Consider the following 72089-nt stretch of genomic DNA (forward strand, 5'->3'; position numbering starts at 1 on the left):
AGGGGTGAAAGGAGGGATATTACAACTGACATCGCAGAAATACAAAGGATCATACAAGAACACTATGAAAAATTGTATAACACCAAATTTAATAACCTATATGAAATGGACAAGTACTTAGAAAGATTCACTAGACTAATCAAGAAGAACTGAAAAATCTAAATAGATCGATCAGCAGTATGGAAATTGAAACAATCATCAAAAATCTACCAAAAAGTAAACATCCAATACCAGATGGCTTCACCAGTGAATCCTACCAAACATTCAAAGAAGATTTAATACCTTCTCCTCAAACTCTTCCAAAGAATCTAAGAGGAAGCAATACTTCCCAACTTATTTTATGAGGCCAGTATTACCCTGATACTAAAACATGATAAAGATAGAACAAAAAAGAAAACTACAGACCAATCTCTCTTACGAACACAGATGCTAGAATCCTAAATAAGATACTAGCGAACCAAATACAGCAACATGTTAAAAAGACTATACATCATCACAATAAAGTGGGCTTCATCTCAAGGGTACAGGGAGGGTTCAATAAACACAGATTGATATGATACACCACATAAACAAATTAAAAAATAAGATCATATGATCATATCAATGGATGCAGAAAAAAAGCCTGTCACACAATACAGCATCCACTTATGATCAAACACTTAACAAAATTGGTATAGAAGAAAAGTACCTTAACATAATAAAGGCCATCTATGACAAACCCTCAACCAAAATTATACTTAATGGTGAAAAACTAAAAGCCTTCCCTCTAAGATAAGGAACAAGGCAAGGCTGTCCACTATTGCCACTGCTATTCAATACAACATTGGAGGTCCTAGCAAGTGCTATCAGACAAGAGAAAGATATAAAAGGCATCCAGATAGGGAATGAAGAAGTCAAACTGTCACTATTTGCAGATGACATGATTCTCTAGATAGAAAACCCTAAAAGACTCCAGAAGAACGCTACTAGAAACAATAAGCAAATACAATAAAGTCTCTGGATACAAAATCAATGTTCAAAAATCTATAGCATTCCTATACTCTAATATAAAGTGTCAGAAAAAGAAGTGGAAAAAATAATTCCTTTTGCAATTTCAACAAAAAGAATAAATATATCTAGGAATAAATTTAACGAAACATGTGAAGGACCTATATAATGAAAACTACAAGACCCTGTTAAAGAAATCGAAGAAGATACAAAGAAATGGAAAGATATTCTGTGTTCTTGGATTGGAAGAATCAACATAGTTAAAATGACCTCATTACCTAAAGCATTATACAGCTTTAATACAATCCCCATCAAAAGCCCATTTATATTTTTTAACGAAATATATATGGAGGCACAAAAGACCTTGAATTGCCAAAGCCATCCTGAGAAAAAAACAAGGCTGAAGGCATCACTCTGCCTGACTTCAGATGATACTATAAAGCTACGATATTAAAAATGGCATGATATTGTCAGAAAAAGAGACACACAGACTAGTGGAACAGATTCAAGAGTTCACAAATAAACCCGTGTTTATATGGACAAATTTTTGACAAAAAAGACAAAATATACAGTGGAGAAAAGAAACCTTCTTTAATAAATGATGCTGGGAAAACTGGAAAACCACATGCAAAAGAATGAAACTGGACTGTTGTCTATCACTACACACCAAAATTAACTCAAAATAGATTAAGGACCTGAATATAAGACCAGAAATAATAAAATGCATATAAGAAATCATAGGAGCTAAACTCAAGGGCTTTGGACTTAAAGAAGTTTTTATGAATTTGACCTCAAAAGCAAGGGAAGTAAGAGCAAAAATAAATGAATGGGGCTACATCAAACTAAAAAGCTTCTGCACACCAAAAGAAGCTGTCAACTAGTGAAAGACACAACCATCCAAATGGGAAAATATATTTGCAAGCAAAGGCTCCAATAATGTCCTAATATCCAAAACATACAAAGAACTCATACAATGCAATAGCAACAGAAAAAGAAACAATCCAATCAAAAAATGGGCAGAGGACCTGAATAGACACTTCTTCCAAGAACACATGGCCAACAAACATGAACAGGTGCTCAACATCGCTAACTATTAGGAAAATACAAATCAAAACCACAATGGGATACCATCTCACACCTGTTAGAATAGCTGTTATCAAAAGGACAAGTAATAAGTGTTGGAGAGGATGTGGAGAAAAAAGGAACCCTCACCCACTGCTGGTGGGACTACAAATTGGTACAGTCACTGGGAAAAACAGTATTGAGTTTCCTCAAAAAACTAAGAATTGATCTACCATATGATCCAGCATTCCCTCTACTGGGTATTTACTCCAAAGACTTGAAAACTCATATCGCAAAAGATATTTGCACTCCTATGTTTATACAGCAGCATTATTCACAGTGGCCAGGATATAGAAGCAACCTAGATGATTGACTAAAGAAGCTGTGGTACATATATCCAATGGAATATTACTTGGCCATATGCCATTTGCAACAACATGGATAGACATCAAGATAATCATGATAAGCGAAATAAGCCAGAGGGAAAAAGTTGGAAACCACATGATATCACTTACATGTGGGATATAAACCTAAAAGCAGTATATGAACAGGACACACAGAGACTATGGACATGGACAATAGACTAGTGATTACCAGAAGAGAGGTGGGAGGGAGGAATATGGAAGTAGATGGGGTAAAAGTGGTCAAATATTAAAAAATAAAAAATAAAGAAAATAAAAATCTGGAAAAAGAAAAGAAAAGATGCAGTAATTAGTAAAAGAAATTTAATATGATAAACAATGTGTGGCCAGAAAAACACTTCAGTATGAATGGTTTCAGTTCTTACACATTGTTGAGTTGTACTTGTTGAAAAAATATTAAAATATTTTCATACTGCTGTTGAAATACCTGAGCCCCAAGTCTCCCAAGTGTCTTCTTTCTGCTGTTTCAGTCACTCTGGTTCCTTTCTTGGGACCCTGGTCCTCTCTATGATCAATTTCTTTTGATTTGTGACAATTATAGTTCTTAGTTATATCAAATTAAATATTTTTAATATCACCATTATTTGAATCAAGCATAAAAGAATATTAAAGTGGATAAAATCATCCAAGGACAATATGGAAAGAAAACAGACATAAGGATGAAAAATAGAGCTCTAAAGCCATTAACATTTAAAAAGAGGAGAATCTAAAGAAGATGGATAGTGTTACTAAGAGTCAGAGGAAAACTGTAAGCATTTACTTTTATAAAGGCAAAGGGAAAAGAACCTTTTATCTGTCATGTTTTCCTTAAATGATTGTTGGAAATGTTAAAAGAATATTGTTGTGAGTTGTAAACCATACTAATTGATTGCTTTAACATTTGTCGATTTAGTCAACTCATCTTCTACTCACAAAGAGGGTAAAAAATGATCTAGTTACTTTCCTTGCTTCTACTTCTCAGCCCATCATCAATCATGAATATGTAGAATGATCAAAATATTCACTAAATATTTTGGATTGTGTAGACTTTGTTTCAGAAAAATTTCAAAACTACATATCAAATAACATTTAGTATGGAGGATAATATAACAAAATCTTTTGTTACAATAACAAAGAATGTCCAAAATATGTCACATATATCATAATATAAGAAAACAAATTAATATAAATCTCATGACGTGAATTGATTTCAATATTTTTCTTTAGTATTATGGTTTTAAATTTTTTTTTTTTTGGTAAATCTTTGAATCTTTTTCTGAACTCTGATACATTTTTGGAGGTTTTTGTGTAACAGTTTGAGGAATTTGGTGCTTAAACATATATATCAAATTCGGAAAGTGATTTAGGTAGAGGCAAGTATTTATTTACAGTATCTAACAGATGACTTCTGACTGTGCGAACTCAGATGACCAATTTTTTTTTTCCCTGCAGCATGTGGCTAATAACTGTACCTACATCACAGGGTTGGTGTAAGGATTAAGAAAAATAAAGCACATAAATTGCTCTGTACATTGAAAAAGCACGTACTTAATATGGAATTAATACTTGCTAATATTAAATACAACATGGCCAAAAAGACAAGTGTTTCTTTACTTGTAGGTTGAAATCTTCCAAGCTCTGCTCTTCCCCTCTGTGTGCTACATTCTCCTCCCACACCACCATCATGTGGTCATTTTCCACTCTATGACAGAGAAAGTACTCAATAATCATTAGCTAAAAGATAGAAATTGAATATCTAATATTTGAAGCATCTTTATTGTTAAATTTAAAAGTGGATACTTTTACCTCTGTGACTGGGGTTCCTAGATTCTCCTTTTGGAATCTTTCTACCCTCGCTCCACTTCTTATTTTCAAAGGTATTAGCCTTTATGTTAATTCTCTATTTTCCTCCTATTTAATATCTTTACATTCACTAAAGGCTTATAAGAAAGCATGAAAAAATATGAACACTGAAACCAGTCATATCTGGATTTAAATCTCTGTTCTGTCATTGAACTAGCTGTATGACTTTTTACAATTTTTTTCTAAGTATTACCTCTGTATAATCTCTAAATTAGGAAAATTCACCTCATTAATTAATTGAGATGATTAAATAAGCAATTGAAAGCCCCAAGTACTTAGTGGGAAACTCAACAGATACTTTGTCCAATTTCTCTTTACATAAAAACCTAAATTAGTATTAGCTATTTTTGACTAATACTACACAAATATTTTGTGCCTCATAGCTTTGTACATGCATTTGAGATGGGTGTCAAATATTAGTGAAAAAGAATGAGAAGGGAATATGTATAAGCAAGGAGGCCTTCTTGGTACCACTGTAAATTGTTTCTGCAAGTACATAGAAAACTTTGTTTCCCACAGAAAATCTTAAACCTGATTATTGAGGACATAGCTCTACTTGTTTTCTTAAATTCTTCTCAGTTGTTATTGGCATTATTTGAGTGCATGCACACACGCACATATATAGTGATATACATGAACATAAATATTTGCCTGTTACGAACAGGGGAAGCAAAATAAATTACACAAGACGTTTCTTAAGAGGTTTATTGTAACTGCTTATATTGTTTTCTTGTGGCACATGTGTCAGAGAGTTTACTTACCCATAGCAGCGGAGGGGACCCAGGGGATCAAATCTAATTTAATTAAAAAATATACTTTAAAGGTAGTATCGAAGAGACTGAGAAAAAGCTCTCTTGGCTGTGTTGAAAGCTAAGGATTAGTAGCAAAGTTCTGACCTGAAATTTAGATCTTGTGATTTCTCTCCAGAAGATTTTTCACTGCATAAAAAACCTGTCTGCAATGGCCTTATTATTTAATTCAATCTTAATTGGATACAAACCATTAAAATCTGAGAGATTGTTGGAAGGCCTAAAAGTACAAAGGTATTTTTAAGTGGTAATATTAATGATTTGGAAGTAAAAATCGTCCTTCACAGAGTCACTAAATCTTCCCTCTATAATATGTTTTAGGTTCATTTAACATTTTTCAAATTTGAAAGTTTCAAGAACACAAAATTTAATCTCTGGAGCATATGCCATGTTCAGGGGAAGATTCAACCATTTTCAAAAGGAGGCTAAGCTTTGTGCTCAATGATGTATATTCAGGAATTCTCCACCTCTTCACTTATGATTATGTCTTGATTACTGCAGGAGGTAAGTCAGCCTTCATCTGGTAATGAGATCTCTTGGAAAAGAGATAGAAGCTAAGGAACCAACAGAGGATGAGGACCAGCTCCCTAAAACAGCTTTTCATAACCCGACCAGAATCACTGAGCTCTATTGGGCCACCGTTTGACGAACAGTAAATGCCCAGAGTGTTTTTCTTTTGCAAGAGCTGTACATAGCCAGCTTGGAGAGAAAGCCTAGGGAAACAGTTTCTTTGGGTTACAGAATCTCACAAAGTATCCAGGTGAGAAGACCATTTCTATTGTTACTCTTCCTAAGACAAAGGCCGGGGTCGGGCAACTGGTGCCTATCCTTTCGGTTGAGTGGGTTAAAGAGAACTGGATGGCAGGGGGATTGGTTTGGTTTGGTTTTGGAGTGGGTTTCCCGCGTCAACCCCGCCCCTGACGGGCCCAGCCTGAGCGCAGGGAGGACGCGGCAGGGCAGCCGCAGCCGCCTCTGCGTCAAGGGGTGGGTAGTGCGGCGCGGAGAAGCAGCTCCCAGCGGGGAGACCTGGATCCCTCCCCCAACCCTCTGCAGCCTCTCCCCCTCCCCCGCAGCTTTTTGGCGACCGCCGCACCGGCAGGCCGGGCACGTGGGAGCCTCCGTCACACCCTCACTTACACTCCTACACACCCGCGCACGCACACCCGCGTGCTGCATCTCGTGGTCCTTTCCTGGCGGACACACAGGCGCTCGCGAGTCTCTCCGTGCCCGTCCGCAGGGCGGCTACCCGCTTCGACCCACCTCTCGGCCTGCCCGCAGCAAAAAGCTGAGTCTCTCCAGACAGCTCCTTCGCGGCCTCCATCACAGCCCCCTGGACCGGACCTTTTGCCAGTGCTGCCACTGTCGGGACGTGGGAGCGGCAGGAGGCGCGGCTCAGACACGCTAACGGTAATGACACGCTCCCACTGCTGAGAGCCGGGTTTAGGTGGGGTGGGGCGCACCGTTAGCCATCCTGGAGCCCCAGGACTCGGGCTGGGAGCGGAATTGATGGCTGGATCCCGGGAAGGACGCTGGTTGTGTCCAGAGATGAGGGGAGGGAGGGAGGCTCTAGAGCCTGGGGAGGGCGAAGCTGGGTTCAGCGGGCGACCCTCCAGGCTCTGCATCCTGCACCTGCACAGAGGCGGGTGAGGGGCGAGAGTTGGCGCGTAGGTGTAGGGAAGCACATGGGTTGAAACGTGCCTCTATCTTTTCCTTCTCGTCGCGTAATTGCCCACAGCATCCCTGAGAGACTAGTCGTTTCCAAATCAAGCCGGGGTTAGCTGAAGGGTGGCGTCCGACTGGGGCAACTCCGACAAGAAAGTTGGGAGGGTCTGGACGCAACGAGGCGCTCCGGGGGTTCTAGGGGAGGTGGAAGGCGATCCTCGTGCGGGTGAAAGGTGGGGCGGTGAGAGGGCACCCTCACTCTTTATTCACTTCTGGTTGCTCTTGGAACTGCTGAAGGCGACAACTGAAGGCGATGTGTTTTCATGTGACCCCAATTCCCTTCTGCCAGAGGTATCCTGCGTTAAATGTCCCTAAAGTGGGCCTTTTGCCGTGAGCGAGGCACGTGGCTACCGGGAAAAACACAGCCCGTGTGTTTCTTTGCACCCAGGAAACTGAGTGTGACGGTGAGGGTGATGGTGCCGGGATTTTAAGGAGAGCATTGGAAGAACTGGAAACTCGGACTGTTTGTACGTGTCATTCACAGAGCAAGTCTGTGCGTGGCCAGGGCAGAGGACGGTTTCGAGCACAGGGAGAGCCTTTCAGTCGTAGCACACTAGCCTTATATGAATCAAATCGCCCGAGACCTCCTGGAAACAGGTGTCACCCGCTCTGTCGCAGAGGTCTCAGGGGCGGGAATTCTTTTCTGTTAAGCAGAGAAGGGGCGTTTGCGCGCATTCGCGGATAGTCAAGCCCCAGGCTGGCGGTTTCCAGGGTCTATCTTTCCCTTTTCCCCTTCCTCTTCTCTCGCAGGGAAATGCTGGAGTAAGATGGGGCGGGGTTCGCACTAGGGCGTGCTGACGTCAACAGTGTTTGGGTGCCTATGCAAATGACACTGCGACCATTTCTCCCTGTCCGGCCGTTTTTCTTTCAGTTCTTAAAAGTAGACCCAGTCTTAGTCTGCACGATTTGTGCAGAAACCGAAAGGACTGAAGGTTTTGCCTTATGTACTGCATTTAGGCTCCCCATCACCCAGTTTTTAAAGCTATTTTGTAGCTGTCAATGCCTGCTTGCTTTCCCGGGATCTCTGAAACAATGTGTTTGCTTTAAGGAATATTCTCTGACGAAGCATCCCCACTCGGCTGCTTACCCTACCCAGCCCCATTTCTGCAAGACGTGCTGAGAAGCAGCCCTGCTTGTCTCCAGCGCTTAGTCATGGGCTTGACTTCTAGTAGGTACTTAAAGTACTTGATGGACTCAATTTTCCTTGAAGAATACGTGTCTTTCTCTCATTAAATTCCGAATATTCGACCATCGGACTCGTTTATTTTTTTCTTTGTGAGTGTGAGTGCCTTTTCTATTCACATGAACAATGATATATGCGCATTTGTTGAAATAAAATAAATTATCCCACCAAATTTTAAATTGGATTCATTGATGCTTTTTCTCAAAATGAAGTATTCAATGCATTCTTTTTTCCAAAAAGACAGATAAAATCAGTTTTGAAAAGAAGGTAATCTCTGTTGAAATGTTTTCTTTTTCTGATTGCACAGTTACATTCTTGATTCAAGAATTTCTTTATAATACCTATATGTGTAACTGAAGATATTAGTATTTTAATGGCATTAAGAAAGATATTTCTACATGTTTCTGGGAAATAAATGCTTTATTATCCAATTAATAAAGTAAATAAGAAATACTCTGTTCAAACTGCCATAAAAGAATACCATGAGCTGGGTGGTTTAAAAATGATAGAAATTTATTTCTTACAGTTCTGGAGACTGGATAGTCCAAGAGCAAGCAATGGGCAGATTCTGGGTGTCTGAAGAAAGTCTGTTTCCTGTCCTCACAGGGTGAAAGGGGCTGCTTAGCTTCCTGGGGTCTCTTGTATCATTTCCCAAAGGCCCCAACTCCTAATTCCATTACTATGGAGTTTGAGTTTCAACATATGAATTTGAGGGGGAGGGCACATTCAAATCATAACAAATAATAAAGAATTTTTAAATTGGATCATAGCTATTTCGGATACCAATAATCAGTGAGATGCCTTTTCAATTATTGAAAATTTAAAATAGGACAGAATAATTACTAAAACCTAAACTCTATAATAATTGATTTACTCAATGATCATAGTTTAAATATACTATGTGCATGTTAGAAAATAGCCTTGTCCTGCCATAAAAGTAAAATTTGCATAAGAATAGGCAAGAAATTTGCATTCTTTTGAACTATGGGGTTATGATCCAGGTAATTTAAAAAAGTCATTGACATAGAATGATGAACCTAAAAGAGACCATTCTGATTATCTAAATTTCAGAAAGCTTTTCTCAATTTCTTTTGGAGAGTATGTTAACTCTTATTACTATATGCATATGCATGATTGGTTGGATATAATAAGATATTCCTATGCAGAGGAGATTTTAAAATAGTTTCTGAGCAGATGGCACTTTTAACAAAAACCATGGACATAAGTCCGATGCATGAAAACATTCAAGGTTACATGACAGGAATCTTTAAATTTATTTTTAATTTACCTCCTAATGTAAAACAAGTCCTATCTACTCTTCTAGACATATTTAGTAGATAATTTTTAATAAATGTATCTGCTTAAATATTAACTTTGACCAATAATGATTGTCTTATATTTCTAGGTGAAAAGAACAAGCCTTACAGACCGGGCTACAGTGTGTTTTATTTTTAATTAAATTCATTGGGGTGACATAAAATTGGTTAATAAGATGAAAGAAGTTTCAAGTGCACAATTCAGTAATACATCATCTGTATATTGCATGGTGTACTCACGACCCAAAGTTTAGTCTGCTTTCATCACCATATATTTGACTTCGTTTACTCTCTTCAACCTACCCTCACTCCCTTCTGCTCTAGTAACCAGCACTCTGTTGTCTGTATCTATGAGTTTTTTTGTTTGTTTTTTTGTTTGTTCATTTTTTGCTCTCTGTTTAATATCCCACATATGAGTGAAATCATTTCATTGTTGTCTTTTTCCATCTGACTTATTTCAGTCAATGTGGTACTTTCAGTATCCATCTATTCTGTTGCAAATGGATATATTTCATTTTTTCTTACAGCAAAGTAGTATTTCATTGTATATATGTACTACATCTTCTTTATCCAATCATCCATCAAAGGACATGTAGGTTGTTTCCATGCCTTGGCTACCATGAATAATGCTGCGGTGAACATAGGGGTACATATATCTTTACAAATGTTTTTAAATTTTCAGGTAGTTACCCAGAAGAGGGATTGCTGGGTGTGGTAGCTCTATTCTTAATTCTTTGAAGACCCTCCATACTATTTTCTACAGTGGCTGTACCAATTTACATTCCTAGTAAAAGTGTATAAGGGGCCCTTTTTCTCCGTATCCTCCCCAATGTTTTTTGTTTTATTGGTAATAGCCATTCTAACAAGTCCGAGGTAGTATCTCATTGTGCTTTGATTTGTATTTCCCTTATGCCTAGTGAAGTTGAACTTATTTTCATATATTTGTTGACCATTTGTATGTCTTCTTGGGAAAAGCATCTGTTCTGATCCTCTGCCCATTTTTTTAAATTGGATTGTATAAGTTCTTTATATATTTTGGGTATTAACCCCTTGTTGGAAGTATCGTTTGAAAATATCTTCTCCCTTTTGGTTGGTTGCCTTTTTGTTTTGTTGATTTATTTATTTATTTATTTTTTGCTGTGCAGAAGCTTTTTATTTTGACAAGTCTCATTCATTTATTTTTGCTTCCCTTCCCTGGGTCATCAAATTCATAAAATGCCCACTGAGACCAAGGCAAGGTCCATTAATTTAGTACCTATATTTTCTTAAATGTATTTTGTTGTTTCAAGTCTTATACTTAGGTCTCTGATCCATTTTGAGTTGGTTTTTGTGTATGGTATCAAATAGCAGTCTATTTTCATTTTTTTGCATGTGGCTTTGCAGTTTTTACCAGTACCATTTATTGAAGAGCCTTTCTTTTCTTTATATTATGTTTTTGGCTTCTTTGTCAAAAATTATTTGCCCTTATACAGGTGTGCTTATTTCTGGGCTCTCGATTTTGTTACATTGGTATGTGTGTCATTTTTCTGTCATTATCATACTGTTTTGATTATTGTAGCTTTGTATTATAATCTGAAATCAGGGAGTGTGATACTTCCAGTATTATTCTTTTTTCACAGGATTCTTTTGGCTATACAGGGTCTTTTGTGGTTCTATACAAATTTAACAATTTTTTTTTGTTCTATTTCTTTGACAACTGTCATTGGCATTTTGATAGGGGTTGTATTAAATCTGTATAATACTTTGAGTAAGATTTTAACTATGTGGATTCTTCTAATCTATGAACATGTAATATATTTTCATTTCTTTGTGACGTCAGTTTTTTTTTAAATATATCTGGTAGGTTTCAGTATATAGATCCTTCACATCCTTTGTTAAATTTATTCCCAAATATTTTGTTGTTGTTGTTGTTGTTGAGTTGTTGTAAATGGCCATTAAAGAGCGGTTTTAAATGCACAGTATTATTTGATACAGGATAGAGATGTTTTTAGTCTTGAAGGTCACTTTATTTCCTTGTGACTTATGTGTGAATGTGTCCTTTTACATAAGACTAATTGATTGTTATCTTTGAATAGAATGCTTACCCTCGGGAACTTTTCACCTATCAGTTCTGCAAAATCAAAAAGATTTTGGAAGAGGGCAGAAGGAAACAGGAACTGTCATGTATTGCTTGTGGTAGTGCAAGTTGAGACAACTTTTATAACAGAGAATATTTACTGAAATTTTAAAAGTGTATCTCCTTTAATTAAACAGTTCCAGCTTTAGAAATTTATTCTACAAATATGCACATGCCAGGTATACAGAATTATTTTTTTTATCATTGAAGTACATGCTCAGAAATGACCTACATATATGATATACTGTCATCATACCCTCATTAAAAACAAAACAAGCTACTTTATTGAGATCAAAGGTTTTGAAGAATTTTTAAATGAAAAAAAATGTAGAATTATGTATATAGTAACAGTTGCATAAAAAGAAACAAGTTCGATAGGTGAGGCAAATATCTGTGGAGAACTTTGATGACTTACAGGGAGGTAAGGATGGGACTGGATATGCTGGGGTGAAAGGGTGAGAAGATATTATTTACTCCATGCCCTTTAATACCATATTACTATATTATTTGTTCAAAATATATATTAAAAATATTCTGAAGTGAAAATAAGCAGATTTCCTTGGGAAAACAGTATCCAGGCATTAGATGCTGTCAAATGAAATGATTAAGGTATAAAAGTGGGGTATTTTGGCTCTGATTTTTCTAGTTTTTGAATTTACAAGAAAGTTTTCTCTTTCAACATTTTCAAGAATAAAATTATATTAGAGCAGCAGATGAGATTTAGTGGTTTCACTAAATTTAACCAGTTATATCAGTATAAAAATGCATATGTTTTTAGTGAGCTCACTGAGGATTTTTTCAAAAATTTTTGAAAATACAACGTGTAGTTGTTAAGAAGTACAAATAATTTTTGTGTGCCCTTTATGTAGTTTTCTACAAACGTAACGTCTTGCAAAAACTATACTACAATATCATAATTAGAATATTGAGATTGATAGAGTTCAATTACAGAACAGTTCCATCACTATGAGGGTCCCTGTGTTGCACAAACGCCTTATTCCTGCTCCCAACCCCTCATTAACTCCCGGTAACTACTAATCTCTTCTTCAAATTTATTATTTTCCCATTTCAGGAATGTTATATAAATGGAATCATACAATGTGCAACCTTTTGGAGTCGGCTTTTCCCACTGAGCATAATTGTCTGTAGATTCATCTAAGTTGTGTGTATCAGCAGTTGGCTTGTTTTATTTCTGAATAGTACTCCATGGTTTGGACTTAATAGTTTACTTAAGCATTCATCCATTGAATGACATTTGGGTTGTTTTCAGTAGAGGGTTATTATAAATAAAGCTGCTTTGGACACTCATTTACAAATTTTATGGAACATGAGTTTTCATTTCTCCAGGTTAAATGCCAAGGAGTGCAGTTGCTGGGTTATATGGTAGTGGCACATTTAGTTTTCTAGGGAGCTGTATCATTTTACATTCTCACTAGTAATGTTTAAACCATCCAGTTTCTCTGTATCCTTGATAGAATTTGGTTGTCACTAAATTCTGTATTTTAGTTATTCTGATAGTTATGCAGTGACATCTCACTGTAGTTTTAATTAGCATTTCCCTATGGCTAATAATATCGAACCTCATTTCATGTGCTCATTTGCCATCTATTTGCCGTATTCATTGAAATGTCCTATTATGTCTATTGTCCATTTTCTAAAGCATTTTTAATTTCTGAGTTTTATGAGTTTTTTACAGATCCTTCATATCCATTCTTTCTCTGATATGTAGTCTGTAAATATTTTCTCCCAGTTTTTAGCTTATTTTTTCATTCTTTTAGTAGATTACTCACAAAGAAAAAGTTTTTTAATTTCTAAGTGTATCTTTCCAATTTTTGCTTTGGTGGATTCTTTTAAAAGTTTATAGTTTTATGTTTTATATTTAAGTCAACGATTCATTTTGAGTAAATTTATATAAGATGTGAGATTTAGATCGAGATTTTATTTTTGCCTAGGAATTTTTTTTATTCCAGAACTATTTGTTAAAAGAGCTCTCCTTAATCCATTGAAATTGTTTTTGCACCTTTGTGTAAAATCAGTTGGGCATATTTGTGTGGGTTTATTTATAGGCACCCTCCTCTGTTCCATTGATCTATGTGTCTATTTTCACACAGTCTTCATTACTTTAACTACATAGTAAATCTTAAAAGCAGGTAGACTGGCTTTTCTCATTTCATTCTTCCATTTCAAAATGTTGTAGCTATTTTAGTTTTTTGCTTCTTTGCATATATTTCAGAATAATCTTACCTATATCTAAAAAATGCTGGGATTTTGAAATGCATAACCTGCATATCGATTAAGGAAAATTTGACAGTTATTATGTTGAATCATCCAATCTATGAACATAGTACATCTGTCTATGTTTGGTCTTGTGTGATTTCTTTCATTAGCACTTCGTAGTTCTCAGCATAAAAGTACTTTCCATGTTTTAAAAATTCCTTGGATTTTCAACATAGACAAACAAAATATCTATGGATATGAAAACTTTTCTTTCTTCCAATCTATATGCCTTACATTTCCTTTTCTTGCCTTCTTGTACTGGCTAGAACATCCAGTATGTAATATGTTGAATAAAAACTTGAGAAGACATTCTTTTCTTGTTCTTAATCTTAAGAGAAAATCATTGTATTTTGTTGGTAAATATAGTCAGCTGTATATTTTTTGCAGATGACCTTTACCAAGTTGAGAAAATTTCTTTTATTCCTAGTTGGGTTTTATTTAGTTAGTTAGTTTGACAGTTTTTAATCATGAATGGATATTGAATTTTGTCAAGTGTCTTTTCTGCATCAGTTGGTGTGGTCATATAATATTTTTGTCTTTAAGTTATTATATACTGCATTATTGATTTTTGAATATTGAACCAGCTTTGTATACCTAGAATAAATCCCACTTATTCATGGTGTATAATTATTATATATTGCCAAATTCTGTTTCTTAATATTGTGATAAGGAATTTTGTTTTTATATTCATGAGGGATATAGATCTACGGTGTCATTTTTTCCCTGGTATTGTCTTTGTATGATTTTGGTATTAGAGCGATATTAGCTTCATAAAGTTAATTGTGAAGTGTTCTATCATTTTGTATTGCCTGAAAGAGATTTGTAGAGTTGGTGTTAATTCTTTTAATATTTGATAGGATTCTCCAGTGAAACCATCTAGCCCTGGCGATATTTTGTTGTTGTTTATTTTAAAATAATATATTCAAGTTATTTGGGAATAAAGCGTATACAGACAATCTTCAGATGAAAGCAATGTCCACCTGGAGGTAGAGATTGAAATGATGTGGCTACAAGTGAAGGAAGGCAGACTACCCTCAGAAGCTGGAAGAGGCAAGGAGCAGACTCTATTTTCAAGCCCTCTGAGGGAATGAGGACCTGCCAGCACCTTGACTTGAAACTGATTTTGGATCTCTGGCTTTCTGTGCTTTGAAAGAATAAATTTCTATTTTTTGAAGTCACTGTATTAGAAGTAATTTATTATAGCAGCCTCAGGAAATAACTACAGTGCCTACATTTGAAGTGTTTTCATATGTCAATAAAATTTTGAGTCTTTAAAAGACTTTCTATCTATTTTAAAAATGTTAAAAAAACTTGTAAGACCTTTAGTTAAGCAGGATTTAAAATCTGTCTTTGGTTCATAGATGTCAACAAAACACATTTCAATTTATGGAAATTACTTTACAATTATGATTAATTTCTAAATAATTGCAAGCTAACAGAAAGGTACAAAGGATCCCGTTCAACCTTCACTTATCCTCTTCCATTTTACAATCTCGTATAAAAGTAATATGGCACAATATAAAAACCAGCCTATGGATATTAGTATAATCCATAGGACTATTTCAGTTATGTAGCAATTTTCCCTGCCTGTGTGTATGTGTGTGTATAGTTCTTTGCAGTTTTATCAAATATGTAGATTTATGTAATCCTGATTACAATGAAGATACTAAATTGTAGTATTTCAAAATATAATCTTTTACTACCCTTTTATAGCATACTCACTTGCCCTTCCCTACCATAACTCCTAGAAACCATTATTCTGTGGTTCATCTCTATCATTATTTCATTTCACAAATGTCATATAAATGGAATCATGAAATATGTATCCTTTTGAAATTGTTATTTGCCCCTACTCAGCATTATTCCCGTTCGGTTCATCCAAGTCGTTGAATGTATCAAAAGTTCTTTCTTTTTTATCGCAGCAATTACATGACATGGATATACTACAGTTTATCCACCCATTCATTCATTGAAGGATACTAGTGTAGTTTCCACTTTGGGGATATTATGCATAAAACTGATATGAACTTTCATGTATAAGGTTGTGCTTGAAAATACATTTTTATTCCTCTTGGACATATGTCTAGAAGTGAAAATTGGTGGTCACTATGGTAACTATTATAAGAGTTAAAAAGAACTGCCAACTATTTTTTAGAGTGGCTGTGTTATCTTTTGTTTCTTTCAGCAATACATGACTGATTTAGTGTCTCTGCATCCTCACTAACATTTGATGTTGTTACTTTTTAAAAATTTTCATCTCCTGATAGTGTGTTATAGTCCATATTTTGGGGCAAAACCTATATTATAAAGTTGTGACTTTGTATGGTCATTTATAAAAAGTTTTCCTTGTTTTGACTGTCTCTGTGATTTTTGTTATCTTTTTGTCTAATGTAATTATTTTGTGTAAAGAGGATACACTTTGCAAAGGAAATGTTTAGGTTGCATTGTATATTGTCGAAAACATTTTATATTTGTCAAAATCATTACTATTTTATCTAATCTCTTTTCTTTTTACAACTAATCCATAACTGTAAACTTTGCAACGTGTGCCATTTTTTCTTTGGTGTTGTCTATGGTTCAACATTTTGTTTTTATTCAGATAGGCTTAACTTTTTATCCTTTATATTTGAATTAGAAAATATATTTCATTTGAATCTACAGTGGATTTCTGATTCAATGTTCAGAATTAGTTCATATTTTAGGAAAAATTTGCTCAGTATAATTTGAATTTGTCCAAGTTGAGAGATAATTTACTACTTTTTTAGTTCTTAATTGTAGAATGTTAAGCTGTGGCATATCCCAATAATTCGCCAGTGCAGGCATGTCTATTTGAGTCATCTTTCCTTTCTAAGATGCAAGTGCCTGCCTGCTGTTTTAAGTCTTTGCATATTTTCACTGGAAACATTAATTAAAATTTAGTATAATGTAATTTCAAAAGAGTTTGTAACAATTGTTAAGAAGCCAAAAGTCTTGAAAATTGTAGTAAGAATTGCATAATATTTTGAGTTAATTCTATAGTGAAAGTATTAGTAAGACCAATCAAGACAAAAGCAGAGAAAACGACTATTACTAAAATCAGAAATAAGCAATGGGATATGACTACAAATTCTACAGATATTTAAAAATCCATGAAATATTATGAATCACTTTATGCCAATAAATTTGACAACTTAGATGAAATGGACAGATTCTTCAAAAAACATGATTTACCCAAACTAATACAAGAAAAAGAAAATCTAAGTACCCATATGTCAATGAAACAAATTGAATTTTTAACTTAAAATATTACCTAAAAGAAAACTCCAGATTCAGATGGCTTTATCAGCGACTGTTGCTAAATATTTAAGGAAGAAATAAAACTAATTCTACATGTATTTGCTCAGAAAAAGAGAGAACCCACTTAAAAATTTAATTTATATGTGCACCAAAATCAGAGAAGCAAAATAAAAAAATAAATTAAAATAAAATAAAAATTACACACATTTTCCCATGATTATAGTTGAAAAATTCCTTACCAAAATACTAGCAAATTGATTCCAGTGATATATTAAGAAGGTAATAGATCATAATTAAGTGAGGTTTATCCCATATGAAAGATTGGTTTAAGATACCAAGCTAATCAATTTAATACTCTATATGAACAAGTTAAGAAGTTATACGATTATCTTAATAAGGGCAGAAAATTACGTGTCTAAATTTGGTATTTATGATTCAAAAGAAAAAACTCACTGAATTAGGAATAAAAAAGAAACTTCTCTAAACTGATAAAAGCTATCTGTGAAAGAATCCATACCTAACACTGTACTTAAAGGTAAAATATTGAGTACTTTCTCACTAACATCGGGGTATACATGAAGATGTCTGCTCTTAAGCCTTCTGTTTAAAATTTTAGTGGATGTTCTAGCCAGTACAATAAGTAAGTTAATAAAAAGAAATTTAAGATAAACAATTAGAAAAAGCTAAACTATATTTATTTACTGATGACATATTGTATATATATATATATATATAAATCCTAAGAGATTAAAAAAAATCAATAACATGACTTAGCATTGTTGCAGGATAGAAAGTTTCTAGTAAAATATACTTTTCTCTAGAGAGAAATTAAAGATATAAATAAATGGAAATATATACCATATTCATAGATTGGAAAACTCAGTTTTTTAAGGTGTCAGTATTCCACAGATGGTTCTATAGAATCCATGTAGTCTCATTTAAAACGTCAAGCAGGTTTTTTTTGGGGGGGGGGGGGGGGGATAGGAATTTACAAGTTGATTTCAGAATTTATATTGTAAGGCAAGTAAACAATCTTAAAAAGAAAAAAAAAACATTAAAAATGCTTAGGTTTGAGAACCTCCGAGTTAGAAATTTATTACATTGATTTTACAAAAGTTTTAGATCTAATTTTAAGTGATTCAAAATAGATTTTTAAGGAAAAAATATGCATGAAGATAAAGCAATATAAAATGGAATGAGAAAAATGTATATATGTCTAAATTTAAATAATTTTACATTCCCAACGTATTTTTTATGTGAGTCCTTATATGCAATAGATAAGTGGAAAGACATCAATTGTTTTACATATTTAATTGGTTAATATTTAGGGCTCTTTGTTCGACAAGCTACAGAAACTGATGCTGGCTAAGGTGCAGAGTGGCAGGAGCTCAAAGAAACAACAATGTGCTTGGCAATGAGATGGTAAAGGTCAAGAATGAGAACAGTTCTGAAAAGTAGGAACCAGGATCCATGACTACGGTAGTAGTTTCAGCCTGGGCATAATGTTTTTAGAATTAAATGAAATGCCAACTCAGTATTTATCTCCTCAGTGTTTCCCAGGGAAGGGAAATCTAACTAGACGAATTTGAAATATTATTTTCAAATATGTCAGCAATAATATTATCTTCCTCTACTCACACACTTTACAATTGGTCTTTGTCTCTTCTTCCATCAGTAAGTGGTGTTTATCCACTCTTGAATCAATCTGGATTTAGCTGTGTGACTTGCTTTGGCCAGTGATACTTTAGCAAATGTGACCCAGAGGCTTTATTAGCACTTGCGTTGGAACTCTGAGCTTACAATGTGAACAAGTTGGAGCTAGCATTTTGGAGAGACTCCATGTAGGTGAACCAAAGTTCTCTGACTGAAAGCCTACCTCCTGTCAGAATGTGAAATCATCTTGGACTACCCTTCCCCACTTGAGTCAAGACCAGCAAAACGACTGATCCTCTAAGCCTAGCTCAAATTGCTAATACGTCAATAATTTTTTTGTTTGTTAAACCACTGAGTTTTAAGGTAATTTATTATGTAGTAATAGAAAACTTTTATTTTTTTAAAAAAAGTTGTGTTAAACAACTAAAACATGTAGCATTGGCTCTGGACTTTCATTATCCTTAATTGAATAATATGCGACAAGCCAGTTGTAATACAACCATGAGAGGAATGATAACCGTATTAATAAAAAAAAAAAAACATACTGAGTCCTCTCAGTGTGCTGGCATTTATTCAAATACTCTATTATTAAACAGGTATATTATATTCTTTATTTTATAAGTGAAGAAACTGAAGCTTAGTTAAGTAACTTAGCCAAAGTCATAAAACCATAAGTGATAGAGCTAGGATTTGAACTCAGCCTGTGTCTAGAACCTATTTTATATATATATATATATATATATATATATATATATATATATATATATATATATATATATAATGTTTGGCACCATTACATGTCTCTTCACAGCAATGAATGTTAATTTTGTAAGATCTCATTAAAATTAAATAAAAGATTATATTAAAACATGAAGAGGTTGAAGTTATTATCCTGTTTTAGACTATAAGTTTGATGTTTAGACAGCATCCTAAACTTATTTCTACTGTAAAAGAAGAGGACATTTGCATGCTTTTATTTTTATTTTCTCCCATTTTAATTACTTATTTTATTATTTCCGAACTTTAATTTATATATTTTCCCCTCAAAATAATTCCTACAGATTTTTTTTTTAGTTTTTAAACCTTTTATTTATGCTGCACAAATTTTATTTTATTTATTTTTAAATATTTATTTATTTTTTAATTGCAGTTAACATATAATTAGTTTCAGGTATACAACATAGTGGTTAGATATTCATGTAATTTCTACAGATTTGAAACTTTATTTTCTTATTTAAATTCATGTTTACTTCTATTCTCTAGCATGGTTTCTCTGTTGCAGGGATCTTTACTTTTGTTTTCTTTCTTGGTTGGCTAAGTTTTGTCCTTAGATAGTCTTTTCTTCTACCTCTCCAGTATGATTCATTACATCTCTTATAGATAAAAATATTTTCCTCTGCCTTCATAGTTGGAATAGAAAATAATTGAGTATAAACATTGAAGAATAAGATTTTTTCTTCTGTTTTAATAGAGGTTATTGAATATCCTGAGTTTTTTTTTTTTATTTTCTCTACTTATGCTTGAAATCCTTAGAAATCTTTATTCCAGTAATTTCTCACTGTTGACCCTTCTGTATTATTATTATTTGAAAATACAAGTCTAAGCAAAACCTGTTATTTTCTCTTTTAGTTTTTTGTGTTTTCTTAATTCTATTCTCATGCCTGAATACACTAATTTTAAGTTTATTGCATCACCTTTATATAACTTAAGTTTCCATTAGCTTTTCTGCACGATTACTTTTAAAACATTTGTCTCTTTTAACTTTTTTTAAAAAAATTTCTTAAGTCTGTCCTCCATGTCTCTGGATGTAGTTGCAGTAGTATTTCTCTTAGTTTTACTTGTCTCTAATATGTTTTTTATTCCCATAATGAATTTTCCTATTTCTTACCTGTAATTGATATCATCTATTTAACTTTTTTCTTCCTGTTTATCCTTTATAGTTCCTGGAGCTTTTTTATATATAAAAAGGAACTCTTATCTTACATTTGTTGAATCTTTGAGGTCTTTTTTTTTTTTTTTTGTAAATAATCTCTTTGAAACTCTGTAGCACTCGCTTTCCTGATATATATTCTACAGTTGTATGCTGCTTATGTTTCTTCCCCTCTCAACTACTACCATTCCATATTCTTATTTCTATGTAAAACATTTTATTCGTAGTAATTACTCATCTTTGAATGGGGAGAGCTCTATCTTGTCATATTATTTGATAACGAAATTCGTGACGTACGAATGGAGCCTACATGGTGTGAGCTGGAGCACTCTACCCCTTTAATTCAAATTTGTTCTCTGGAACGATGGTTGCCAATTTTTTTTCAGTAGAGTCAGCATTTTAAGCTTTTAGTTCGTATAAAGTGACTCTGCTGTTGCAGCACAAAATTAACCATAGAAAATATGTAAACATGTGGACAAGGCTTTGTTCCAATAAAATTTTACTTATAAAATTAGACAATGGCTTACATTTGACTCATGGGCAATACATATTTTGTTGACCCCTGCTCTTAAATATCTGTTGCTCAGTTGTAAATAGGAGCCTGTTACCAGATAATGATGAAGACAGCTAATGTAATGTCTAGGTACAGATGAAGTACAGTAGATGATAATTTGTCCCCCAGCTGACTCTGTCACAGGAATGGATGGTGCTAACTTGGCAGAGGCTGTGCAGCTAATCCATACTGATTATGTGACCTGTGTGACCTACAGAGTATTGATACTTTATCACCCTCTACCTTACTTCCTTCCTGGACATTACTGCTTCATTTCTCCTTCTATACCCAGAGGTAGCAATAGTAATACATTTTTGGCCAATAGTCAACCTCGCTTTTATTCTTTTTTAACCTATATTTATGGCTTACTCTTATGGACTAAGTTTTTCAGGAAATTTTTGGCATTCATAAAAAAAATTATTTTTCAAAGACATTAGGTCTTGAAAATTTGAAATTAATTAAATTTACAAATTGTTGTCTCATACTAAGTGCTTACAAATTCATTCAAAAACTCATATCTTTACTTTTGGCCACAATGCATCCTCTATTTAAGAAAGAAATGTCTCTGACTTAGTAAGCAAAATGTGTAATAGTCGAAATTCTCATAGTTATCATATAGTATTATTCTGTCATATTTCTTTTAGTTCATTTATCTGACAAACAAGTATAAATATACACTGAGAATGTTAGATAAGTAAGACAAAATTATTCTTCAGGCAGAGTTTATGGTTTTGTGAAGAAGAGAAATACTTTCTCCCATCCCTCTCAGACTTGCAATTTTTTATGGAAGTTTCAGTGTTAACTACAATTCCATTCTATATTTTTCTACAGCCACTGTTGGGAGTCATTTTGAGACATGACGAAAGCCATTATGAGGCACTGAAGAATTCACGTAGCTAGAAGCCATAACATGGCTACTGAGTTTGCTTAAACAATGGTTCTAGGAAACAAGAAGTTGAGTTACCTTGGTGAGCCCGTTCCACTATTCCTTGACCTTGAGGATTATAAGGAATGCCTGTTTTATGCATGATAGAGAGTTGTGAGCAAAAATGCTGGAATGCCTGACTAGTGTATCCTGAGCCATTATCACTCTTAATCACAGAGGGTTGGCCTATCATAGCAAAGCATCTGAGGCAGTGAGAAATGACATGTTTAGCATCCTCTCCAGTTTGAGCTGTAGCTACAATAAACTTAGAGTACATGTCAACCGTTACATGCACATACCTTAGCTTTCCAAATTCTGGAATATGTGTAACATCCATTTGCCATAACTGGTTAGGCTTCAAACTTCGTGGCTTGATGCCATAATTGGGTACAGTTTGATGTTCTTGGCATGTAGAGCACTGTCTAAAAATTTGATGAGCAGCCTCTCTTGGAATATTGAACTGCCTTTTCAAACTCTGACTATTTTGATGATGCAATGCATGTGACTGCTGGGCAAGCTCCAACTGAGTGAGACTGACTACCTGAGTAGCTTGATCAGCAAGAGCATTTCCCTCTGTTAAAGGTCCTGGGAGTCCTGAATGTGCTCAAATGTGACCCACATAACATGGATGGACTCGTGTATGCAAACATCTTTGCACTTGAGAAATAAGTTCCTGTACTTGATTATTTGCAGTGTCAATGTAAGCTACTGTTTCTAATACCTGTAAAGCTCTGGCAATATAATGACTCTCTGTGTACAAGTTAAAAGAACACTGAGCCAAAAGTGTAAATGCGGCTGCCATTGCTCTCAGCTCTACAATTTGAGCTGAGGCAGGAGGTGTATGCAGTATATGTGGCTTTCCTTGAATCACATAAGCAGCAGTGCCATTAGAAGACCCATCAGTAAAAACTACCTGAGTATCCTTTACAGGAGTTTGCTTCATAATCCTAGGAAAAACTAAAGCATGGTTATTTACAAATCGTAACAATCTGTCTCTTAGAAAATGATTATCTATAACTCCGGGGTAGTGGGCAAAGATAATAGCCCATGCATCATCATTCTGAAATAATGTCTATTTGTTGTTTAGTAAAAGGAATGCCAATTACAGAAGGCTCTGCTCCAAAATATTTGCAAGATTCTTCTCGAGCTAATTGTACTAAGCAAGCAACAGATTCAAAATAAGGAGTTAACGCCCTAGCTGGTGATACAGGCAAATGCAACCAAAGCAGAGGACCATTCTGCCACAACACCGTAGTAGGTGTGTGTGCGGTAGCTAAGACATAAGCGGCCCATCCCTGGGAGTAGTGTACATAATCCACCTGTTGTTGCTCTATGGCCTGTTCTACCTTCTGTAAGCCAAGCCGGCCATTTTCTGTTAATTCTCTTTTAGATGTAGGAGCAGGGTCCCCCTTGAGAATGTCAAACAGAGGTTTTAATTCACCCGTGGACATTTTTAGATATGGTCTAAGCCAATTAATATCACCCAAGAGTTTCTGAAAATCATTCAAAGTTAATAGCTGGTCCTTTCTCAACTGAATTTTCTGAGGCAATATAGTCTTTGGGTATAATTTATGTCCTAAATAAGAACAAGGAGGCTCTGTCTGCACCTTTTCTGGAGCAATAACTAATCCTTGTTTCTTAAGAGCTTTTTGAAGGTGAGCATAAGCTGCTAGAAGTAGTCCTTCCTCCATTTCTGCCAAAAGAATGTCATCTATATAATGGATGATGTACACCTGTGGATATGCTTGCCTGGTCTTACTCACTGCTTGAGCTACAAATTTTTGACACAGAGTAGGCTTTCATTGTTTATCCCTGCAATGCTGCGGCCATGGCCAGACCCTGCGTATATGCTGGCCCAATATCAGAACACAACTATATATAGTCTGCCATATCTCTTTTCTTTCTGTATGGCCTGAGAGCAGCCTGACATGCAGAATTAGCGTTTTCATAAGCCAGTTGCTTTACTAAAAGCATACCTGCCTCTGCATCCCCTATCAATCTTCGAGCTGTTTCCATAAGCCATGCTACAAATTCCTAAAATGGCTCATCGAGTCCCTGCCTTATCTTAGATAAATCTTCAGTTTGCCTTCCAGTAGCGGGCAATTTATATCAAGTCCTTTTTGCAGCAGCACTTATTTGTGCACATGCTCCTCCCTCATATCTCAATTGCTGATCATTTACAGAATATTGGCCTTCTCCCGCTAACATCTCAAACGTAACTTGTACTGGAGGATTCTGATTTCTATTTATCTCTGCTGTTTTTTCACATTGATCATAATACTCTGATTCCCATAATAAAAAAAATCCCCAGGGGTGAGGCAAGCTCGAGCTAAATTCTTCCAATCATCAGGAGTTAGGGCTTCTAAAGATAATGTTTCTAGGATAGCCTGATTGTAAGGGGCAGTAGGACCATACGGAGCAAATGCCAATTTCAACTCTTTTGTAGATTTAAAAGGGATAGGATTATGCCTTCTTATGAGAACCTGTTGACCCTGCACATCTTGAGCCTGTTGTTCAAATGAAACCCCTGTATATCATCACCTCTTCATATTGCCTGATGTAACGTACTTTGTAAAGGCGAAAAAAGTTTATGCCCCTGAGACTGCTTAACGACAGCAATGACCAGTTGTGGCTCCTCAAATGGAGACAGAGGATCTATCCTATAGGGGTTTCTGCTAGGTATTTTAAGTGTTTTTTCCTGATTTCCCAGTTGCAGAGTTAATTGTTGTATTGCACCTTGCAATCCCTGAACAACTTTTTCTAGATCTATAGTTTTATTGTCAGAGCTAACCGCCGTCACGAGGGGAATACAACCTCCTTCATTATGATATTGTGCGGCTTCTTCCTCTAGTTGTTCTGCATCCCCCGGATCCAATGATTCCTTTCCGTGTCTAGAAAATAAAAACTCAAAGAAAGGCTCAGGGTGTGTCGGCAGCGCGGAAGGCTTAGTTTCATTTCCCTTTCCGGTTGCCTGACTGTCTTCTTTTGCTTTTTCCCTCTCATGCCTAGGATCTAGACTATCTCTAATTAAAGTCCACAAGCTAAAAGTATCTACAGGCACTTTGCCAGGTCCATGGACATCATAATAATCTTGTAGTTTTTCTCCTACCTTTTTCCATGTTTCTAAATTTACTGTTCCCTCCTCAGGGAACCAGGGACAAACTTTTTTTTATAAATTCTAAAAAATTACACAATTGTTGATGCCCTACCTTAGCTCCTCTAGTCTGGAGCATATTCTTAAGCATATGTACAAAAAGCTGCCGGCTATTTCCATTTCCCATTTTTCTTTTATTAGGTTGACTTTTCTCTTATTTCTTTGTATTTACAAACACTGCAACCCTTATTTTTCTGAGCGCTCACTTCATGCGCTGTCTTTCTTACTCCCAGACTGTTCCACCATACTCACCTCTGCAGTTTACTTGGCTTTATACTCAGGGACCCCTTTCTCCTGTGGTGGCGGTCTTCACCTCAACGTTCCGTCAACGTTCTGTCCCAACCTTCCAGGTCCCTGTTCGGGCGCCACTTGCCGGAGCCAGCATCTAAGATCGAACAGCACCTGAAAGAGTGGGGCGAAGCCTAAGGGAAAAAAGAGAAGACAGAAAGATCTTTCCATGAGGGCATACAGTCAGAGCTGCAGCCCCGAGTTTATTTAGCTTAGCCTATTTATGTGATTATTGAATACCATAATCAATCACTACATTACCATAGCAAAGCACACCATACATATCTATAACAATGTTTGTCAATTATATATGATCATACATAACCCTGTTTCCAAGGTTGTAAAACATTCTGTTACCTTAAAAGGTGATTTTACGAGGCTCACCAAGGTAACTCAACTTCTTGTTTCCTAGAATCATTGTTTAAGCAAACTCAGTAGCCATGTTATGGCTTCTAGCTACGTGACTTCTTCAGTGCCTCATAATGGCTTCCATCATGTCTCAAAATGGCTCCCAACAAGCCACTCCAGGGCAAAAGCAGGAGGTAAGTGTGTAAGAAACAAAGAGAAAAGAGAGCTTAAGTTATTTTACTTGTGTTACCATTAATCTACAATCTTTTTTTTTTTTTGCTTATAATAGAGAAGGAACTCTAAATGCATGCAAATATATATTTAACATCCCTTTTTAATTTTAACTTTATAAAGATTGCCTAGGATTATTGCATTTTGCAATCTGTAGATATGTGTATTTTAGGCATTTATAATATAAAGTTGCATTTAAATTTTGTTTATATTAGATGTTGATTTTTTTTATAGAAAATATAAACTTTGGGTAGTCTGCTAGGAATTTTTAAATGTAAAAACTTTACCAAAAATTATTCTATGTAAATCAGTATTCTTGATTGGATATGTAAAAAAAAAAAAAAAAAAAAAAAAAATAGTGTCCAAAGGTGTTATTTTTCATTTTTATTTTTTTGTTTATATATTTTTGCTTGCAAAGACTAGAAATGTATAGAGAAATACAACTTCTGAGATAATTAAGGGAAGTTCATGAGTAACACTGTCTTAAATTTTTTCTTTATGAAATGGTAGGTGTTTTTACTCTAAACTCTCTCTAAACTTGGATACATTCCTTAGCTTTCTTTTTATATGGAAAAAAAAATATCTGCAGGCTAATGTTTACTAAAGAAACTAAGCCTAAGAATGATATAACTACTAGGAGTTATAAAACTAATATGTAATAGAGTGAGGACGCAACTCCTAGTTTGGCAGATTAAAACTAATGTGCCTGTATATGTATCAGTTAAGTTACTATGCCAACAGTTTATCTTTAGATAATTCAATAAATGTAGACCTTTAGATAATTCATGCCTCTCAAATAACAATTTCTTAAGTGTAAGATTGTTTTCATCCAGCAAAAATTATTTTGAAAATTAGTTTATTTCAATTTTTCAATGGTCGAATTTATTCATTTAGTCAATTAATATTTACTGAGTTCTAGAGGAGAAATAATTGAAATTGAACAGACATAATCCTAAACCTCATGAAACTATTTCCCTATCAAAACCTTGTTGGCCTATTTAAAGTAGTCACCATGAGAATTTTTGGACTTATTTTAGAAATGTGTCTATTATTCAAAATTTATTGAGAATGTTTCTCTTTTACAATTTCCTTCATAGTCTTCTTAATCCCACTTAATTGTAAATGAGTGTTTGCTATTAGGATATATATTCTGATTCTGGAAACAACTAAATACCACCAAAACCTAAAGGCAGAATATAAGTTACATGGTCAAGTTAAATATTTTCTTTTCATTGAGTTACCCAGCACCCTGTCTCATTAAGATTATAAATTAAAGTATGATAGGCTGTTTCTATACTTTCAATGTAATTGTAGCAGCAGATCCATCAAAGAATTTTAATTTTTTTATAACAAATGACAGAGTTCTTGGGATATCATTTCTAACCCCTCCTGATCCAGCTTTGAAAAGTAGTACTCATGTTTAGACACTTTTTAAAATTTACAGTCTTATTGGTTGTAGACATGCCTTGTACACTTATATGACCTGTGTCTGAATAGAGAAAAAGATATGAGATATCACACAAAAGAACTAGAGAAAGGAAAAATACCAAAATGATGGCTCTGTTTTCTTGAGTTGTTCGAGAGAACATTCATATAAATATCAAGTGTTCCTAACCACTTACTGCCACGTTTCTGTTCATGCCGTTCCTTATGTTTGGTGTGGTCTCACTACATTTCTGCTTAACTCTAATATCACGTTTACCCAACATTTCTGATTTCTCATATTGTAATGATGTTGGGTCATTTAAATTATCAATATAGTATAGTTATTTGAGATATGCCTTTCTCTCTTAGATATAAACACCTTAAAAGTAAATGTTATATGGTTCATTAATGTTTTATCCCTTGAGATTTTATCACTATTAATATTAAATTAGTGAATAAATGAATACATGAACAGAAAAGATTCTGTATAAGATAAAGTTACAGGGATGGCACGCAACTGTTTGTGTAATTCCATAAGTAATAAAATGAGGGCTGTGTTTCCGTCAGAAAAAAAAGAAAGAAAATTTCAATTTAAAAAGTCACGAATTTTAGTTACTAATGGATTGATTCATTGAGTACGTCTGAGATCAAAGTGGAGTTTTGCAAAAAGGAAGAAGTTAGCTAAAAAAATGTGTGTGAAGCTCATGTGTACTTTACAATTTTTACGCTTGTGGGTATATTAAGACAACATATCCAACAATTATATGTTTTATACATCATAAAAAATTAATAAAAATGGGTCTTCAGTATTTTAAATATTTTTATTTATTAAATATTATTCTTTTTCAACTTAAAATTTTACAGATATCTACAGAATATTGGACACACTGATCCGGGATCCCTAAGATTTTATCACTTTGAGTCAAGGATTTATTTGATATCCTCCTCCATCTTTTCTTCGTATCAACTAAAATAATTTTTTGAAAGAACTAAATTTTCCATAGGAAAATTAACAAACAAACAAACAAACAATACTACCTGCACTTTCCAATGCCTAAGAACAGCAAGGTGGTAAAAAGAGAATTAGACGATGAGGTTATTGAATCTGTCAAAGATCTTCTTTCCAATGAAGGCTCAACTGATGATGCTTTTAAGAAAAGTGAACTAATTGTTGATGTTCAAGAAGAGAAAGATACAGATGTTGAAGAAGGATCTGAGGTCGAAGATGAAAGACCAACTTGGAACAATAAGATGCAATACATTCTGGCCCAAGTTGGATTTTCTGTAGGTTTGGGGAATGTGTGGCGATTCCCATACACATGTCAGAAGAATGGGGGTGGTAAGTTGTCTTCTTTTTTAAAGTGATACATTGCTGAGTAAATTGCAGTTAATTATCTCAAATAGCTGCTGCTGTTGCTGGAGTTTCATTATTTTAAAAACTATGAATTCCATTATAAAGCTAGGAAGGCTTCTTTGTTGAAAATGAGCTCATATTAGGTTTCCAGTAAGGGCAGATGGCTTCCTATAAGCACTCATGGATTGTTTTAAGAGTAATGAATTCTCAAAGTCTTTGGGTGGATGCTATTAAGCATCTCTAAGTTACTGACTTTTCTAATAAACATTGCATCTGTTGTGCCTGTCCGTTATTCTCCTTGGCGAAAAACCCAAAGTTTCTGGTATAAGACAACATTGGTGAAGGAAGACAGAATTTTCTCTGTATGACTTATTAACTCTGAATTTTAAGTTGTTTTACTCTTCAAGGAAAACAAAAATTACATATAATTTTGAATGATTTTAGTCTTCAAATGCTGACCAGAACTTTATAGATCCCAGAAGAAAGGATTTAACCAGATAATTAATATAATGCCAGACATTCTTCATCCTTAGATATCATATGTATTTTGTTTCCAGTTCTACAGCACTTGGGGAAAACATTTTGTTTCAAAGGAAACTTTGAAGCAATTAGCATTCTTAGTTTTAAACAAAAATTTCTGCATCAACATGATATTCTAACTTTTTGTATTTATGCATATAATTACCAACATTGTCTTAAAAATCAAGGAAAAAAGCACATACAAAGGAATAAATTGTTCATGTATGACTCAACCTCTATAGGACGCTGGTGTCAAACAGTATTAACTAACATTTGGGTTAAAACTTTATTGTTTATGTACATGGAAGCTGTTAAAATAAGTATGGTTAATAACTAAATATTCTCTATACCTCATTTCAGTATACAAAGGAGAGAAAGAATGTTTTGGTATTTTATTCCAGTTTGTGATAGTTTTATTGACTGAGCAAAAATTAGGTTTCATTTTGATGTTATTATAACCAACAAATCAAATTAAATAATATAACCATATGCTAAATTTTTTCTTAGCCTCTAGGAAATAAAAAGCTAAAGTGTTATGGTGACAAAATATGTTTAAGATCTTGCTTAATTAATTAAACTAGCCACAAAATAGCAGGTTTGGAAAAAGTAGGCTGTTTGAAAAATCTTCCTGAGAGGTAAGAATCAATACACGAAATAGGTGGTACACTACATATCGCTCCATTAAAATTATAAGCTTCTTAGCTCATTAGTAACATCACTATAAGTGGCTGTGCACTACTCTGCTATTTGATTTATACAAATTATCACGTTTGCCAGGACCGACAAAAGATGAACTCTGATTTTTGGACCTTTCACTTTATAAACCTTACTGGATGTACTGTACTGTTAAAGAAGAAGGCTTATCTTGGCTGAAAAGTCAGGTTGCCTTTCATTTAATACAATTTTTGTCTTGGTGAAAAGTGCTAAATAATTTTATATTTAGTAATTCTTTATTAGTAAAAATGACTTATTCTAATTTTAATTTGTTGAAGGAGTAAAAATGCCCTTCCTAAGATTGTTTCCTCTCTTCTAATCACATACTTGAGAGCAATATTATAAAATACCAATGGAGATTATTGTTTCAAGATACAAAAGGTTGTACTCAACATGCAGAATAGCATGGAGCCTTCTAGGTATTCGAGTAGTATCTTCTGGCAATTTAGATCAATCAACCACCTCAAGATACTTATATATTACTCATTCATTAGTTGAGAACTAAAATGTAATAGACTCAATATAAGTTGATTTGTCTGAAGATATTATACTTAAAGCATAGTAGTTAAGCTTAATAAGTAGCATATATAGAAGCTACCAGCTCAGGTTTTGAAGTTAATTTGACTATGAAGCCTGGTTCTTTCTCACACTAGCCATATAACCTTTCACAGTTTAACTTCTGGCTTACTTCCTGCACCTGTAAAATGAAGATAATAATGATACCTCCGTTAGATTCTTGTGAGGAGTAAATGAGTAGCATGTAACATGCTCAGAAATGTTCCTGGCAAATAGTAAATGATCAATTATATTTTAGCTATGATTATTTTTAATATAGATTTAAAAATTAGAGTAATTTGAGTTAGAAGAAAGGCTAAGATCTAAAAATAGCATGTTAGACACACATAAATGAGGAAAGAATCCTAGTAAGTTCAATCTTAATTAATTGTCTGTCTGTCTGTCTGTCTTTCTCTCTCTCTCTCTCTCTCTCTTTTTTTTCTAGTCGTTCACACACACATAACTCCATTCACATTCTAGTATTTGATGCAGGTGTTAAAATGCGGTTTCAGTTCTTTGGGAAACATTTTCAGATCATTAGTGCCTGCATGTTACCAATAATTTTAGAGTTAGGAATTTGGTAATTCTGTTTTATAAGCTCACTCATCCATGCTTTACAATACATACCCCATTTGCAGAATCAACTCAAGTCTGAAAGACTGAAAGACAGTCATAAAACTGAAGATTTTCTACTGACCATTATATTAGGGAAAATGCTTGTATACATTTATTATTTCAGAGATATATAGATACTGAGATAAATAAGGTGAAAAGAATCATTAATACGTACTTCTTCAGCAGGATAACTACCAGAACAATTTGAATAGGTTCCAAAATCTATTCAATACCATTAAACATTTTTTTTAATGGAAAATAATAATGAATGGCCTCATTTAAAAAGAGAATTAGTAGCATCGATTACATGACAGACTGGATAGTATCTGGTTTGACAAAACTTTACATAAAATATTTGAATGTAGGAAATCATCATAGAGGTTATTTAATGAATAATTTGTATACATATTCTCATATAGAAATGAGTATGGGTTTCATATTTAACTATCAATTAAAAGAGTTTAATATTAACATTGTCGAGCTATTCAATGCATTTTAAATCACTATTCATATATCTTAATTTGAAATTTAGCTGTAAAATAATAATTCTTTTAAGCACTGAAATTTTACTACAAAAATAATAGTGAATATATTTTACAATAGATATTAAATATCTTAGTTTCTCAATCTCACAACACCTTTTTGTTTTCTGGAAAACAAATGATTCGTTTTCTGAAGTGTGCTTTTTATGTAAAGTATATTGGGGAAAAATGACATTTGACCATGGTAGGGGTTATTTTTCTTCTTTTTCCTTTTTAAGTCTAGATATCCATTTCTTCTCTCCTGTATTTATTTAGGGGGAAAAAGTCAATTTTAATACCATAAGATGTAATTTATTCTAATGTATCAGATTTGGAATACATGATTTAGGTGACTGAATAAAATTTAATAAACGACTTCATAAACATTGTGTGAATAAGATATCCAGGAGTTTGTGAAACCTACTTGAAAAATGATTTTAAGGAATCAATGATTTTTTAATGAAAAATGAAATTGTTTACCCTTTCAATAAAATGAAATGGGAATTTTTCATTGATATCCTTATTTTATTATAATTATTGTTTTATCAGAAACTCTTTGTAGCAGTCAAATTTAGGTTTCAAATACTAGAAAGTTTAAAGTAATCAAATTGCATCTGTTTAAAGTCCTTTATAATTATACTATGTAGAAGTTCAAATATCTTTCATGAGATAATCAGAATTTAGTGTATTCTCTACTATGACTGTTGACAATATGATCTTTGTTTTGTTTTGTTTTTGTCTCTGTAGGTGCATATATTTTGTTATATTTAATACTGCTTCTGGTAATAGGTATTCCTCTTTTTCTCCTGGAACTTTCTGTGGGCCAAAGAATTCGACAAGGAAGCATTGGTGTATGGAATTACATAAGCCCTAAACTGGGTGGGATTGGATTTGCAAGTTTTCTGGTATGGTATATATCATATAATTTTTATGCTTTGTAATTTTGTAGTTTGCATTTGAAAGAAACTTCTGAGTGTGTATTTCTACTGAGTTATTTAATCAAGTTAAAAACAAAACCAAAATCAAAAACACTGCAGGCACTTGTACTAATATACAAAACAAACTGTAAATGTCAATATAATTCAATCATGTTAATGCATGTTCTTAGGACCTGTCAAAAACATCTTTTTAGAATAGGTCATGTATTTCAAATGGAAATAAAATTAGGAGGATTTTTAAATTGTCAAATGGGGTCTTAAACATATCATCTCATTGTTTCAAAGGAAGGGGCATGAGAGGTTTTATTTAATTGTATTGTTTTATTTTACAGGTGTGCTTTTTGGTGGCTCTCTACTACAATGTCATCATTGCCTGGAGTTTGTTTTATTTTTCTCAGTCTTTTCAACAGCCTCTACCTTGGGATCAGTGTCCATTGGTGAAAAATGCTTCATACACTTGTAAGACATGGATAATGTCATGTTTTTATATTTATAGAACCTAAAGTCAATAAAAGCGTGAGATTTTTAAAAAAATTATGTGGAAAAATCTTTCAAAATTATTATCATAACAACCTTTTCCTCATGTTTAGGATTGGCATACTCAAGGGGATAGACCTTTGGCACCTCTAATTTTACTAGCTCTTCCCAAATTATTATTTTAAGTATAGTTGATATATAATATAATATACTATTAGCTATATTAGTTTCAGGTGTACAATATAGTGATTCGACATTTTTATACCTTACAATGATATCACCCCACTAATTCTAATAATCATCTGTCATCGTGCAAACTTGTCACAATATTATTGACTATACTCCTCTTCCCAAGTTATTTCATCATGCCCTGTGACATGAGGGTGAAATATTATAAGCTTTCAGTTGTTAACTTTGACAGTCTTTTATTTTGTACACCTTTCTTAATGCCTTACATATTCATTAAAATAAAGGACAAAAAGAATAATTTGCATTGAAGTAATTGTTTTTATGTTTTCAATTGTGCTGTTTCATAGTTTTCCTATCATTTATTTTTGTATGCTAGAATATAAAGAACAGTTCCTTATAGCAGTGATGTCCAGTAAATACAGAATGCAACTCACATATGAAGTCTAAAATTTTCTAGTAACCACATGTAAAAAAAGTAAAAAGAAATAGGTGAAATATTTTAATCCAGTCTAGCTAAAATATTAACATTACAACATATAATTAATGTAAAATTTATTAATTTAATAATTTGCATTATTTTTCTCATCCTGTTTCCAAAACGCCTTTGTATTTTATATTTACAGCACATGTCACTTTGGACTAGCTCCATTTCAAAAGTGCATATGGCCAGCAGCTAGCATATTTGACAGCTCTGTCTCAGGAAGATAATTCTAGGACTGGAAGGGATTACAAATTTTGTTTTAATTACTTTGAGGAAAGCTCACTTATCCCTATTCAGAAATGTATAATAAGAAATATCAGTGAAGATATCTGTCTGTTGATATTTTCTATTTTTGAAGTTGAGTTTTTATTGCAACTTTATTTCTGTAGGATAGTAATACTTTTCTAGGAAATATTAAGAACTGATTTACAGACTTACTGTAATGAAAAATTGTCTCGTTACTCTTTATAATTTGAAATGATTGTGTTACCTCTTTCTACAGTTGTAGAGCCAGAATGTGAAAAAAGTTCTGCCACTATGTATTACTGGTACAGAGAAGCACTGAATATTTCCAGTTCCATTTCTGAGAGCGGGGGCTTAAACTGGAAGATGACCGTCTGCTTGCTGGCTGCCTGGGTCATGGTTTGCTTGGCTATGATCAAAGGCATTCAGTCTTCTGGAAAAGTTAGTATGTTAGAACCTCTCCTAATTCTGCTAATCATCATTCCTTGGTAATGATGATCATCTCCCTCACCCTCTGCTATAAATCTCTGGGTAAATTGCAAGAAACACTTTATTCTAGGTAGTTAATTAAAGATTGGTAAAAAGATGTGTTTTTAAAAATGTGTTTAAGGAAAAGAGATAAATATATAAGCATTTCATAGTGAAAATGAAAGCTATTTATAATTCTTTCTTATTTTATCAAGATCTTCTTTGAAATTTTTGTCAATAACTAAAAGTTTTTTTTATTTTCTTTTGCTATTTATTCAGTTGACTCTAATGTTTTAGTTCTCTGATTACCAATTAGTTCCAATCATGGAAATTGGGGAAAGTAGAAGAATGAAGCTTAATTGCTTTTTATTTTAATCATTAATTTTTCTCTACTGTAAGTGTTCTAAGGAATAGTTGCAAAAAGATTTTAATGTAATCTCTAGTGTAGAATGTTTCTTAACTATCTGAACATCATTAGGTAGTTACAATAATCTCAACAAGGAACTCGGTGTAATGTAAGAGATGAAAGGGCATGCTTGCCAGGCCAAATGAACAGGCTGTGGTTAAAAGACATTAGAGTGAATTCTAGAAACCTTGATTTTTTTTTTTAAGAATACATTAGGAAAGTAATTGCTATTCTGTCTTTTGCTCTCATATTCCATTTTTTCATAATTACTGTCATTGTTTTAACACTTTCTACATCTTTTGGCTGGACCATAACAAGAATTTATTATTGGTTCTTATCCCTGCTTTTTAACAATCCATCTCTACTATTTTGTTTTTCTTTCCAAACATCGATCTGATTATATATCTTTCTAGGCTAATATGTTACCACTCACCATCATATACTAATGGAAGTAGGAATAATAGTATAGTAATGATGATGGTGAAGATTGTTCCAACAATAATCAGAGCAAGAAGAAAAAGAGCCAATATTTATTACATGTTTATTTTGCTCTAGGCATTGTGATATGTACTTTATATACTTCATCCCATTTAATTCTAAAGAGAACTCAAGAAGTAATTACTACTCCCAGGCCTGTTTTACAGATATAAAACAAGTTCAAGAAGTTAGGTAACTTGCCCAAAGTGTCATGGCTAGTAATTGCTGGTACCTGAAGCCAAACCTAGCTCTATCTAAATCTAGAGCCCATGTTATTTCATTGAACACTATAATGTCTCCCCAAATGGTTAACTCTTTTAGGTCAGAGTCTAATTCATCTTTGCTTTCTGTTACTTCATGTTTAATTTTAAATGTTTTATGATCTTTTACCTTGTAATTTTACATTTACCTTCCTGCTGGAACTGCTACAGTTTTTTTCTTTGAAGAAATGAGTATAGTAGATAACACATCTGAATATCTTTTCAATCTTTTCTGAATGTTAATGTTTTGTATGATTAAGTAAGTTCAATTAATTGGTTCAGTTGGGTGTCTTCTATGTCAGAGACACGTTACAATTGGGTTATAAATAAAAGAATAGACTCTCAAGTTACGTATAAACACCTCTACATACTTTCTAACATAATATCATTTGATATAAAGAAAACTAAATGTGGTCAGCCAGAGAAGTCCACAAATCCTTGTGCTCTAGTCTTAGTCTGCATATGTCTATCGTTTAAAGAAATATTCATCCTTTTCTTATCACAGAATTGTTTTTCTTAGTATAATGCAAGTTAAATACTAAATACAACTTATTTCAATGAGAAAGCTTCCGTGGCTTTTGGCAAAATTTAATGAAAGAATCCAGTAGACACAGATGAGAGAAAGCTATAAGTAATGTGAGCAAAGATATAAAAGTCTAAACTGTCACAATTCCTCAGTCTGAAACAATGAGCTAAGTATAAGAAAAAGTGTATTAGGAATAAATATAAAGCTCTCTGTTTTCCTACCAAGCAAAAAAAGCCTCCATATAAATAATCACATAAGTACAGTTATAGAGAAATGTGATTTAAGGGCGATATGGTTTAAGGGTAGTGTATGAAAAAAAAAACCTGAGGACTTAGAAGCTAAGAAAAGAATATGAGTCAACTTGTGATATACTTGGCCAACCCACACACACATACACACACACACACACACACAGCCCTCAAAATGCTAATTGGCAATTTCATGAATTAAAAGAGGAGTATGAGAGTGTCATTCTCCTCTGGGTCAGGTAGTCATACCTCAGTTGAACCATGCCTGTAATACTAGATTTTACTGAAATCTCTATTTTCCCTTTTATTACTGAAAAGAAAAATTTCAGCCCTGAGATGGCAATTTTCAAGTAGTTAAATAAAAAGAAAAAGGCTTATTCTGTGTGGCTACAAAGAACAGAACTATGGTCAAAATTGGGGAGTATGGAGAATGGTGGGGTGGTGGTAAAAGTTTTTTAAAAAAGAAGTCCTTTCAGGAATAAAGCCTAGTAATAATAAAACTGGTTGTCTCAGTGAGAGAGAGCTCAGCATTATTGGAGGTGATCAACTAGAGGTTGCATGTCCCTTCCTTATAGCTTATATTAAGGGGATGCTGCCCCGACAAGAAAGACAGAAATGAAAAGCTCTAAGTTTTCTTCTAATTCTAAGGCAACATTTTTCTACTAGTATTGCTTTGCCATTATTACTGTTACTATGTTAAAAACTATATGTACATTAGCTTAATTTCATTGTTTTATTTCCCAGTTCTTAAACACATGTACTTCCTGGACAATGTAGTCATTCATCAATTCATTTAATGCGTATGTATTGAACACTTGCTATGTGCCAAACACTGATCTTGTTCTGGAGAGAGCACTGAACAAAGCAGACAAAATGTCTGTCTTCCTAGAATGTCCATTCTAGCGACAGAATCAGAGACAAGAAACAAATTTGTAAAATAATTTCAGGTAGCAGTGCATAAAATAAAGTGTGGTAAAGAGAAAGTGTAGCATTTTACATATAGTCAGGTAGAAGTTAATCTATTTTTAATAACAATATTCTACTATTTTGGTATAATAAGATTAGACCAATGTGATTAAATGTAAAAGACTTTGTGTTTAAAAACAATATAGATACCTCTGTAAAGAGCAGACTTAAGATATATTTTAAATCTTAAATAATTATTTAAATTATTTTTTTTACCTACTCACAGAAGAATAAATTTAGGATGTGATCTACTTAATACTACTTAAATATTTAAAATTTTGACGTTTATTTTTCTCTGTGTTACATTGAATGTAAAATCATCTTTTTCCTTTTGAGGAAGCTGTGCTAGAGTCTTATAACTGAATCCGGATCAGTGTCTTTAAGAACTCAAATACTTGTTGAATTAACAAATAAAAATTGAAATGAGTCTGAAAATATAATTAGTACATAATTTTTAAATGTACTCCAGAATAAAGATTAGTTTATATTTTAGGGAATGTATGCAGAAAGGAAAACTTAACTTTTTATATACTCTCTTAATGTACAATGTTTTATAGTATCTAATATATCTCAGGAACTGATAGATATGCAAAGATGAATAGGCCACAGTTTCATCCTCATGGACGAAATTTAATAGGTGGGACAGATACTTATAATGGGGTAAGTACAGAGAGGCATGTAAAAAGTTTGTGATAGCATAAGGCAGTCAACTGAAAATAACATAGATTTGGGGAAAGTTTTCATGGAGGAGATAACTTTTGTGCTATAGTTTGTGTTTGTAGAGGGGTTCACCAGAAAGTTCAGAGAAAGGACACTGGATGCATGGAAAACAGCATGCACACAGCCAAGAGATTGCTTAGTACCCCTTTGTGACTTTTACATAGAATTCGTGGAGCTCTTGGGAAATGAAACTTAAAATGTAAATTGATTGCAGATTATTAAAGGATCTATGAACACTATTAAGATAATTGCCTGATATCTAACAGTGATGAATATTTGAGGATTTTTGGCAGTTTGTTGACATCATTAGATCTTTAATTTAGAAAGATTGTTCTAGTAGCGTGAATGATGAATTTCAGGGATGAAGGGGAAAGCTGGCAGGGAGAATCTGGAGTCAAGATTACCAGGAAACTTATAAGAGTAAAAAATGACATGTCATTCAGGATGGAAACAAAGGCACATATGTGAGATTTCTTTGGTAGAATCAATAAGATTGGTTGATCAGTTGGTTATGGGACATGGGGAAGAGGGATGGATGTATTAATGGTGTGATTAGCCTGGACAAAATAAGAGTACAGGAAGAGTCACTTCTTCCATTAGTCTCCAATTTGAAATATATTAAAAAACATATTAAATGTATGTCATATTTTTGGAAAAATGATAATCCACCTATTCAGGCTATTTTAGAATGTAGCTTTCATTTTTACTTTAAAAATAAGTGGAATTAATGGAAATAGAAGTCATAAGTCAGAAAATTTGAGTTCTCATTAGAAAAAACAGAACTCACTTTGCAAAAGTGGATTCTTGCTTCTGGCTAACCTCAGGATTTGTAAAGAAAAATTATAAAAGGAATATCTTTAATTCAAGTGAGATCAAGGCTACTTAAGTAGATATGTAGTAGACTGGCGAATTTAAAGAATGCTAAAAGTAGGCAAGAAGAATTTTAAAAAGTACTCCATCTAAAGTCATTCAGATTTTTTAAAAATGTGGATGAATGGAAGTAATCAAGGAATTAAACCAATTTGAAATGATTTAAAAATTATGCTTTATTATCATTAATTAAGTAAAATATAATTTTAATTAAAATAATTGATTTTTAAGTATGTCGAGATTCTTATTTTACTTTTTTTCCTCAGGATGTTTCACATGCATTTAAATATGATTATAAAGTGGCTAGAACTATAGAAGAAGTGCAAATTATGATGTTGACATGTGCTGTTTGTCTGTAATATTATTGGATTTAGTATCTCTTACCTGCCCTAAGCCATCCTCTGCTCTGGCAGATTTTCCTCCAATCTACCCACCTCCCCTCCATTCTTTTCCTCCACAGACATATATACCAACTATGTGCAAGCAACTATGTTAGGTGTTTGAGATACAGTAGTCAACAGAAGATAAAAGGTCTTTGCTCTCATGGAACTTATATTCCAATAGAGGAGACTGGAAATTAACAGCGAAACATGTGAAAACAAAACATAATTTTGGCAGTGCTGAGTGCTGTCAAAAAAATCAAAACAAGATAATATCATGAAGGATTCATGGGGCATAGGAGAGGCCAGATGGGAGTATTAGATGGAAAAGGCATATTTTATTTTGGTGAGGAAAGATTTCCTGGAGAAGATGAAGATGAGACATAAATAACAAAGAGAAGAGAGTTATACACAAATGAGGGAGATGAATGCAGACTAAGGGCACAGCCCTGCTTTGGCCCTGACGGCAAGAGTACGCAGGGCTAAAGCTCAGGTGGCAGAGGAGTGGTGTCACTGGGAGGCCTGGAAATGAGTTAGGAGCATTATGCAAGTAGTACAGGACTATTTTCAGACCTTTGACTTCAGCCACTGGTTGGGTGGTAGGGCCATGTACTAAGATGGGTGGGTACAGTTCTGGGGGAAATTCAGAAGTTCTCTTCTGGACCTGAAGAGTTTGAGATCTGCTGATTCCCACATGGAGACGTCAAGGAGGCAGTAAATGTCTGGTTAGGACCATTCTTTTTCTGTAGTTAAGTATTTGCTCAACTTTAATGGTGAAATTGCTGAAGCAGAAAGTCAAACCTTTACATGGTTACTTGTCGAAGTTCTATTGGAGACTTACCAGGGACTCCTCTCTACTTTATAAGCTTCATAGAATCATAATGGAACTTTGGTTACTGGGGAAAAAAAATTCTTTTTATGTCTAAAATAATAAAAGTAGGAATTTGCTAGGGATTTAGTGCCCATTCATTTCTTTTCAATCTTGCTTGCTTTATGAACCATAAGGAATCAACACTATTAGAGTTATACCATACCCATGAACCCACACCCTTACCAGGAGATTAAATAAGGATGGTATTCCTTTTTGTTATATCTCAAATATGATCTCAAATATGACTTATCTAAGTCATATTAAATCAAGAATAATAAGCCATTCTAATAAGGTGGTTATACAAGTTATTAACAGTGTTCTTAGTTATATACTATAAACAGTAAATGAAGTATAGAACAGAAGACATAATCTTAACTATAAAAAAGAATATAGTTGTTAGTGTGTCTCATCTATTTTTATTTTTCTTTCTTCGCAGGTTATGTATTTTAGTTCTCTGTTTCCATATATAGTACTTATATGTTTCCTAATCAGAGCACTCCTTCTAGATGGTTCAATTAATGGCATCCACCACATGTTTGCCCCGAAGGTATGTACTGTGTTTCTATATGGCTTATGGCCATGAAAGCATTATGTTTGTTGTTTAAATGTTCCCACAGTTCAATTTAAGGGATAATTGTTTTAAAGTATGATGCTAGACTTTAAAATTATAGCTGCTATGTTATCTAGCCTAGATAAACCAGAGTTTTTATATATCTATAATTATCTCTATCTCCAATTTTAAATATCCCATTTTAGATCTAGTTAAATATCCCATTTTGAGATAAGGCTATCACTATTTAAACTTTAAAAATTCCTCTTTTATGTTAACTTTCAATTTTAACACTTGTAAATTTTAGAACTTTTCAGTCTTTACTCATCTTCCTCCTCTATTTCAATAGTTTTTAACCTTTTGTGTCATAGACACAAAATGATAATAAGATTGTCTTACCAGAAAAAAAAATGAACATATTAATTCGTTTAATGTCTCAGGAAGTTAACAGATCACCTAAAATCCATGGACTCAGGTTAAAAACCCTACTGTAGTCTAAATCGTATATCAGAGGAAATCAATGTTTTCTTATTTTGTTTTGAGATTTTGTACCTTTGGGATTATTTACAGAGTGAGTTTGGGAAGTTCTGTAACTTTTATAAATATGTATACATTTCAGGAAAGTTCTCATTAGGCTTCATTACGAGCTCAGAACTAATGCTCTGTCATTCAACTTAGAGCTGAACTCAACGCTGGGCACAATGAACCTGATTAATCCTTGTAGACTTGTTATATTGATTTGACAGGAAACAAAGACAATTTTTTAGGTGTATATGTATTTGGTTATTTACTGAATGAAGTTATACCTCACTGTTATTTTACTACCATTGTCATAGGCAGACACTGAGTTATAAAGATATAATTTTAAAATTAGTTCGGAAATTGGAAATCATCTGAAGAATGATCGTGCTGTAAGATGTGAGCAGAAGATATTAGAATTTTGTCACTCCTGGCAGCTGCCTTGACACTGTGTAAAAGAGACTGTGTTCTTTGAGCTGGTTCCAACTTAGTATTCATTCTCTAATAGCAAAAATTATGACATTGGTATCTGGTTTTCTTGAATAGTTTGAAAGTGCTGTTTAACATCTAGCATTGTTGAATCTCCTCAGTGAATAACTATTAAAATTCATAAATTTCAGTTATATTAACATTTAAATTAGTTTCAAATGGGCCATAGGTAATCATCAAAATTATTTATATTTGTAATATTGAAAAAAAAAAGTTTTCTGAGTTTAAAACAACTAGCTCTATGATGTTGTTTTCCGGCATATCACCTTTTTCTAAGTTGGCAATTGTTTGAGACATAGTTCTATATTTGATTTGAGGAGATATTTTAGAATTTAAACCCTTTGATATGACATTTTTATATGGCCCCTATATTAACATTTTAAACCAGGACTAAGGATCACTATTAAAATATAGTTAATTTTTGAGCTCATTTTTCATTGACTGTTGATAAGATTCTATATTAGGTCACTGTAGGATGTGATAGTTAATATAATAACAATCAGAAGTTATTAATTACTTATAATTTACATTGTTTATATAAAGGAGAAAGTGCCTAAACAGACTAAATATTTCCAAAACCGTGAATAGAGATTAATTCCTGAATTAGCGGTACAGCGAGTTGAATGTCTTTAGTTAGTAAATAGGTGCTTTCTGCCATCTAGTGGGTGAAGTAGAGATAGACAGTTGATTATTTTAGTATTTTAGCATTAACCATAAAACAGTAAAGTTCAATGGCAATACGACATGCATTATCTTAGTTAATTGTGCATAAATTGTTAGTATAACAACTATTATGTTTCATAAAATATTATATACATTTCAATAATAATAATTTACTTGAACAATAACATATCTTAATATTTGAGAGACCATGGATTTTATAATCTACCTGTATTCATATTTCAGCTTCACTCCAGAACTATGTAACCTTAGGCGGATTCCTTAACCTTTCTAAGGTTTAGATAGTAGTAGCAACAATTTCATGGATTGTTGTGAAGATTAAATGTGGTAATCCACATGAAGTGCTTATCAACGTGCCTGCCACTGTAATCCATATAATAGCGATTTTTCAGCACTTGGTATCCCATCTTTCAGTTGAGGAAGTTGAAACTCAGAGAGGACTAGATTGCACTACTTTTAGATTATTGATTAACAGAATCAAGATCTGAAACTGACTGTGGAATTCATGTTCTTACCTATGTTTGACATGGCTCCCAGTAAAAGCGATTTCAACACAATGGTAAGGGAAAAGATAAAATACCAATGTAAACACTGCTGTTACTGAAGTCATAGTTAACTGTTTATTGTGTTCTGTGTCAGAGGTGGCTAATATGAATTGGTCCATTTAAAGGTTTGATAATTTTCTAAGATGTAAAGCAGTATGACTTGAAATATATGTTCAGCACAGGTTGAGAATTTTGGAAATTTGCATCTGAAAGGGTTTTAGAGATGATATCATTGTATTTCTCCCATTTTCAAAGGAAAGGCTTTCAGGAAAGACTTTTTGAATGAACAAATAATATATAAATGAATAATAGAAGTGTGAATATGCAAAACACAATTGTTCAACTCTTTCCAGCTTAAATGAAAAGTTTATTTCTACTTAAGAACAGATTATCTCCCCAATTCAAACATAAATATCATTATGCCTTGTATTAAACAGTATAAGTAGTTCCATGTAGAGTATTCTGAAATATTATTTTGCAGTTGACTTCTATTACATTTTCTTTTAAACAGCTTGAAATAATGCTGGAGCCCAAGGTCTGGAGAGATGCTGCTACTCAGGTGTTCTATGCCTTAAGTCTGGGATTCGGTGGTGTCATTGCCTTTTCAAGCTTCAACAAGAGAGACAACAACTGTCACTTTGATGCTGTCCTGGTGTCCATCATCAATTTTTTTACCTCTATCCTTGCAACATTGGTGGTGTTTGCAGTTCTGGGCTTCAAAGCAAATGTTGTAAATGAGAAATGCATTGCAGAGTATGGATATTAATTTCCTTTAGTTTTTAACGGCATAATTATATTAAAAGTACCCCCCAAACCCATAAGTATTCATTAATGTGTTGTTCTATTTTTCAGAAATTCGAAAATGATTATAACATTTTTGAAAATGGGCAACATTAGTCAGGATATTATTCCCCATCACATCAACTTTTCAGCTGTTACTGCAGAAGATTATCATTTAGTTTATGACATCATTCAAAAAGTGAAAGAAGAAGAGTTTCCTGCTCTTCATCTCAATTCCTGTCAAATTGAAGATGAGCTAAATAAAGTTAGTAAGCTATGTTTAAGCAATAAAATAATTATCATTCAGTTAAAATATGTATTATCTAGATGTTTTTAAAGAAAAACATGAGCTTAAAAATGCCTGTGGAAGGTTGTGCTGGTTTGAAATTCACATTCTTTATTTCAGAGAACATATTTTCTTAAATCATAAAGATTTGCTTTACTTAAAAAAGCAATTTCATTGATTAAGCCACAGTAATTTAAAATATGAAGTACATTAAGCAACTTCCACCATAGAATATGAAATTAGTCCTATACCTTTCCTGGTATAATATTTAATGAAAAATTTGAATTATGCTTGTTATTTTTATATTGCAAAATTGTTTTGACACATGAATAATATTTGGACATTTTAACAATTGTGCTCAACAAGTCATGATTAATTTCTTTTTCTTAGGTACTATCATGTATTTTAATAACAAGATAAGTGAACATTAATAAATATTCTTGCATTGGTCGTCACCTTCTTGCTGTATTGCCAAAAAGGGAAAATACAATGGAGCAATTGGCCATTAATAATTTTCTTCAAGATAGTTAACTATGCTGAGACTAAACATAAATCAGGAAATTATGGATGAAACCATCATTACTATAAACATCTTGAATTCTTAACTACTAACGTGCTTGTAAAAGTTATTTATTTTTATTTATTTATTTATTTATTTTTTAGTTTTGGTCTATCTATTGTTGTTGTGAACCAATACAACCATCTTGAAGCTGGTTTAGGAGTACAGTTTCTTAGAAGACAATGAGATATTGGCATGTTTATTTCCAGTCGCTCCCAGGCATTAACTCAGAATTTTCCCCCTTTTGTAACTGATACACACACACACACACACACACACACACACACAAACACATACACATATACACACGATATATATATATATGTGTATATAAATATACACATACACACACATACATAGATATACACTTACATATACACTTATATACATACACATACATACACACACACATATACATACACGCGTTGCAATCGCTTAATATTGCTCTGTATTAATGTTGGTATTTTGTATATTTTATAGGCTGTTCAAGGAACTGGTTTAGCTTTTATTGCCTTTACAGAAGCGATGACACATTTCCCTGCATCTCCCTTCTGGTCAGTGATGTTCTTCCTCATGCTAGTGAATCTAGGTCTGGGCAGCATGTTTGGAGTCACTGAAGGGTTTGTCACACCTATTGTGGACACTTTCAAAGTGAGGAAAGAAATTTTTACTGGTGAGTTTTTATGTATTTGACTTTTTGTTGAACTTATATAGGCCATTTTACTCTTGGTGAGAGATCAGAAATGGAAAAGGAAAGTGTTATATTTGGGGTTTAATTAATGTCTACCTATTAATATGTATTGCTATTATTTGTTACATCATTTTTTTATATTTATATAGTACTCACAGGACAGATATAATATAGATCATATTAATTATTAATTTTTATATTGCTCTTAATTATTAGTAATACCATTATTATGAATTACTGGCACTAGAATAAAGTCATAGAATGTTCATGTATAATTTTGTATACAAGTCAAATAATTATAACAAGATAGTTCAGATTCATTTCTCCTTTTCAAAAATGCATAACTGAAATTGATAAAGCTAAATTTACCTCTCATAAAATAGCAATCGTGGCCTACTAGCAGTTAATATCTTTAGGTAAGAAAGATAATAAAATAATTTATCTATATTTATGGTTGTTAATAAGTTCAATCTCCAAGCATTTGTTAAAGTGTCAATTTTATACTGTATCAATCTTGTATTTGAGGTACATAAAGGATAACAGAGATACAGAGAGATATAGGACAGCCTCTTCTCCAAAGATAATAATACTGATAATTAAAAATAAGTTGCATAGATTAAACTTGTACCATGTAATAGACTGATAGAGAGCATAATACAGACTTTGCATAAGAATTAAGAAGAAAAAACAGAAGTCGTCTACATATATGAAACTATCAGTAAAAGAGATGAAAGTTGAATTGAAAAGGGGAAGGATCTTCTCAGAGATCAGAGGATGGATTTGGTAAGCATATATAAATAGAGATAAGGGAGCAGTAAGGAAGCCTGCCAAACCAGAGTACAGAAACAGTGTTGGTAAGAGAGGCAAAAATGAATTGGACAAAAAAATGTAGGTGACCTTGAATGCTGGGCAGTGGTGAACGAGGTCACCAAGGCTCTGGGTTTAGATCTGAAAAATTTAGTACTAATTTACATGTAAATAACTCTCAAATATATACCTTCATCACTTACTGCTCTGCTAAGTGTGAGTGCTTGTGAAAATAATTTCAGCAGTTTGTTAAATATTTATACTAAATATCCTCAATTCAACTGAATGTAAATGAGAAACTTCTTTATCTTCTCCCAAAAGGCGGCCTTTACTTCTCGAGTTTCTTTTTCTTTTACGGCTATCAATATCCTGCCTGACATACAGACTAAATAACAGTCATCTTTGCTGCTTTCCTCATCTTTGCCCTATATCCAAATTCTCCTGAGATAAGAGGGCTTGCAAAAATTAATGGAAAAGCAACAGCGTAGATGGGAAAAACACAGGGGTAGAGTTTGCTGGCTCCTACCAGAAGACCTATTTAGTCAGAGCAAAGGAGAATGTACTCTCTTCCTCCATTACCTGTTTTATCCACATGTAATGTCCCCCCATTACCTTTTGCTTCTCTGATAGTACATCATCTTTTCCTCTCCCATCTCCAGTGAAACTCTTACTGTTCGTACCGCCTAGAATACACTCTCTTCATATTTACGTAATATTAGAGTGCAAATAGAATGCAAAAGTGACACAGGCTATGGTTCATATTCAGCTCTGCTACTGCCATCCTGAGACTTTAAGTACAATATACTGTGACATTCATACGTGATAGACTCCGAGTACATGTTACTTTTTCATTTCTACATTGTATGTTTATATGTAATATTTGTTTATGTATGGTGCAACTCATATCACTAAATAAGAGATGGAGGTGATGACTTAATTTATCTCATACATATTAAGATTGTTAGGGAAACCCCATATCTGAACCCAGGAATATCTGTTTTCTCCCTCCCTGAACTTCTGTTACCTGTTCTACTTCTTTCACTTTTACGCACTTCTGCTAAAAGGTGGTTAAGAAATAAAACACAGTCATCTTTTATTTCTAAGGGTTTCTACAAATGTACATGAGAGAATAAAAAGTCTAATAAAACTATAGAAATATTATATGGATTCTAGAAATCTTTCTAAGTTTTCACATAAAATGGTCAGAAGTTTCTGCATCTTCCATGGACCTTAATGCAGAAACTCCATTTAAATGGTTCTTTTTAGTTAGTTGGATAATCAGATTGCTCAACACTATCATAATGTATTCCTAACTAATCTATTCAGGCAATATCAAAGTACAAATTTGGGTTGGTGTTATGGCAAGTTCTGATCAGATTTTTTTTTTTTTTAGTTATGCTTTAAAAATAAACGTATTTCAATCAAACATAAAAATATATATGTTATCACGATATATGCTGTACTAGCCTCATTATTAATTCAAAACAATATAGTTTCCAAAATTATAAAACATTATTAAAATTAGAAATGACCTGTGAACATGTGCTGCCTGTGAAGGTTACTTTGGTATTAATAAAGAGAAGAGGATAAAGATTTATACTCTTTAAGTATTCTCAGTTTTGCCTCATTTATTATTTGTGCTCTCTAAATAAGTTTTTATAGACTTGAGGAGATGAGTCAAGTGACTGTCTTATAATGAATTTATAATAAATCTGGGGCTAAATCATGTAACTCCTGATATGTCATATTCCACAGTATCAGGGAAGGTATTGCCTATTTAAATCCTTGACAAGTTATAAAAGTGAAAAAAAATTGTTTGAATATAATAATTCATAATGAAGTTTAGAAGACTTGATTCTGAATAAAGGCTTAATTTTTTATTTATTTCTTTTGTACAGTTATCTTTTGTCTTCTATCATTTTGTTTTGGCCTGATATTCGTGCAACACTCTGGAAATTACTTTGTTATAATGTTTGATGATTATTCTGCTCCGTTGCCTCTACTAATTGTAGTCATTTTTGAGAATATTGCTGTATCCTTTGTCTATGGCATAGATAGGTAAGTATATTTACTTTTATGTATTCATTTTTCAACTCAGTTTTGGAAACATGATTACCAATATCTATCTCATTTAGAAGAGTAGGGAAATCACTAGAGGGAAAAATACAATAAAATCAAATCTTTTGCAAGTTTTTTCTTTACTCATCAATTTTAATAAAGTACATCCCCCTATTAGGTGACTAGATAGAATTGTATACATGGTAATATATTCTAGGATTCTGGAGCTTTGATTTAACTCTGGTTACGAAATAATAACTTCTAAGAGCTAGTGAGTATTGGCTATGTTCCAAGAACCTTGCTAAGTTGTTTGTTGTTACCTACATTTCACAGATAAGAAAACTCAGGTTTATTTAGACACCAAGTAACTTGCTCATCACACCTGGACAGGTCTGCCTGGAATTCATAGCCATTTGTGCTTAACTCTAAAGCCTCTGCTTCTAATTACTTTGCTAACCTGTTTTATGGCAGGAATTTTATTTTGTTATGCTACTTAATGTCTTATTTAGTAGGCCAATTTGGGGAAATGATATATCCTGCTCTGAAATATATATGGCATTTGCTATACATAAATTTTATTTTTATATGAAGTCATTACATGAATTCACTGGATGCCTAAACCTCTGAATTATATACCTATTGGATGGGAGAAGTATATATACTTGGCATGAAATGAAGCATTTAGAGGCCATATCCAATATTTTTTAAAGTTGTTATCTCTGGTTAGCATACATGGACCGAAGCAATAAAATCAACAAGCTCATTAGAAGTCTGTTTAAAGTAGGAATGAGTGCATTGAGTGAAGAACAGAGTCCTCTTAAACAACACAGAGAACATTACCGGTATTGAATGAGCTTTGCGACAAAGCTTGGAAAATGTATTTATTGTCAAAAGCTCCAGACAGGGAAGGGTAGGGAATCTTACACATTATAGTCATGTGCTAGATAGTAATAGTAGTAATAGCTGTCTGACATTGATTCTTAACCTTTCTAAAAATACTCAGTGGTAACTAATAACACCCATATCAATAGAAAATTGGCCCTACTTGTACAGGAAGACCCAGTATGCTAGGTCTTCCTGTACAAGTAGAGCTGGGCCTTTAACTTAGACCTTAATTTCAAAACTAGTTATGTCTGCGTTCTACCAAGCTACCTCCAACTTCTAATCTGCACAGTGCTGCAATTTGATATTGTTATTAGACTGATCTGTGGATCATTAATATTATAATTTCGATTTCCATTTAGACAGTTTGCCATTTACAATAAGCATAGTAGAAAGCATCTCTTTTTAGTAGCGTTCTTAAATAATAGTTATAACAACAGGAAGAATAATACTAATAATAACTACATTATCAAATTCCTACTATATTGAAGTAGCGTGCTCTCCATACATTGTCTATGAGCCTAACAATAACCCTCCAAGATAGCTATCATCTTTTTTCAAAATGGCAAAAGCGAAGCTCAGAGAGGTTAAGATATATATTTAAGATGACAGAGCTGTAATTTAAAACTGAGTTTCTTGGTTTCCAAAACTCTTATTTTAGCTTAGCAGGATTGGAATTCTCATACCCAAAATGCTCTCATTTAATTACACTCCCCTCTATTATATTTGTGAAGCAAACTTATATTCTTTCTGTTTGCTTTCAACGGTTACATGAACTCAGTTCTTCTTTGTGTTTTCTGCTACTTTTACCTGCATTCCCAGAGACAGGGTTGAGAGAAGGCAATCGAGGCCTAAACTTTTGAGACAGAAAATTCAAATGCAGAAGAGATATATTGAAGCATAGCAATTTAGGGATTAGGGAGACGTGTGAATGAGAGAAAATGAGGAGGATTCTGTGAAGCTGAAAGTAATGGCAGCATAGTTTTTGTATCTCCTCAAATTTCTTTAAAATAAAAAAAAAAGGAAGAGAAAAAGAACAACTAGAATAGCAAAACCAAATACCCAAGAACATTGACAAGAAAGTATTCCTGTGAACTCTCAAATATGAGAAGATAAGGACAAACCATTAACAGCCACAAGATCTGTGTGGTATTACATCTGTGCAGGAGATAGCAGAGGATGTGCAGCTGGGCATCTGACGGCTCCCCAGATTCTCCCTGAAAAGTGTGGCAGGCTAATCTGAAGACAGTGGCCTAAACTGGGGAGAGATTTTATAGGATCCTTGATGTCATTTGAAGGAATGCAGAGGGATTAAACTGCAATAAAATCATCAGTTTGGGAGCAATCTGGTCTCTAAAAACTGTTGAAATGAAGAAATCACAGTTCTCTTGCAAGATAAAGCTCTTCACTGAAGAGAAAGTGATGGGAGCAAAACCTGAATTGAGCAGGAGAGAAACAATAGGGGCAACAGAAAAAGGAAGTCCAGGTAAATATCAGGAGGAGAGCAGAGGAGGTAGAATTGAGAAATTATAAGACCAATTTTATATTACTTTGTAGAAATAGGAAGTGCCTATCCTTCTCTCCTAAAATGCAGGAAAATTTATTTCATTTAAATATGGTAAAATCTTAAGAAATTATTTTTTTTAAAGGGGAAACAGGCAGAATAATATGCCTGCAAGCGATAAAAGCGCACGAGCCAAATAAATGGAAAATTAAGAATATTTCGAAATGAGTTTAAATAGAGTTTCAAAAATGATAGAAGCCACAAAAAGAGAGCATATATGAGCTATTTAAAAATCGAGAAATGTGATAATTAAAGAAAGGAAGATTTTAAGACAGAGGTGGTAGAACTTAGGAAATAATTTTGAGTAAAAGAAAAATACTTTAGAAATGAAGATCAGATGAAAAGGAACACAAAACCAATAAGCACAAGGAACATTTCCACAAGAATTCGAATCTAGAAGTAAGGAATGCTTTTAAAACCAAGAAGAAATAATCAAGGAATTAAGAAAAGGAATAGAAATAGGAATTAAGCAAAGATGGTTCAACCTACATATGATGAGAGTCTCAATGCGGTGGCCAGAACAAGTACTAGAATTTATAATTCAAGAAACTTACTGAAAATACATGACAACTTGAATATTGAAAGGACACACAATATACTTGGAAAAATAGACATGATGGTCAATACTAGGACATAGTCTAGATACTACCTTAAGACAAAAATAATACAAATAAAACAAGGAAAATTATTTATTTTTATCAGAAAAATTATCATAGAAAAACCTGATAGTCCACAAACATTTTTTGGAACAATATTACATAGTTAGACATATTTTTGATTCTTAAAAAGGAAAAAAAGCCACAGATTTTAAATCCAGCCAAAGTGACATTCAAGTATAGTGATCTTAGGCAAACAATTACAAACATGCAAGAAATTAAGCAGCATAGTTATTATGATCTCTCTTTGAAGACTTTACTAGAGAACTAGCTTTAGACAACCAAAATATCTACAGAAATATCAGTACAGGGACTGGTGGGCGGATAGTAAATATTTATCTCTAGGTAAGTGTTAAGAGAGCTAGACTACTGTGTAATGACTATATGCTCTGACAGTGTTAACATCATACACCTAAAAAGGGTGAAATTTATTTCATGTAAATAATACCTCAATAACCTGACTTGAAAAAAGTCTAATCAATATTAGGTCTAAGTACTAATTTACAGGAAATAGAAGGAGCAGATGCAACACTGTGGGGATGCGATCAGCAAAAACCAGACTCTGGGAAACTACTGTGTAGGGTACACAGCCAATTGAGCAAAATATTGGAAAAAACAAAAAGAGTTGTAGGAGGAACCTAGTGATGAAAAAATGGGCTTGGGAACACACTAATCAGTTGCAATGTATTGATCCTTCAATTCAAACAAACAAGCTATAAAAAGAAATGAGAGTTCAAATAATATAAACAGAGATTGGATATTGGATGATATTAATTAATTATTGCTAAGTAAAGAGAGAAGGATTTTTAATGTGTTACAAATACTATGTTCATAGAGTAGAAAGTCATCTGTAGGATGAGACTTTTCAGTAATTGGCTTAAGAGGGCTTTCATTAAATGAAAATTACAGTATGTGATTAACTGCTTCCATTTTACTTTATATATGTTCCTAATTTATAAGTCATCTTGTGATATGACTTTTTGATTCAGTATAAAATGTCTCTAGGTATGTCTAGACCTCTATCAAACGATTACTATATACATGTTTTTAAGGTATCGCATAAACTTGTGGAATAATTAATTACTTTCTTTTTGTTTAGGTTTATGGAAGACCTGAGAGATATGCTGGGCTTTGCTCCCAACAGATATTACTACTATATGTGGAAATATATGACTCCCCTAATTCTATTATCACTACTGATGTCTAGTGTTGTGAATATTGGATTAAGTTTTCCTGGCTATACTGCATGGATTGAAGATAAGGTAAAATACAAAATAAAAATTTAGATAAATTATATGTAAAATGCCATTTGAGAAGTTTTTGTATTTTGCTGTCTTCACAGTATGTTCTGCTATCTAATGAATAGTGTTGCATTTTTGCAGGGATCTTGAGATTTATGTTTTATTTGGTCTCAAACATATGATTTTTTATACATTGTAGATTTTTTTTAATACATGAGAAACACTAACTCAGTTCTCATTAAAGTAACTTTATTCAATAATTATTGGGCCTTTACTGGAAAACATGTTGTTCAAACTACTAGAAATATTTTTTTCTATGTAAATTTATTAAATTATATTCCAGATTCTATATAAAAATGAAAATATGTGTTAGCCATGTAGACATAATTTAAGTAACTGTTGAAGTAAAGTTTTGTTATAACTGGTTTGTATTAGAAATGATTGTTTCAATTCTGCTCTCAAGCTGCATTACCCACATAATAATGCAATCATAAGATATATATTAACCATTAGAAAATTAGAGTGCTTACTTTTCAGAGATACCTCTGATCTTTATCCTATGGTCAGTAATTCTATATAATAACAACTAGATTCATAAATAGGGCATAAACAAATTTGTTATCCCTTGCCCAAACCCTTAGGCCCAGATATGCCTCAAAAGTTAGGATTGTAGAAAGTTAGTAAGGTATATATTACAGGTATCTATTGGTTAATAACAAACTACTCCAAAATGTAGTGTTAGAAGGCAATGCTGATTTATTATTTCTTGGGCTCTGTGGATGAACTGGGCAATTATTCTATTGCGCTTGCCTAAGCTAACTCATGAGGTTGATTAAACCTGGAGAGCTGGCGTCTCTCTGTGATTTCTCATTCTTGGCTTCTTCCAAGCAATATGGACTCAGGGCAACATTCTACAAAACAGAAGAAATTGCAAGTCCTTTAAGGCCTACCTTTGAAAGTTGCTTAATGTCACTTCCACAGCATCCTATTGGACGAAGCAAGTCACAAGACTAGTCCAGATTCTTTGCTTACAAACCTGAGACAGATACAATAATTTTCATATACTTGCAGGGAGAAATAGGTTATTAATACTTTTTTTTTGGCTTTAACAGGCATCTGAGGAATTTCTGACCTATCCAACATGGGCAATGGTTGTCTGTTTCTCTCTAGTGGTCCTAGCAATACTCCCCATCCCAGTTATCTTCATCATTCGACACTGCAACCTTATAGATGATAGCTCTGGTAATTTAGCCTCTGTGACCTATAAGAGAGGAAGAGTTCTGAAGGAGCCTGCAAACTTAGAGGGAGATGATGCAAGCCTCATTCATGGAAAGATATCAAGCGAGATGTCATCTCCAAATTTTGGTAAAAATATTTATCGGAAACAGAGTGGATCACCAAGTCTGGATACTGCTCCCAATGGACGATATGGAATAGGGTATTTGATGGCAGATATGCCAGATATGCCAGATATGCCAGAATCTGACTTGTAGCTGGGGGGAAATCAGTGGGCTTTATTTGGTTCGTTTTTATCAATGAGCATTGGCTCAATAAAGAGAAGCAGTAGGCTTCACTTATCGGAGGGCGATCTCAGGTTATCCATGGCTGTGATCTTTAACCCTAACAGTGTATGTAAATTCAGCTAGAGTATTCCTTTGGGTTCTTTGGTTTACATTTGCACAGAAAGAGTTGCAGACAAAGCCTACAATGACTGACTGAGGTTCATGTTCGTCAGAATTTTTGAAAACCCTTTCGGTGTTTTTTCAAGTATTTCTATCTCCAAAAAAACAGGTGTTACCTCAGTTTCTAATAATTTCTGGATATAACGGTATTGGCAATTCAAAATGGTGTACTTCAAAATGTGCAAGTTTGCCTTCAGGGTGACTCCCAATATTAAAATGATCAGTTGTATAAACTGGTGTCTCTCAGCACATTTCCATGATTATATTGTGTAGACAGACTGTATTTATTTTGGTAGTACTGATCCTTCTTAGGCAATTAGTTGAAGAAGGCTGCAAAATATTTTCTTATGTAAAAGCTGTATAGAGCAATAGTATCAAAGAATAAGAAGACATTAGTGTTGGGATGAAAAGTTAGATTCAGAGGTGACTGGGGATCATGTGTGTAATGGCTGATGCTTTGTGTAAAATATATGTGTGAAAACAATCTAGGAATGAATCACTCAGCACTCTCAAGAATTATGCAGGTTCTGCATTTTTCTATGCCGTGTGCCTAAAAATCTACTTGATACTTACCGTGGATTCCAGATTACTCATAGTATATTTATATAATATACTTGCAATATACATAGGTGTATATTAGTACTCTAAGTACTGATATGAAAACTTGAAATAAGGTGGTATTTTATTTCATATCTTTCTGTTTTGCTTCTGTTTTATGCAAATATAAATCCTTTTTAAAGTGATCATTAAAATTGTGCGGTATAACATTTTAAGCTACAAATAAAGTAAAAAAAAATGATATTTGCTTTCCATATTGATTTTTCTTGTATCACCTGAACTGTATTATCTTGCATTTCAGTCAGCACTTAGGTATTTCATAATAATTAAACATCATATTCCAAGTGGAATTAATAGATTAATTAACAGAGTTACCACCACTTTAGAGACAAAGGCAACATAGAGTATTATGGTTAATTGTTGTTTAATGTAGTCTCATGATTCTTGAAATAATCTCCCAGGAAACCATGTGTACAGATGACAGTTTGCTGGGTCGGTATTGTCTCTGAAGTATAAAAATTATGATTTTTATGAAACTGTTGTATATACGAAATTGGATGAAGCAGTAGAACTCTTCTGAGTGCCATCTCATTAAAAGGCTTTCATTTATAAGTGTCTTATCACTATACAGTTTCAAAAATAACAATGAATAAAGCAACAAAATAGGGGCGGTAGAAGGTATGCAATATCTATCGATTTATTCTGGCCAAATATTATTGGTCTGCTATAGACATATATTAACAGACTGCATCACAGCATTTAAGATATAATTCCACAAGTGACTGAAACTTTTAGTTTTCTGTTTTTATATCTTTACCACTATATTTTGTATCACTTTAAAAACTTTTATAGATTTTTGTTTTATAGATTTTAATTTTCCTGTTTTTCAGTCTTAATTTCTATTAGATTTTTAAATATTTAAAAAAATATTTTCTAGATGATCGATACATGTAAATTATATAAAACTCAAAAAGTATAACAATTCAGTGTAAAGTAAATTTTCCTTCCAAAATTTTTTCAAGCCACCATTTCCCACACTGGAAGGCAACCACCATTACCAGTTTCTTCTGTATCCTTCCAGTGATGCTGTATGTATATTCATTACATAAATGACAGCATTTAATATTCTTTCTCCTGAATCTTATTTCAATGAATAGTTTATTTTGGACAGTGTTTTACATGAAGACACATATATCTGTTTCATTATTTCAGAAGCTGATGTAATAGAAACTTTGTCTTTGTGTTGAAGCAATATTTTTTATAAGCTACCCCAATATTAAAAAGTTTATAGCACGTAGTATACCTGCCAGCTTTTAGCTTATCATGATAATACATTCCCAAATGGTATCATTTTTCTTTGCTCTCTCTCTTGCCATGAGGGCTCAACCTACCATTTGGATATCTACTTTCCACTAGAGAGTAGGTGGCCACTTTTCTGTTCACAGAGTGAATAGAAGATGATACGGAAAATAGAAGATGATATTTGAAAAGAAAGAGAACATAAACTGCTTCTCATGCCCTCACTTGGCAGATGAGGAAACTACGTTATAAATAAACAAAGTGTCTCCTTTCTTCTTCTTTCATTTAGTTCTTTAGCTACTTATTTATTACTTTCTTTCAGCATCTATTCACCAAGAATCTACCTTTTTTGTAGTAGTAAGCCAGTGCACCATTGTAAATAGAGTAAAAACTATTCATCTTTCCTGCATTTTCTCCCCTTCCTCACTCAGGGAGACGCCTTATCTGCCCTTTCCCAGACAGTGTAGTATTTAATCAATGAATGCAAGTATGAAGCATCTTTCTCTGTATTCTAAAATTTGAGTCTACTTGTTTTTGTATTACTTTCCACTAATTCTGTAAACTCTGGTCTAAACTTGCAACTAGATGTAACACAGCCAAGTATGTATCTTCAAGTGGAAGGCAGGCTGGGGAGTTTGACAGGAGGGCTGATAGAGAGCTCAGAATGAAATTAAAGGAGAAGGGAAAAGTAAATTCACTGTTAGGTGTTAGAGTCGTAATATGAGGGAATCTAATATCTTGGTGCAATGAAGTCTTAGGATGCAATTTTATGAAAGTATATTTACATTACCATGTGTCTGTGTTTATGAGCATTTTTTAGGCAGAAGTTACTTTTTTCATCGAATCTTCAAATGGGTATGTAATCCCAGAAAATTTAAGATCAAGACATAGTGCTTCTTAACTATAATTATGCTTTCAAGTCACCTGTGCCCTTTTCAAAAGACATTTTCAGCGTACTGTATCTGAATTCTTTTGGGACTGGACACAGGATGTGATTTTTTTTTTTTAAAATCTTACTCTAATGTACATTTTTAGTTAGGTATGGTAGGTATGAAGAAGATGAAAAGTACAAGTAAAATATGAATTCTAATTGTCTTCAATTAAAGAGGATAGAAGTGAAGGTGCTATAGCTGTGCTACCTGGGGTGAAAATAATTTGTCAGATAGAAGCTGGAATTTATAATAAAAAAAAATCTTTTAAAGTAAAATAGCTTTCTCCTTTCTATTTGTCACTATTTTTCCTGAACACTCCCAAAAGAGATTCATATTTATATTGATTGACTATGAATAAAATCAATAGCAATTACATGAATTTTTCCATAAATTTTAGTTGTAAATTTTTTGAAGCTATAAACGTTTGACCAAAAGGGAAAACCATAAAACTCTAGAAAACTATTGGAAATATTAAAGATAACACTTTCCATAAGCTATTTATTACTGAGCATAGCATACTTTTACCTTCATAACTTAGGACTGAAATAAAGTGTTCCATATGTTATTTTACCTCAAATAACTGACTCCAAAATTGGCTGATCTAGTTATCCTGACATGCATTCCTATTTAAAACATTACTTTTAAAATGCCTATCATGTGGAGAAAAGGGACTGAGACGTTATCTTGGCCTACGTTCAATGTCTTTTGGATTCTGCTATTGCTTTAACACACCACAGTGATTCCTAGCCCCACCATCAAATCATACACATATACATACTACCACCACTATCGACAACAAAAACAAAACTGCTGATTTATAAGAACAGCAAGAAATGTGCCATGTGGTGCCTATGGTGCCTATGCAATACCATATGTGATGCCATATAAATAAAGGGAACCACACCTTATAGATTAATGGTGATATCCCAGCTGCTAGTCTTTTCTCACTGATTGCCTTTTCAGGGTATTCAGCTGCATAGTAAGGAAGATAAAGTTTCTTTTGAAGAGATCAGTATTTGTATTTCTGACAATACAATTTTCTCAGAAAAAAAGCAACTGAAAGAGTTGCCAAAATATGTAATTTCACTGTTCTTTAAAAGAATGCCTATAACAAGCAGAACGTGTTATCTCGATGTACCCCAAACTGAAAAGACTTAGGAAATCTTAAAATTTGCCAGCTTGGTAGCGACGTGGCATTCATTTGATCTACTCATCATTAGCATTTACCCACATTATTAACAAGGTCCACGAAATTTGTAGGTGCAGATAACTGGTGTATATTTAATCTCTGAGAGCACTCTCTTTTCTTGGGAATATGTTTTTCCTTCTCCGTTTTAAGACTTGCTTTATTTTAACTAAGAATTAAAAGGATCAAAATGAGAGATTTTAGGTTAGTTAAATCAGTAGCTGCTAAAATTGAACAATCAAGATAGCTTTCCTTTGCAAGAGGGGATCTAGATTGCCTAATATCTTAATGAAACAAATCAAATAAAAGTTTATTCCTTGTCTACTTTCTTAATACACTTTTGGGTAGAATTACTTCAAATCAGCCTTTTTGTAAACAATTTTATAAGAAATTTAATCATCTCAATCCTTTTTTCTGAGTTGCTTTATAGTGATTCAGTGTTGACAACCATATAACCAACCAATTATCCATTAGAGATAGAAACATCTACTCCTCATTTCCTTAGCCAATAATAAACTGATTCTAGGACTTTGATTCAGCAGAATAAATTGAATTATTTATATAATATATACTTTGTTATTATAATATGGAATTTATTATCTATGTTATTTTTACTTTTCAACTCATAGTCATAACTTATATCCATAAAGCATAGAGAGCATTTTCTCATTCAAAACTCATACTTCTATTTTTACCCATCTCTTCAAAAATATTTATAGTTAAACAAATCTCAATTCAAACAGATTAAGCCACCTTCCTGTTGAATTTTACAGATGAAAGATAATAGTAGAAATAATATACTTTTTGTCATCACTTTGCAGTTAATTTACCATTTTGTGTTCTTTTAGAAAATACAGTAGTCCATATCTTAAACTTGAATTTTCTAAAGATTTTAATTTTTCAAATCTCCAACTCATTCAAATAAGACTGTTAGAATTGGTTTCTATTTTTAGGCACAGTGAGCCAAACACTTTTAGGTTGGAGATGATGGATAGAAACATCACTTTTGGGGTATTCTTACCGTAAAAATGTACTTTATAATGCACATAGTGACAGCAAGCACTAGTTCAAAGATTTTTTCTTGATTTTGCCATGATTAAATGAAAAAGGACTTGAAATTTCACAAGATGTTTGTTTCACAAGAATTCAATAATCATATATGATTAAGACATATTAATATTTATTTTTTATGATCAAATAATTTCTGGTAATGTTATGGCCGCAAAGGATGTTTTTGAAATAGGGAATAAATATTTTTGGCACTAAATGATGTTACTCCTGAATGAAAATAATGGTGATTATGTGACAATAGTCTGAATAGAGTTCTAAATCTTCATCTTTACATCATTGTTCAGGTAACCAGAGAAGAAATTAATATATATGTGAATGAATCTTTGCCTTTTCATCGGAAAAAAACCAAAAGCATTGCCTGTATAATATCGTTAACAAAAGACAGAGCAGACAGTTCTAGTCTATTCAGAGAAAATAGGAAGATGTTTCCAGGAAAAGAGCTTACTGGTGTGCACTAGATAGAGGAACCAACCATGAGACCTTGTTTTCCTTTTCCATGCTGTGATAGCTTTCACTGATCAACCAGGCATGGCAACCCTGTCTGCTCATATTGATTAGCTATCAAGGCTTACTCGGAGCCTTGGGCTGTCCGAGTTTCAGATTTGTCCAGTAGGTTTCACACAAAGGGAATACGAAGAGCTGTCACTTTCGAATGCAGCCAGCCCTAACAACGGCCTTATCTTAAAAAAACAAAGGACCAAATCGAGGGAGGGTTATCACTATGCATAAGCTATTTAACGTCTAGAAAAATAGCTCTCACTTGTTATTCATGTTTTAAGAAGCGCAGTATGTTTCAGGTGATATGAATGTGAAAATCTAGAGACTCAGCTACTGAAAATTATAGTTCAAACTTTTGAAACAGTGAAACATAATCATTTAAGTCAAGAGCTCTAATACTGAAGCCTGGGCAGTCGGGTGTAGAGAACTTAGTTATTGCATCCTAATTCTTATGAACATCATTTAAGCCGGGTGTTTATAGGTTTTACCTGAGTAGCCCTGAGCCTAAAGTCAATAGGTTTCCCTCAGCTCTTTCTTCTTTCCTTGCCCACTTCCAGGCTGCAATGTTCTGCTCTTTCTTTGTTCTCTTTTCCTTCATTTATATCTATTAATCAAGGTGCAAATGACTGGTAACAGTTTTAGGTTTGAGCTCCACTCCCAGGGGCAACTACTATATGATAGAGAGCACAGTCCAAAATCGATTCCACCCATAATCCACAGAGCACGAATGTGGGGGGAGGCAGTGGAAAAGGCTTCTAGTCTTCTCCACCTTCCTGTTATTCAACTAAAGCAGCTTCACTTTTTTCAGCTTTTGGGGTGGGTAGTGTTTCATTGAAGATGAATTACAAGTTTATAAGAGGCTATATGCAAATGTTCATATCTGTACAAAATATGTTTATACATGAATATAATGTATATCAAATAAGAACACTTTGATCCTGTATTCAGATTTCTTTCTTTCTTAATATGAGCTCTACTACTTATTATTTTGTAACTCTGGACAATTTGTCAAGGTAGTCTGGTTTTAACTTCCTTATTAATAAAGTAGGATAAGTAATGTATCTACCACCTAGAGTTGTTATGAGAACTAAGGAAGATAATGACATAAATTGCTCAGCACAATTGCTGGCCCATACATAGTAAGTGGTCATTATACCCAGGCATTCTCCCAAAACAGAAGACAATGTTTTACAAGCTTTGAGCTTTACAAAATCCTTAAAAGTCAAATGACATATAAGTATTTCCTAGTTTTCCTGTGTGTAAGACTAGCCTTGAGATACCAAGACAAATTAAGCTTCTTGATTTATAAATGACCAAGGCATTATATACTTCTGTTCCATTTCAAATACATTTCCTAAGCTCATGCCACAAATAAATTACAGCCAAATTAGAGCCAAATATATTACAGGATCCAAACAGGGCTGATCATAGAAGTCGTAGCCCCAAACTCAAGAGTCAGAGAGCCAGGGAAGAAATGGAAGTGAAGAAGGATAGGAAAGAAAGAGGTCTGAGGGACCAGAACCATTTAAACAAGAATACCAAATCTCCTTCTAATGGGGGATAACAACGGTTTGCTCCATCGACTTAAAAGAACCAGATCAGTGCAGACCCTCCTTGCCCTCTATAAGCATAACATAGCCAACATAACAGGTACACGTATGTATGCAAAGCAAGGTGGATAATGTATGGTGACAAACTCAGATCCCTTAAGTTAAACAATTTTGAGAATCTAGGGAACAATAGGGAACGTTAGAGACAAAACTACATATTTAAATTAATTCAAAATGCTTGTGAAAAAAACAAAGAAACACAGGTGCTGATAGAATAACACACAACTAGGGGCCAGATTCTGCTAACAGGCTGCCAGGTTACAATCACATCCACATACAATACATCATTTATCCTTATTATCATTATAGTGTCCATATAAAATCTTGAGAATCAATCACCTGGCCAGGGAGTATTTCTTTATGTACCGTAAGAAGGCAAATAAGAAGACATGAGACTTAACTTATGAATGCTTTTGTGTGCTTAGACAGCTGTATTCACCAAAACACGTAACCATACAGAAAATTCAGAGAGAGGAAAATATGTAAAAATGTCTTACAAAATATAATGATGACTCTTTTTCATAAATCAACTCTTTATCACTTGGTAAATTCTGTAGTGCTCTGGAGTGCTCCTGTAAGAACTCCTAAAGGCAGGACTAGGAGGGGAGGTGTATTTGTTTTCTACAGCTGCCATACAAAGTACCATAAACTAAGCGGTTTACCTAAACCAGAAACCCATTGTTACCTGGAACTATGCTTGCTCCGGGGGATTGTTAGGTAGCTAATCAGACATGAGCGACAGGGGGATAAAGGAGTAGGGGCTCAGCTCTGTAATCATAGAAACTTCCCTCAAAGGCCTTCCTTAAAGACCTCCCAGAAATATCTCCCTTTTAGGGTTATAAATTACCCCAAATCCTAGAGCACAAAGGCCATAAAAGCTGCTGGCTAAACGAGCTACAAACACATGCACGGAAAATACTACCTCTAACTTCAGCCTCATTATACCATCGTTATAATCTCATGATTATGCCTGGAAGTTTAAGAATTGAATTATAACAAACTGAATTCTGGGTAAGCAACTGTGCACTAGGCAAAGATACATAGCAGCCAAATGCCAATCAAGGTGACTTCATTTGTCAATCATGAAGGAATGTCTTTAAGACCACCCCATCATGGCCCTCAAATATAATGCAGACCTTTCCCTACCCCGGGGTTACAGCTCTCTATCTTCCCTGGCTGTAACCCATACCCCCCCTTAGAGATACTGTAACCTAATTTCCACATGGCTAGCCAGTTTTAGGCTTGACTCGTTTTCTACCTCATAATGTGCTTTTAATAAACAAGTATTTCTCATCTTCACTGAGTTGAAATTCATTTCTTCTGCAGTGAAAATGACCTGGAGATGTTACTGGAACTTCGGTCTCTCCAATGGCAACACCATTCTCTCACAATTCTGGGAGTTGTAAGTCTAAAATGAAACCATGCTGTCTCTGGAAGTTCTAGAGGAACTTCTGTTCCATGACTTTTTCTCTATTCTGGTGGTGTTGGGCAATCTTTCGTGTTCCTTGACTTGGTGCATACACCAATCTCTGCCTTCATGGTCACACGGTGTTCTCTTTTCATACTGTCTGTGTCTCTTTTTTATAAGGATACCAGTCTTTTGGATCAGGGCCCATTCTGACCCATTACAAACTAATTTCACCTTAATTTGATCTACAACAACACTCTTTCCAAAAAAAAGTCACATTCATAAGTACCAGTGGTTAGGACTTAAACATATCTTTTATGGGGACACAGTTCAACCGGCTACAGAGAAGGCGAAAGCTGTGTTCATCTATGTTCACCTTCCTTGGTGAAATAATATAATAGATTTCACTGTTTTTCTTTTATTTCTAGAGGAAAATGCAGATAACTAGAACATTTAAAAGTGTAATTCTGACCTTTGTTCTCTTAAAAATCTTTCTAAGTCTCTACATTTCTCTAAGGATAAAGTTCAAACTGCTTAAGATGATAGACCTGATTTTTCACAATAAGTTTGTGCCTTACCTCTGGCTCATCTCTTCTCTAGTACATTCTACACCCCAGCGATATGCAAGTGCTATATTTATCTTTCTTTAAATATTAAATCCCTTCTAGTCCATTTTTTTTTTTGCATGTACAATTCTATGTGTCCAAATTGCTCTTCATTCCTACCCATTCCTTCCTTTATATTTAGCTAGAATCAACACATCCTTTGGTTCTAAATTTAGAAGGTATTTTCCTTTGTGGGCTTGTTTGCCCTATCTATGTGCTCTGATCACCCTTGGGCCAGCATCCATCACACTATATTCAAATTCTGTTTTCTTATTAGCTTATAAACAACCAAAAGTCAGATGTTTTGTTTTATTCAAAATTACATCTCCAGGACTTACTTAGTGCTTAGCATGGAATGGACATGAAACGTTTTGTATGTGGAACAAAGAATTGGAGAGAAGTAGGTATTGAAGAGGAAAAAAAGCATTAAAGGAGATTAAACAAGGTCATATCTGACACTCACAATCTTATTAATATAGGATCAAACTAGTCTGCCCATTTGATTTGTTAAAACTCATTAAAATGATCTAACTAGAGATGAGGGGATGACTCCTGGGTTGCTTTTAGGGATTATGGATAAATATGTCAGATATTTAAGTAAATTATCTTAATCATAGAGTACTAGTAGAGTTTTGGACTTAAAAACAGGAAACCAAATACCAACTCAGCAAGTTAATATCCAAGTGACCGAGTAATTCATATACTTCTCCATGTCTCCTCTTCCTTACCTTTACATTAGGAATGATAACAGTATCTAATTTACATGAGAAATGTGAGAATACAGTGGGTTAATATATGTAGAATGCTTTGTACCTAGAATAGTGATAATCAAATTATACATGTTATATAGTGTTATTTTAGCATTTTCTTATTTTATTCAGTTTATTTCATATAGATTAATCACCCATGCTTTAAACATTAAAACGAATATTTAACCAACCTCCAGAGTAAATGCTCAACTGTTATATTTCAGTTTTCCATTCAATATACTTCTGTAATTCTGATACAAATTCAAAGAACACTATGTGAGAAATTTGTAGAAATTTTATATTGATTAACTTAAGGAGAAATATATACAAATGAAAAATTCTTAAATGTTCTTTTATAGTTAGAAATTAACAAAAAAGCAAAATATGTGAACAGAATAGCATATAATCAATTAAATCACATTTTTAAAATTTTACAGTATTTCTCTCCACTTCAAAGAAATGTGTAAAACCACTGTCATTCAAGTATTCTCCATAAGAGGGCAGTAACACATTTCCATTAAATAGAAGGTTTTCAAGTATTTTCATTAACATTACATCTAAGTGATGGTACTAATTGGTACTTTGAATGCTGTATATTTATGTAAAAATTTTGTTTTTATGGCCTAAAGTTTTATTATTTACACCTTTATTATCATGTAACTTAAAAATAAAATATATGTTTTCTGAGTAGAACTAAAACCTGTATAAAACATAGAAAGACCAACATAATTCTTAAAAACAAAATATAAGCAAACAATAATTATAAAACTTGATTTCTCTAATGAATCCAGCCATCAAGAAAATTAACATAATATATTGATATTCCAGTGACAGTTCTGTACAACATTTTCTCTTATTAAAATATAAATAGTTAAAAGATATTAGCCATTTTTTTCCATCATTGTTTAGACATTTATTGTGTGTGTATTTGTGTGTGTATAATGCCATGAATCATCTTTGAAAATAAATAGTAGTTCTTTGTAATAGTCTAACAAATAAATTTACTAACACTAATTTGTATAGTATGCTAACAACTGTGCAATATTTTTCATTGATATAACTTTATAATGTTTCTTAAGAAAAATTTTCAGATAGTTTAATGATATCTGTACAATATATGATTATAATTTGGGGAATACATAAATTCTTGAAGAACTTAAATTTGAAGAATCCTAATGTCAATATTAACATGAATTGAACTTGCTATCAATAACAATAATACTACCCAAAATATATTTTAGCAACAACAAATAATGTTTTTTGACTAAGTGCTTACTACATGCCAAATAAAGTTCACAGAAAGAACTTTACCATTTTAATCTCACTTATTCTTCACAACATCCAAATGAGTTAGATCTCAATATTATGAGTCTTTTTTTAGACTTGTCATTTAAAATCTGTTGCCCAAGTTCACAAAGTTAGTAAGTGACAGAATCAGGTATACAGGAGCCTGAGGTCTTAATCAGTTTGCTTGAATAAAGCATCAAAACATGACTTTTCTTTTTTTTAAATAAGAGATTATAAAAACCAGGTAGTCGGTCTTAAATTTTTACTTATGACCTTTGTGTCACTATAAAAAAGATCCACTTTAAAGGGTGGTTGCATTTGAAGTAGGACCCAAAAATGAGGTTGAAGTAGTTAAAAGACATAGTAAGCTTGCCTCCTTTTTTTCTCCCCTTTCCTCTTTCTTTTTCCCTTTCACAGGTACTGAGTTTTTGCCAAGACTAGTAGATGATCAGGATATACAATCCAGCGAACTGGAGAAAATAAGCAAATAAATTCAGGGTAACAGGAGGCAAGTTTCTCACTGTTAAAAAGTGAAGTTATTAAAGTAAATAGGAGTGGATAGAATTGGAACTAGCAGTATAAAATTATATTTTAAAAATAAATTGTAGATAAGTAGCTATAGAACTAGATATAAATATGTGTACATTTGCGTATGCAAGACACATATATATTTTCCAGCTCCACTTTCCAGCCAACGATTAATGGTGTATCATTTGAAATGAGTTTGACTACCACAGAGACCTTGCGTTATAAATATTATTTTCCACTAAAAGGAACAAGAGCTTCTTGAATACGTGGCTGACTCTAGGGCTTGTAAAGTAAAATACAAGATAAGCTTGGGACCATTCTTTGGTCTGGGAGCAAGGAAGTGCTCAAAGAATAATGGAGATGGGTCAAAAGGATACAACAACTTTAAAGCGGCTTCCACTGACCAAATATGGGAGAATTTGAGCCTCAAGTAAATAACCAAAGAAACAATTGTAGCACTTTAAGTAAAACAAATTCAAAATCCATATATACAAAAACACATAAATACATAAATATTAAATTGAATGACAACTAATATGTTAATAAAATTTCAACTAATATATGTAAAAGGAATCCTGGAGTTGGAAAATCAACATATGGTGACTTTCATAGTAATAATTTATGCAAATATCATAAATGGATATAGAAATTGGTGAGAATCAAAGTGTATTTTTACCAAGTACTTTAAAATTATTATTTATAAAAACATTAAGTAATTAAATCTATAGTAGAGAAAACTGGCACTAAATTAACTGAGCAATAAAGGTTAATATCAGCAATAAAATGACAGCCCTGGTGTACTTTCTAAACAATGTATTGAGGAGAACACAGATCAATATAAAACATTCTACAAGGTAACTGGCCTACATTATTTAAACCTGTCAAAGATATGAAATAATACAAAGAGGCCCTGATGAACTCTTTCAGCTTTAAAAAGGGTAATGAAACATGTCAATTATGTGCATCATAAAATTCTGGATTGGATCTTAGTCCTTTTCAGCATATTATTAGGACAATCAGTATAATTTGAATGGGGTTTGTGGCTTCAATGGTTATTTTTAATGAAAATTTGATCAATGTTAATTTTCTGATTGTCATAATTTTACTGCGGTTATGAAAGCAAATATCCTCATTTGAGAACTCTTAATATTACCTGGCAACTTTTATATAAATTTGAAATTATTTAAAAATAAAAAGGTCTTTAAAAAGGAAGAGGAAATGTCTAGTAGGGAGAGAGAACAGCAAATGGCAAGGTGCTAAAGCAGAGAAGGGAAGCAGAGGCAGAACAGGCGGCTGAGTACATCAAGAAAAGGAGTGCAGTTCGGACCAGATAAGGCTTGAGACGTGTGCAGGAGCCCTATCTTGCAGGGCTTTGCTGGCCAAAGGCACTTGGGTGTTGTCACAATAGAAAGAAGCAGCCCAGAAAGTTTTATAATGGGTGATTAGCATGCCCTGATTTACATTTTATAACCATACTCTGTGTGCCAAGTGTAAATTGGATTGGCAGTGATGGGGTGTGGAGGACAAAATGTAAATTCGGGAGTGAGAAGATGTTTGTGGGAGATGGTGATTGCTTAGCCAGTGTGATTGCAATGCTGATTAAAAGGAATAGGTACATTTGTGATATATTATGGAGTTAGAACTACAACCTGATGGTTGAAGGAAGGAATTAAGAATGACTCCGAGGTTGTCTGTACAATCAGGGAGCATGTAGATTATGCTCTTTGGTATTTCCCAAAGTACATGACTAACATAGGGTCTTGCAGATATAAAATATTTCATGTATATATCATATATGTTGACTGATAATTTTTATATCATTCAGAAATAGTTAGAAAGGTGGACATAATTATGGAATAACTTTTCTACAGTGAATATTTTATAAGGCAATTATGCAGGCTTATACCTTGGAGCATTTTTTAAGAGTGCTAATGTGAGCTATCAATGTTATTACCGCTATTTATTCTATCACATTTTAAATAATTTAATAGCAATTCTATAATGGTTCAGAACACCTACTCTTTAGTTGCTACCTGATAGTTCATGGAATTATCTAAAACAATACTGCATTTCAGTATTTTCTGACATGTTCATCTGATACTTCTCCAAGGCTCCTGGGAGCTAGAAAATGTTTGCATTCATTTCAAATGCTAATCAACAAATATTGATTTTTACTGCCTTCTTTTATATTTTCCACTTCATTTGTTTCTATCATGTCATTTTTGAGGAAGAAAGTGTGTGATAGAATGATGTATTATTCAAAGGTCATTTATTTTAAGTTAATCTGATACATTGCAAGGGCAGAGAATGTGGTAGTCAAGAAAGGCACTTTCAGGAAATGGGGAAATGAAGGTAAAACAGAGAAATCATCACTAGTGACCTCAGCTGCCTGCAGTCCCAGTGCGGGTTATTTTCAGGAGTTCAGAAAGCTTCCAGTAATGACCATTAAGGCATGAACACTGAAGTGGATAATACTCAGGAGGAATTAGAGTGGCTGCAAAAAATACCTGTCACGTTATGTGCTGCTGACCTGCTAATGTCCACACACCTGTCTGCAGCTGACACAGGAGACTCACTCTTCTTTCTTCTCCTCTTCACCTTCTAGCTAGTGAAGGAGACTGGAAAATGTGGCTTTGGGAGAATTTTGAAGGGCAGAGATGGTACTGAGAATCAGAAAATAATATCTATCATAGGTGAATAGATGTTGCTCTTTTCTTGAGCTCACTATCCAAATTAGGAGTTTATTTTTCTGCAACTGCTATTAAAGTCAGTTGAAGATGAATGTTTTATCTTTAGTTATCCAGAATCCCATATATCAATATAATGAAAAACAAAGTGAGGAATTTGGAAATATCTAATTAGCATTATTCAGATTTTTATCAGGATGGCAAAGTTAATTTAGTCACTTTTTTTGTTCTACTTTGATACACGTTTATGGGGAACGAACAATGAAATTTTGAACCCAAAGTCATTAATGTATTTGGTAATTTAGTCCAGAAAACAGCACTTAGTTTAATAACAATTTAGATAATTAACCCGGTAGATAAACTATATTCAGTCGTCAAATATTTATTGAGCCCTTATATGTGTCAGAAACTCTATTGGGTTTTGGGAACACAAAATTAATAGTCACTGATCTTTATCCATTACACATTCCATATGTCCTTTGCTTACTGGCACAATCCCAGCCGGCTGAGGTTTTTAACTAGTAGTGATTTAAATGTTAATTCCTGAAGAATCTAAATCGTGAATAGACCTGACTCACTTCTGTTTATTTCCCTGCTTGTTTATTTGTTTATTTACTTGCTTTGCTCTAATATTCAATTACTTTATGGAAATAATAAGAGGAGACCCTAGAGAGTTCCAGAGGTTCAAAACAGTTTTTCTTTTCCCCACCGTATAGCAGAAACTACAATCTATCTCTGTTACTTAAGATCTATCAATCACCCCAGCCAATTTACTGCCTATTACTTGAATGGTGTCTTCACGTGTAATTAAGGTAATTGAATACTTTTAGGTAGCATGAAATTGTTGTTATATGGTGTTCTAACATTTATTATAATGAGAAAGAGAGAGAAAGAGAGAGAATCCCTCTGCCACTCACTGCAACTTCCTTGCTAATTATGGTCTAAAGTTTCAGGACCATTGTCCTTTCTTGGTGATGCTAAGATGTTTTCAACAGAGATGTGTATATGCAAAGATGTGTATATACAGCAATTTACTGTGCTGTATTTTTCTGTTCCTCATGGAAGGTTTTATGTTTAAAATACTTTATAGAGGGAATGGGGGTACCTGAGAAATTTAAGTATAGAAGAAAAAGTACTGAAACTGCACACTGAATATGGCTTCTTCCATAGTTCAATTTGAAAAAAAGAAACTTCAATAGGGTCACTGTTTTAGGGGCGGCTAAAATCAGAGATGACGCTATTTTTCCGAACTAACACGCATTGAATTATTTTATTGTATAATTTTCAAACACATGTAAGGAAGAGAAAGAAATAATAGACTCTCATGTATTCTATTCACCCAACTTGAATAATTTTAAAGAAATGGCTTATCTTTTTAAAATCCGTTCCACAACTTCCTTTTTTTCTGGAGTATTTTAATCTCAGACGTCAGATCATTTTAATTTGGTTCTTCCGAAGTAATCAAGTTTACACAGAGGCAGAAACCAACCCACTGTTCCTCTTTATTATTTACTCCCAAACAGTGTTAAGTAAATTCAAGTTCTATCACCACGTGTTCTATCCCTTCAGTGTTTAGTCCTAAATAAAATGATTCCTTTTCTTTTCTAAAACTAGGAGCAGTTCTGGACTTCCAATAGAGGGTTTTGCTTATGACAAAGTGACTGTTGGTTGCAAAGTAGAAAGAGCCTTGGGGCACTTTTATTACTTCCTCTTGAGTAGAAACGATGGGTCATGATAAAAGGCTGTCATAACTCTATCCCCTCATTTGAGATTAGGGTCAGTGAATAGGTGTTCTCTCCCTATTTTCTAAAAATAACATTAAAATAGCAAGGAATCAATGCATGTTGCTTGCATTATGGTTCATTTTTCTTCTTTTGAGAAAGTTCATGCAGATATTAAGGTCAATTGTCAACAACTGACAGTTCCTAATCGCATCTATACTCTGAGAATAGAGGAATAAATGTCTTTCATGATGAGTATTAGGAGAAATTTCATGCTGTTTAAACTATTCTACTATGGGTTTTTCAGAAGAATACAGTCTCCTAGGGATTGACTCCCAGAACCTAGTCAGGCTCCCCTGTGTCAAAGCCTGCTCTTTTTTCCGTCTCCTGAAAGACACTTCCATTTAAGCTACCGTAGTTTCGTTTCCATTCCCTTAGAGAACTCCACTCACAACTGCAGTCTAGTCTCATTCTAGAATCTTTTCTTCCTCTCCGTTAGTATAATCTAAGGGATGCAGTAAAAGTGCCTGAGCAGATATCACAGGTCTAAATTGTTCTGTTTAAGAGAAATTTCATAAGGGTTGCAGGAGAGGCTTTAACAGAACTGTTATGGATGAGATGTGGGAGTTTAGGTGTAGCTCACAGGTCTAGGGCAGATTTTTGTACTTCAATTTTTGGGATCCTCCGAGGCCTCTCCATTAGGATATATTGGAGATGTGAGGTTGTTAGTGGGAAAATCATACATGATGTTTACAAACATGTATACCCACACCTAACAAATAATAATTCAGGGTCAATATATTGTCAGATTTACATTAAACACACCGTATTCTTTAAGATATTTTGCCTGTCATGTAGATACCAAAGTGTTATCACTCACACTTGTGCCCCTCCTCTCAATTCCAAATCCAGACTCAGAAGGTTAATAAGCAAATTGGAAAGAATGTTAACTTAAGTTGTGCATTTTCCAAGCATCTGTCCCTTGTATCTTTTTTCTACAAAAAGTCCTTTTGGAAGAAAAATAAAATATCATGTTTACTTACTTTAAATTATACAGAAGCAAATTGATGTAAGTGAAAGGGGGTAATATAAGGACTTATTATTCTCCTGTTCATAGTAATCAGTTTCCCAGTGAGTCAAGAATGAAAAAAAAGACAGTGTGGTCTCTCAGTTATGTACATACTCACTTCATTGTTTTTATTTTCCCATCTTATTGTGGACCAGAGAAGATTTCCTCTTAGACTGAAGAATGCATAAAAGATTCACCCCTAGTATTAAATTAGATGTGTGATGACATGGCAAATGTTAATTTCTGAATATAAAAGTCTTAAATAAATATTAGTTTATGTCTTTATAACAATAGTTTCAAACTTTACTGTGATTAAAGTGACTTAGGAAACTTATTTAAATTATAGCTTTCTAATCCTCAAAAAATTCTGGCTTCATAAGTCTGAGATGGACTCATTGATCACCATTATTTTTAACTAATATCTTCAGTAATCTAGATGCAAAACTCTATCATTTACTGTGAGAAATATTCTTCCACCAATTGTAAACATGAAGTAAACTTTAACTCATAATCTAGAAGAAAAACAATGTAATAAGTATATATTATGCTCTACTAACTCAGAGGCTGAGATTAT

The 72089-nt window shown here is 33.5% G+C and overlaps 1 protein-coding gene across 2 annotated transcripts; it reads left to right on the forward strand.

Moving 5' to 3' along the window:
* The first annotated feature begins 6182 nt into the window (after window positions 1–6182).
* Window positions 6183–55712, forward strand: SLC6A15 (solute carrier family 6 member 15). 2 transcript variants are annotated; one of them, XM_016143625.2, is made up of 12 exons: window positions 6183–6529; window positions 28384–28858; window positions 32545–32702; window positions 33068–33194; window positions 34385–34566; window positions 40754–40864; window positions 43613–43854; window positions 43954–44146; window positions 45207–45399; window positions 48123–48282; window positions 52484–52646; window positions 53738–55712. In XM_016143625.2, exons 2-12 carry the CDS (start codon window positions 28570–28572, stop codon window positions 54116–54118), a joined length of 2199 nt encoding a protein of 732 aa, XP_015999111.2. In that variant the 5' UTR covers window positions 6183–6529; window positions 28384–28569; the 3' UTR covers window positions 54119–55712. The 2 variants fall into 2 exon arrangements, with proteins under 2 accessions (XP_015999111.2, XP_015999117.2); XM_016143631.2 differs by lacking the exon at window positions 6183–6529 and adding an exon at window positions 25963–26057.
* The last annotated feature ends 16377 nt before the right edge of the window (window positions 55713–72089 follow it).

The sequence above is a fragment of the Rousettus aegyptiacus genome, unplaced genomic scaffold (genome assembly GCF_014176215.1).
Source record: "Rousettus aegyptiacus isolate mRouAeg1 unplaced genomic scaffold, mRouAeg1.p scaffold_m13_p_2, whole genome shotgun sequence".
Taxonomy (NCBI): Eukaryota; Metazoa; Chordata; class Mammalia; order Chiroptera; family Pteropodidae; genus Rousettus; species Rousettus aegyptiacus.

Excerpts from the sequence above, each read along its gene's own strand:
- SLC6A15 (XM_016143625.2), top strand. The coding sequence starts at position 28,570 with ATGCCTAAGAACAGCAAGGTGGTAAAAAGAGAATTAGACGATGAGGTT. Across the intron at positions 32,703-33,067 it reads TTGGATTTGCAAGTTTTCTG|GTGTGCTTTTTGGTGGCTCT; the intron begins GTATGGTATATA and ends TTTATTTTACAG. Across the intron at positions 48,283-52,483 it reads TTTGTCTATGGCATAGATAG|GTTTATGGAAGACCTGAGAG; the intron begins GTAAGTATATTT and ends CTTTTTGTTTAG.